This window comes from Tinamus guttatus, unplaced genomic scaffold (genome assembly GCF_059628265.1).
Source record: "Tinamus guttatus ecotype Peru unplaced genomic scaffold, ASM5962826v1 Tinamus_guttatus_pri_ptg000314l, whole genome shotgun sequence".
NCBI lineage: Eukaryota > Metazoa > Chordata > Aves > Tinamiformes > Tinamidae > Tinamus > Tinamus guttatus.
In genome coordinates this window covers 2,895,206-2,956,153 of record NW_028288848.1, presented here as the reverse complement: position 1 = coordinate 2,956,153, position 60,948 = coordinate 2,895,206, and the positions used below count along the sequence as shown (strand labels likewise).

The 60,948-nt window shown below is 41.6% G+C and overlaps 1 protein-coding gene across 1 annotated transcript; it reads left to right on the top strand.

The window, feature by feature from the left end:
- Positions 1 to 827: 827 nt before the first annotated feature.
- Positions 828 to 54,217, top strand: SHOC2 (SHOC2 leucine rich repeat scaffold protein). The gene is made up of 9 exons (XM_088528623.1): positions 828 to 921; positions 21,744 to 22,675; positions 33,526 to 33,663; positions 44,229 to 44,359; positions 47,130 to 47,318; positions 48,737 to 48,859; positions 50,178 to 50,315; positions 50,870 to 50,987; positions 52,798 to 54,217. The coding sequence occupies exons 2-9, from the start codon at positions 21,973 to 21,975 to the stop codon at positions 53,004 to 53,006; spliced, it is 1,749 nt and encodes a 582-aa protein (XP_088384749.1). The 5' UTR covers positions 828 to 921; positions 21,744 to 21,972; the 3' UTR covers positions 53,007 to 54,217.
- The last annotated feature ends 6,731 nt before the right edge of the window (positions 54,218 to 60,948 follow it).

The window sequence follows — 60,948 nt, the reverse complement described above, 5'->3', positions numbered from 1 at the left end:
ATGTCAATAACGTTAATGAACTGAAAGTAGCCGCGATGGCCTGAAGAACTGTGAAAAGCTGAGGGAAACAGTGGGTACCTAGATGTGATAATGTGGTGTAGGAAACAGCCCCCATAGCTGCTCATGGCTGTGGTGCTGCTGAGCGGGCTGTTGTGCCTTGTAAGCACAAGGTTTTTTTAGCAGGATCCGTCCAGACCTACAGACCAGTTCACCCAGATCAGTGAACAGGCCCCCCTGGGGCCTTAATGTGCCTGAGAAAATTAAAGTTACGTTGCTACTACTGCCGTAAGGGACCCAGGTGGGCTTAGAAGGGGAAATGACTGGAAGCGTGCGGCAGTTCAGCATGACAAATGCTTATTAACAACGATCAGGTATAAAACGCCGTCCTAGAACTGGCTTTCGAATCCCATCTAAGCGTCACTGCGGAGAGTGGCTGCTCTGTGGGAGCAGTTGTCTGCTACCAGCCAGCGCCTCTCCTTGCAGCCCCCAGGGCTCCGTTAACCCTCCTCGCTGTGCCGGGATTTCTGCCCATGCGTCCCCGGGAGGGCAAACCCTGCCCTGAGGCGGGCAGGGCTGGCGGGAGCGCGTTCCCTGCGCGTTCCCTGCGCGTTCCCTGCGCGTTCCCTGCGCGCCCCCCGCGCGCTCCCTGCGCGCCCCCCGCGCCGCCGCCGGGCCCTCGCGCCGCCCCGCCGTCGCCCGTGGTAACAGGAGGGGCGGCCGCTTCCGCCCGAGGCCAAGATGGCGGCGGCGGCAGCGCGCCCCGGAAGCGCTCGGTGCCCCCGCTCGGCGGCGCCCTCCTCCGCGACGCGGCGCGGCGGGCGGGCCGTGGGCGGGGAGCCCCGTGACGGCTCCTGCGCACGGACGGTGGCCGGCAGGGGCGGCGGGCTCGGCGGCGGAGGATGGCGGAGCCCGCGCGGAGCGGTACGCGGCCCGGGCCCGGCGCTGGCGGGGGCGGCGGGAGGAGGCCCGGGGCGGCGGCGGGAGGCGGCGGCGGGCGCCGCGGGCCGGGCGGGCGGGCGCCGCGGGGACGGTGCCGGAGCGGCCTGGGCGGCGGGCGGGACCGCGGCTCGCGCTGCTCGTCCCGCGCCCGCGGCAGCCCCGCGCGGGGGCGAGGCGCCCGCCCGGGCTCCTACCCACCCGCTCCTCCGCTTAGTGCTTTGCACGTGGCAAATGTTTGGTTTCCCACTGCTTATCCCCCCGCTTTTCACCTTCCGACACTGCGTGCTCCTTTATTTATTTATTTGTGTCTCCCCCGACATCGTTGGGTGCTGCTGTTTGTGAAATCCAGGGCGTAAAAGTAGGTGGTGGTCGCATGGAGCCGCGCTGATTTGCAGCCATGTTCCAGGCGTCTGCCGCGGGCGGTCGCGCTGCCGCCGGCCGCGCGGGGAAGCCCCGCGCCTCCATCCCGTGGGATGTTGCCGCGCTGCTGCCCGAGCGCTTGGATTTTAGCAGCCCCTTCTCCTGTGGATTCCTGCGGAGCGATTTTGGGCTCGACTCCTTCGGTTTTGTGTGTGGTTGTTCCCCGCTCTGGCTGCGTAAAATGGAAGGTTATTTTAGTAACTGGGAGGTGGATTCCTCCTCACGCAGGCTGGTGTTTGCAGCCGCCCGGGCTCCCGTACGTGCGCCAGGGCAGGACGCGCACGCCGGGCAGGACTAATTTCATGTGTGGCCTCGTAACAGCGAAGGACGAGCGCAGACAAAGCTCCCCTCGTGCCGCAGCGCTCCGGCGGGTGCCCGGGAGCCCCGAGGAGGACGTGGCCTGACCCTGCGTCCTGCCCTGCTCGTTCGGCCCGTCCCGGCGATGCTGGAGGTGCCCACGGGTTTTCCTCACGGGCGGTAGCCGGGCTGGGGGCACGAGCGGCGCTGCTCCCTCTCCGGCGTGACACGGAGGCGCTGGGAGGGGCGTCCCTTTGTTGTGGTGACACTTGGATCTCGCTGGCGGCTCTGTTGTCCTCTGCCAGCGGGCACCGCCGGGGGACCCTCCGCGGGCCGTGGGCTGTTTTCCTCAGCTGCCCCCGTGGCTCAAACGCAGAATTGAGTTTCTGGGCGTTCGTTCGGCGGCGAGGAAGCCCAGGGGGGTCTGTTGCTGCCGCCGGTGGGTTTCCAGAAAGGAGCGTTTGTGCCGAGGCACCGCGCTGTGGTCCTCGCTTGTCACGGCGAGGCCCGGCCGTCCTCGTGCGGGGCGACAGCCTGCGAGCGGGGCTGCTCGTGTGCCCGTGCGTGGTGATCGTGTCGGGGCTCCTCGTTATGGACGAGCAGGATCAAACCTGATCCCTTCCCGCCGCGGCCAGGGCGATAAGGGGCCGACCTGCGCTGAGGGATTTTGGGTGTTTCTGAGGCGGCCTCGCGGGGAGCTGGGGCAGGCGCTGGAGACGCTGCTTCTCGCTGGTGGCGGCTGCTCCTCGGTGCCCGCAGAAAGGTGGGAACGTGTGCATTTGCAGGGAGGGCGGCGAGCGCGGATCCCGGCCGCCACCGGCTCCCTTTCCACCCCAGGTGCCTCCAGCTCACATTCGTTACTCGGTTATTGTCACATACAGCTTTTTCTGTGGGGTAGCTTGGTGGGAGCTCCTTTAATCAAGCCCCTTCTTGCTCTCTTCCCTGCTTTTGCAAAGCCTCGTGTTTATTTTCCTTGCCTGCAACTCTGCCTCTCGGAGGCGGCGTTTCTGCCTCGATCACGGTGGGTTTGTGCGGGGGTGTGAGCGCCCGGGCTGGGGAAGACACCGTAGTGGAGATTAAACAGCCCCTTGTAGCTAGGTGGTGCAGATAAAAAGAAGCCGTGTTTACCTTAGGACTGTACTGGTTAAGACTGTACTGGCTCACGTATTTCGGCTGCTTGATACAGAAGTTGGAGTATGCGACAAAATGTACTGAGCTAAAACGTAACAGATTGTCTAATGAGGAGGTAAGGTTTGCGGTCTTAGCTGCTGGCCTTAATTTGCTCTTTTATTTTTTTGGGCTGCATTGCTTGGACTTGACCATGTTGTGAAACGCAAATAACGTGCTATTAAATGCGGGCATCCTCCGACAGGAAATTTTGTGCAGCAAAGGCATTTTTGATATAGCAAAAAGCCAAATAATAATCATCTGAAAGGGGATTTTAATTACCAAAAATGTTTTCATTGTAGACCTCTGAGTAATGGATGTGCTTTGTACTGAAATTATGCAGTGTTATTTTTTTACACACACAAAATTCTTTAAGCTTAATTCTGGCCTGTGTAAAGATCATTGCAGTTTAAAAAGTGCTTAATGTGTGTAGTGCTACAGTAGGGAGGAGGGAGCTGTGTTTGAGTACAGTCTGCCATATGACTGTAGTCGGGCTGCTGAGCCTGAGAATCCGTCAAGAGGCTGGGAATTGGTGTAGGTAAATACGATGGTGCGCGGGCAAGGGGCTTCCTTAATGCCCTGGCATGCCTGTGTGCTTGGGTCGTTTACTCGTGTTTTACTGATATATGTTCAATGCCCACGCTGTTTTTGCCTCTTGCTTTCCCTGCGAAGCGGGGGGATGTACATTGGATCTCCGTGTGGACACGGCTCCCCTTTCTGTTATAAAGCCCTTCTGCGAGAGCGGCGTTTTGCGCGGGGCGGAGGGGGCCGCGCGTTACCGCGGCCGGGCGGCTGCCGCTTGCCCAGCTCCGTGTCGGCCCGGGGCTTCGTCCTGTCGCGACAGGGCCGCGCGCTCATCTGGTACCTGCTCTTTGTTTGCATCTTGGGCTGATTCATACTCAAAGCAGCAGACACGGAGCATCCCGAAAGGCTGTTTCCACGGAACCCTGGGGATCCCCTGTGTGCCCGGGCGCCCCGTGTGTCCCGTGTTCGTCCTTTCTGCTGGATTTGTGCGGGGCTGGAGAGGCTGCCACCAGCACAAATAGCCTGTCCCGGTGCTCCCGCCTTTGCGTTATACTGGCTGTATAAATATTGCAGCACAGCTCCCTGCTTTCTCTTGCTGTTCTGACTGCTGGGGTTTAAAATACAGTTTCTGTAGCGTAGATCTTGCTCGTGGCTGGCCCTGCTTTGGAGAGGGGATCTGAAGTGCATCTTTGTTAAACAGTGAAGCCTGTTTGCCATGAGGTGCGATTTTTAACTTAGCCGTGTTCTCGTCTCCCACTCCTTCAGCCTACAGGTTCATACAGGGAATTAGAGGGGGGAAAAAAAAAAAAGCATGAGCATTTTTTTCAGCAACTATTTCTTTATATTTTTGGGGCTGTGAAGCATGTTTGCTTGAGACAGTTCTGCGTGTCTTCCATTTCAAAATCTCCTATAGGTATGTAGGGGAATATTTTATGTGTAAGAAATGGAAAATATGGTGCCACCATTGTTTTGGAGCTGAAATATTTAATGACTTATGACTAACTCTACCAAATGTACTCTGACTTTCCTTTAAAACTATAAATGCAGTGATGTGACTGAAACCAGGCGCTCCTCTTGAGAGCTGGTAACCGATTGCCAGCACCTCTCTGCCATAAGATGCTTTTCAGAGTTGTTCAGCAGCAGCACGTTGGCTGACAACACTTACCTGGCTCTGGCTGATTAGTAGATGCACGATGACTTTTGAAACGTAACATGAAATGCCAGGTTTAAAAGATTTGAATTCATTTAATGTAGTTACAACCTTGTTATTAATGTATTATATATCAAATTTTGGAATGGATAAGGTGTAAAGTCATGTTTGTTTATTTTTTAGTTAAACGTTTATAATCTTAGAGTTCACCTGTCTTAGGTGGCTAACGTTAGTTCATGGAAGCAGCACCAACAGAGCTTTATTAACTCAAATGTATTTTTTTCCACCTGATGTTAGTAGATGGCCGCTCTTCAAAAGAAGTAGTAATTATTCAGGTTAATGGCATGACAAATGACCTTGTTATTAAAGCTACAAAAGCATAATTTTCTGAAACAGTGAATGATAGTATTTCAAGAAACCATAAATTTGCTTTGAGCTTGCATGTGGTCATAGTCCTCTTACTGTTTGCGATGTTGTTCAAAATGCTTATCTTGCAGTATATTACTAAAATACCACATTTTAATGCTTATGTGTATGTTGCAATTTGAGGTGGTGAGGAAACATTTTTATGTCTATCACAAGGAATATGAGGTTAGAGAATGTTAAATGAAAGAGTAGCCATGAAACGCTTGCACTGGAGAAATTTCAGATGTAACATGTTGGTACTGCACAGATGTATGGATTTTAATCATGCCTTGGGTATTAATGGAACTGTTGGGTTTAGTACCTAGAGCAGCTCTGCAAAACCACTGAGGATTTGCCATTGTGTTTAGATGTCTACTTGCAATGTTTCCATTCTAATGGGAATTAACATTAATCCTACTAAATCACTCTTGAAATCGAGCAGTCAAAAAGATCAGTTGATTTTTCACGAGCTTTCACGTTGTGTTGATTAGAGACATAAAATAACACATTTACTTGTGACTATTAATCGTGAAGAGCCACCTTATCAACAGCCCCAGAGACCAAGGCCTGTTACTTATCGTTAGACGAGTCTACATCAGTTGGGCATCTCTCCCTCTTTTCTTTTCCCTTTCCCCTTCTCAGCCATCTAAATCTTGGTAAATAAGGGCTTCTGCTCTCTGTTCCCTCAGTAAAAGGCCCTTATCCTGGGACTGGCAATGATGGCAACCCAGGAAATTGTGGAGTGTGGACTGTCCAGTCTTTTGTGTAATATGATTTTTTTATTGTGTCCTTTTTTTTTTTTTTCCCTCTGATGCTGAAAATTAGGTTGTAATCTGTGTAGTAAAATTAATCATATTTTGGTAGAAAAAAAGTTATTTTCTTAATGGGGGGAGGAGAAAGCATACCTAGAACACACTTTTTTTCCTTCTTTTTTTTTCTTCTTCTTTTTTTTTCAGTAAGTCACTAATTTAAAGGTTGGCATGGTAAAGCAGAGAAGTTCTAAGTAGGTTTGTCAATAAGTGACTGAATCTCTACATACGGTAACTGCAGGTAACCGAGTAAAGAGCAAGTTCAGGTTCTTTACTGAGCTTCAGGCTTTTTTTTTTTCTCTCCATGTAACATGTAATCAAGTCAAATACTGAGGTTTATTCAATTCTCATTTTTTAAAAAAAACCTTCTTTAACCACACCCGCACACATGCGTAAAAACCCAAACACCCACCCCTACTTGTCCGAGGCAAACAACTGAACAATCCTTGTTTTCTTTGCTCTGGGAACTGTTGCATTTCTGAAATTGTAACTGCAGCGTTTTGTGCTTTTTGGACAACCCCCCCCAGCTCGTGTCAGCTGCTGCAGAAAAGCAGAACTGTGACCAAGGATGCCCGTGCAGAGGAGTCTCCTTCAGGTTTCCCTATGCTTTTAAGTTCAGTTTAGAAGTCTTTAGTGACACGCAGGTCACCGCGTGTAGCAGAGAGAACATGACTTCACTGGCAAACTATATGGCTCCTGGAGGCATCAGGTGGCTCCGTATGTAAACAAAAGCCCATAGCAGTCTAAAATAGATGTTCATAAAAATAAACAGTGCAAAAAGCAACCTCCTAAACAAGGAAGTGCAGGGCTACCACAGGATCCATCTATTAGTCCTGCAAAGTGCTGATCGCAGCAGAGTGTGGAGGACTTGTCATGGAAGTGCTCTGACATAGCACTTTAATTACATATATTTATTTTGCTGTCTTTGTGGTAGACAAATGATTGCAAAATCAAAAAGTTGAAAAGTGAGAAAAATCCTAAAAAACTAGCATGTGTTGGCACATTTTCTGTGATTTTCTTATTGAAGGGATGCTTAGCTCAAATGTGCCTGTTAATGTGTTAAATCTATAACAACTGCTTTTCTAGTAGACTGCAAATTCTCATGGCTACTCGTACAGGGTTTGCAAAACATAGAAGTCAGTTTAATTAGAAATATTTTAGAATACTGTCGGGCTGTGTGAATTATACTGAAGATTATTGATAGCTTATGATTTTTCATGAAAGAAGAAATGTGCTAGTATAAACTATGACTGAAGGTACCTGAAAACTTGTGTTTATGCCACAATCGGTGTTCTTCAAGTGCCTCTAACTTAGGCTCACGCACAGGCTGCTCCTTAAGGGAGATTTTGGGCTATCATATATATTTTATTCTCATAGCAGGCTGCTTATTTGCTCTTTTTGAATATTTCCGCAATTGCTTGGCAGCTTTCTCCATAATGTATTGTGTGTGGTGGGCCTAGCTGGGAGAGAAACAAAAGTTTGAGTATTATAACTGCGAGTAATTCTTATAATACATGAGACAACCTGAACTTTTGTCATGTCTTCAGCTTAACCTAAAACGCTGAAAAATAAATGTATCATTAGTCATTACTTGTCCACTCCCTCCTGCAGAAGAAGCCTTCAGAGAACTATTGGTAGTTATTTTTTGCCCATCAGCTGCCTTTTGAAAATGGCTTTTTGCAGTCCGCTCTTTTGCAAAGCTCCACGGCAGATCCGAGCAGATAGCAAGGGCTCAGTTACGTGCTTCGCTGTAACATTATCTGTTTTATTCTTTGTCCAAATGAAGATTCCGTTTATTGAACCAATTAGCTGCTGGGTGAAAGCCAGAACTTTCCCCTGAAATCAGACCTGATGAATAAACCAATCGCACTGGAAGGATTTCCATCCCGCGAGGACGGTGCCGGTGGCTGGCGGCACTCGGCTCTGCTGCCCGGCCCTTTCTGCCCGCTGGCTCCCGCTGCTGCTCTGCTCGGAGAAGGAATCGCCGAGGCTGCTCCTGCATCCTGTGGTAGTGGCAGCCAAAGTGTTCTTCTCAAAACCCAGGCTGTGTAAAAATAAAAGGGAAAGAGGTGAGAATAAGGAACTGCTGCGTTTCGTCCCTAACGGCCGCTTGTGTCTCTCCAACCGTGTGTTTGTCCCTGGCCACGTTCTGCTGCTGAAGCGCTGCAGGAACCCGAGTCGTTTCTAAACTTGCTTTCATGGCACCCATCTGAATCACAAATGGTTAATTCAGAGCTATTAATCTGTCTCTGACTTTTTTTTTTTTTCTGATAGGTGCTGCCTGTTTTCTATTAAAATAGAGCAGCTCGGGCACAGACGTTGTAGGGAAGGTTGTATCTTTTCTAAAGCAGAAATGGGGCTTGGCTGCTGTGCTGTGGGTGCTGTGAGTCGGTGGGTGCTGAACACCCAGCTCTACCACATGCCGGCTGGGCGACCCGCTCCGAGGCTGCGGGAGGGAATTCCAGGCTGGAGCTATGGAGCTCCATGCCCTTTGTAGGCAAGAGAAAGGCAGAACGAGGCAAGTGGTGCCAGACACTTCCTGCTGCAAAACTGCTCTCAAGAATTAAACCCAGCTGGAGTAAGATGTGAGGTGTTTGGCATGGTGCAGCACATGGTATAGTGACAGGAAGCAGTGCTGCCCCTAAGGATCCTGGCCTGTGTGTAACCAGCTTCTTCCATCCTGCCCTTCGTGGTGCAGAATCACTTTCTTTCAAGATGGGTTGGCCCCAGGTGTGACTTAAGATAATTTCCTTGCATAAATGTGTGAATCAGAGAATGTATCCATCATCTTTGCTAAAAATACTAAGAGAGGGTTGGTTCTTAACTTCTTAGTTTCATATAGTTTGAGTTAATGGTGTGTGTAAAATGTGGGTATATGGCTTAGTTTCTTTAGGCAAATGTTTATGCAGCATTTGCATCATGTAAAGTTGCATAATGAGAAATCTGTGTCTGTCACAACTTCCAGTTCTGTGACTTCCAGTGTCTACTAAAACTGCATATATTTATGTGTGTGTATTTATATATTATATATTAATTAAACCTACTTCATGTAAGCAGACAGACTTCTACTGCCATTTATGCACTGCTACTTCTCTTGGGCCAGCTTGTTGCCTGTTTTTGAGGTTTCAAGAATATGTAAAGTGATCGATTCTATACAATTGTAATGAAAAAGAGTATTTGTAGAGCTGCATAGAATCATAGAATCCCTATGGCTGGAAAAGACCTTCAAGACCATTGAGTCCGACCGTAAACCCCTCACCACCCTGCCTGCTAAACCATGTCCCTTGGAGCCTCATCTGCACGTGTCTGCACTGGACATTGCCTACGTCTACACTGCCAGGGCTGGGCACTCCCCCACATCCCTGGGCAGCCCATTCCAAGGCCTCTGCGGAGGAGCCTCTCCGGGAGTGCAAAGTTTGTCAGCCCAAAGCAGGGCAGGGACAGCGGAAGGCCCTGAGGCCAGTGGTAGTTTAAAAATGCTGCTCACTGATCAAAAGTAAATGGCCAGAACTTGATTAACGGTGGGAATGTTCTTTTAAGCCCTGTTTTTGATGGCTCATAAGGTGGCTACTCAGTATGAAGTCTATGTTGACCAATTATAACAATGGTAATTCCAGATTTCCAAAATCTAGGAGTTGTTTGGATTTGCCTTGCTTCCAACTTGCTCATCAGTAGCTGTAGAGCGGTATAAATCCTCATCCCAGCCGCATCCTGCGGGGCTGGTTGTATCATCCATTTTTTCCCATCTAATGTGACCACTTGCACTTTAAATCTGAGAATACTGTTTGGTTTTAATTATTATTAATATGCAGCTTCTAGTACTGCCTCATGTTCGCAGCCTCGTGTAAATAAAATATCCCGGCTTTACAAACAGTGACCATTTGAAATGAGTTTTTCTGACGTGAAAGCTTGAGCATGTGATTGCAGAACAGACTGATTTGATTCTTATAAATCACACTTTTTGTCTGCCTGTGAAGCGTGCTGTCTTACATGAGCTGTTGGAAACCTGTTCCTGAGTAGTTGTACCGTTACCTTTTTATTTATTTTTGTTTTTAAAGCTTATTTCACATGATGGTTTGCAAAGTCCGTGACGTTCCTTGCTGTGTCACTTGCAGTTTTCAAACTTTGGATGACAAGTAGTGGTTCTTGAAGAAACAGTGTGCACTTTATGCAAGTCTTCCGATGTATGGAGTTGTATGTAGAAATAACAATTACAAATTTGAGAACTCGTGAAACTAATATAGACAAAGAAGAGATTTTTAGCTGGAACAACTTCCTTTTTTATTTTTTTTTCTCAACTTGCTTGGCTTTGGTGCTTGTGTACTTACTTATTTTTTCAAGTAAGACTTTAAGACTTCGGCATGCTCATTGTAATAATCTTGTGCTCTGGGAATGCCTGAAGTTTTTCCTTATATTTTTATTTTTTCTTTGCTCTTTAAAAGGAAAATCCAGGTAACGCTCGGTTGATCTGGGGAGATGATCACAGCTTCCACTTTTGTTAGTATTTATGCTGCTTTTGCTATAAAGCCATTTTAGTTTTGAGGACACAAATAGCTAAATTCCAGTTAAAACATAGAACACCTTTACTGTTTTGCATGGCATAAACATGAAAAAGCTTCTGTTTTTACTTCAGCATTGATTGAATGCTGCTTTTTTTTTTTTTTTTTTTTTTTTTTTTTTTTAATCCCTGGGAGTTGTTTCTGTAGTTCAGCACCTGCATTTAGGAACTGTTTGTTGATGTAGGAATCCAGGTCCCTAAAATACTGATCAAATGCCATTATGATTTGCAATTATTTTTTTACTCGGTGGGGAGACCCGTAGGTTTCTGTCTTTTGTCCTGGGAGTCTGTATTCATTGTATATATACATACATAGATATATATATAGTGGATAACTGATTTTCTTGTTGTTGATCTAATGTAGGATTCAAAGTGAAAGTGAAATGGATGTTTTTTCCCCTTGTTTTCTTACAGTCAGTGAATCTATTACAGTCTTGGTGTCATCTGCAGATATCCAAAGTCTGATGTAGAGTCATTTGATCTGTCTCTCTCTCTTTTTTTTTTTTCCTTAAACAAAACCTCAAACCTTTTAAGCATAATTTTAAAACTGCTGATTTTTCGGTTTCACTTCTGCCAAAGTTATATTATGGATATCTTTAATTTCTTCATCTTGCTCTCATTCATCTTGAAAAATGTCATCCACTAAATGGTGAAAGTAAGTTCAATTGCATTTCAGAAGTTTTGATTTCAGTACTTAGATTTTAAGCCTGCGTTTCTATTTTAGCAACGTGTATGAGGGATCAGGGCATCTCCTAGCAGCTTCCTACAAATTACGGGGTTATTGTAAATGAAAGAGAGGAAGTGAACCCACAAAATCATCTCATGAAGATATCACAGTCTTCTGGGGAGAGACTAAGAGCTCTTGAATTACAAGTTTATTAATAAATGTAGAAGACAGCCTGCAGGAACAAGGCTGGTAGTGGTAGGGATCTTCTGGCCTGGATTTAGAGCTAATATTATTTGCCCTGTAAAATAAACTAGAGGTTATTTGTGAGATAACAGAGCAGTGAAAGAATGTGATTTACACAGATCCGATAGGTGAAATGTGTGAGGAGTTAGAGAATGACACAAAAATCGTCAAATGATGGAGGATGCGATGGACAACTCTCTCCCATCCATCCCCCAACCCCTACTACCGCAGGGAAAATTTATCCTTGATAAGCAAGAATGTTTGGTCTAAAATTTCTGCGTATATGTTGCATCTGAATTTGATTCCCATAGGATACTGAGTTAATACAAGTTGATTTTTTTGTATATATCTTCATCTTTTTTATTTAAAACGTACGCTTATATCAATTATACTCTGACAATTGTCAGCATTAGTGTTACTCATTGTATCTGTAAGAATGACAGAGGCTTTTGATTTGGTAGGAATTTCTGTGCTACAGATGGGTGATACGGAGCTTTCTGGACTGTAGCCACTTCTCCACCTTCAGTTAGAAGAATTATGGTTGGAGAGGAGAAGGGAGAAAGGAGGAATCGCTGGGCAGAGAAGCTGCCTGGATTTGCACAAGCCCAAGGTTTGGGGAGCTGGAAGCTGACAGGGAGGGGACGGTTCTGTGGGCCACACATCACCGTCCTTCAGTCCTCTTTATTTATTTATTTATTTCTTAAGAGGTTTATGGGTCTCTCCAATGCTTTTTTATTATTTTATTTATTTTCCTTTCCTTCAGTTTGGGAGCTCTTTTCTCTTTTCCTCCAGTAGTCCTTGTGTCCTCATGGTGCTCTTATGCACTTGCAGTGCCCTGATTTTGGGCATGTTCTGGAGAATTTTGTTGCTCTGAAGACTGTGTAATCCTCCCGGTTGGTTTGTGAGCCTCTGTACCATGCCTGAATGCTCTCTGCACGTGTTGCAGGCAGTTTTTGGATTAAGCTCCTTCTGAGAAGGGCTAATTCTCTCCTAATGTGACTTTCTCCAACTGTGTTGCTGCTAGCACAAGCATCATCCAGGCAGCGAAAATACTCGTCCGCATCCGCCCTATGGTGCTCTGAAGCAGACATGCCAAATGGGTGAATGTCCTGGTCCCGCTCTTCAATAGGGGCAGACAATGCGGGACACGAGGGCCTGGGGAGAAGGGCTGTCCCCGCGCAGGGGGACGCGGCGCGCGGGGCTGGCCCGTCCTCAGCCCCACGTACGTCTGCCTTCCACACGGGCCTCACTCGCTCTGGCGTCCTCTGCTCCTGGCTTCACTGCCGTTGGAAACGTGCTGAGCTAGCGTAAAGGGTGCGTTTCTCTTCATTAGTCACTCATTTTATTATAACTTTTAAGTGCTTGTGAACAGATTGGATGATTCTTGGCTGTACTTGAACACGTACAAATGACATCTGTTTGTTGTCTGTTTTGAAGGGCAGCAAGGTGCGAGAATGTTACTCATTACAACTGTGCGCACAGGAACATTCTCCTGGTCTTATTTTGTCAAAGTGGTGGTATGAGTTTCCATGTTGCACTGAGCTATCCTGCTTTGTTTACTTGTCTTTAAGTTATGAGAAAATAATGAGGCAAAAGGCTTATTATTGGACGACAGCTGTGCCGTATTCAGTCAAGTTTGTGCCTGACTTTTTTTTCTATGACCTTTTTCTGCATAAAACTATTACGTGGTTTTTTCAGTCTTACATTGTTGCTACTATATTGTGTTACAGTACATAAACCTCTCAAGCTAAAGAGTGTATCATGCAGTTGGTTTCTGGCAAGCAAAAGTCATATGTTTTTTCACTATTTCTAGTAAAAATGTCATTGAAGACATTTGTTTCAAAAAAAAAAAATCAGCCTAATCTGAACAGATTTTGAAGAATCTGTTTGGAAAGAATATTGGCGTTTTTTTTTTTTGTTCCCCCCTCCTCTGAAAGAAAACATCTTGTTCCTGTGAAGATACCAAATTTGTCATGCATTTTCCAAACTTGTTATTGTATGTGAAATCATCTTTTAATCAGGCTCCTAGTTAGGAGCAGAATAGTGTTCACACTACTGTTAACTCGTTTATTTGTGGACATTTTTTCCTTGAAAATATTTGGCTGAACACTGCTATATTTCAAACATCTCTTCTTCAGCAGTCCAACCCAAAATATAAAGGTGTAAATCTTGCAAAACTTCTTTTTTTAGTTTGTTTTTATATTTGAGAAGACTAGTAGTTTAGGCTGAACAGCAGACCTCTTGTAGGCTCCGCAGACTTCCAGCTGATGTTTGAAAGGAGTGCTCTGCAAGGCTGTGTTTTTATTTATTTTAACAAGCTAACGTAGAAATGCAAAGATTCATAAAGCAAAAGCTAGGTGACCTAAGGTTTCCTCCTTTCCCTGAGCAACACTAAGTTGACCTGCATTTAATCAGTAAAATCACGTCTGTGCGGTGCGTCTGCGGGGCGGCCGGTGTGCAGGGAGCTCACATTCTAGCTCATTTCCTTGGCCCTGCTGTTGCATCTTGTTCTGGTTTTGCAAATACCCGTGGAAATGGAGTCTCTGCTCAATACTGATGTAGCGCTCCCCTCTCCGAAGCAGCGAGCAGCGTCTTGGGCCGTCTGGACGTCCGTCTGCGTCGCGGCCGGTCTCGCGCCTCGCTGCAGCCCGTTCGTCTCTGCGTCTGGGATGTTGTTTGGGCCCTCTCGTGGGTTCTCGGTGCCCTCGGCCTCCCGTCCGGCTCCTGGTGCAGCTCCTGCCCGCTGCTCCCTGGCCCCTTGGCCGCCGTCTGCTCCGTGGAGAGCGTGGATGGAGGAGGAGGCTCCTCGGGCTCAGAGGAGGCCTGTTGAGCCGCTGCGCGTTGGACTCGCGCTGTGGGAACCCCGTGTATCCAAAGAAGCTGCGTGTGGGAGTTGAGGAGGTGCAGCAGGCTCTGGCTTTATGAAATGCTTCGGGATTGCTAGTCTATGGATTTTTTTCCTGAGTGCCTATAAATTACAGGGCTTTCACGGGGTTTTTAAAGGGGCCTGAAGTGAGTATGTGGTAAAATTCACCGTGACACCAGTGCAACTTCCTAATAGGCTACTTGGAAACAAAATTATACCATGGCTTTATATGAAATCAATGAAAGAATTGCCGTCGACCCGAACAACGTACTGCTTCCAGCAATGCCACAACCAAGCCTTTTAAATCCAGTCCCTGGCCCTTCCCTCTCCTTGCAGCCCCCAAGCCTGAGGGCTGCCCTGCAGCTGCAGGGGAATATTTGGGAATATCTGTCTGGAGAAGTGAAGCCTGCAAAGGTTCAGCGTGATTAAAGCAGCTTTTAGGGCAGGTAGCGCTGACTGCATGTAACTGTGTAAGTGCCACCTCCACCACCTGTAATATGAATCTATTCGCTTAAATAATATTTCTCTGCTTTATGTCATTGTGTTTAAATCTGTCTTGCTCTTGGGAGAAAACATTTGAAAGCTTTGGAAAAGGCTTGGGAGCAATTTTTATCCTGCCTCACCTTATCGTGGTGTGTAATGAGCCCACGTTTCTGTGGTGCCATTAATTTCGCGAGTCCCGGAGGTATTTCTGGGTGGCATTTGCTACTCAAGCTCCATTTCGGTGCTTTTTCCAGCACAGCCCCCTCTGGATAAGGGGGCCCATAGGGCAGGGTGATCCATCCCGTCGCGTTTCAGCAAGTGTTTGCTGGGCAGAGAGAAACGAGAGGGAATTCACGTTCGCTTCCTTGTACTCTTGCTCTGTACATGTGCTAACTTGGCCTGAACCGGTTTGAGCTCAGCAGCTATAATATATTTATCTGAAATGATCGGATTACAAAAATATACAAACAAACCTCCTTCAAAAAATAAGTTGGGCAATAATGGGGGCAAATGTCTGTATATTTTATAAGCAAATTTTATTTAGAATAGTCTAAATTTGCTAAGTTTTGGTTTCCTGTAGCCTTTAATATTTACATACCTAATGTAAAATTTGAATGTGATGATGGTTGTTATGTTTTCTTTGTGAAGAATCTCTTCTAGGGGAGATTTATTTTCTCAGAGAGGTTAGGTGCATAATGTTAATGATTGCTAAAACGGATTAGATTTATAATTGGAAACTTATGTATGTGTGTGTGGCCCTTTATCAGGCAGTTATGTCTTCTAAACATACCTGTATTAGTTGGAAAGTAAATAACTTACAGAAGAGGGCATACACAGTAAGATTTAAACTAGCTGCTTAGTGAGATGGCTAAATCCAAGCTTTTGTCTTCCAACTGATGATCAGGAATTGCAAATCTTAGCTAGAAAAAAAATAACATGGGGAAGATACTGGGTACAAACAGCTCTATACTGTGGCATAGGCGCTTTACATCATATATGTTCTAGAAAATACCCCTTCCTCTTTTCTTGCTGTTGACACTTCTGGTAGGAGCAAGCTTTAAATTGGTTTTCAGAACTCTTAGCAGAGTAACCTGTGCAGAGGGATCTTGTGATTTACATTAATTATGGCCTGAAAATTCAAGGGGCAGAAAGTCATCCAGCACCGGACGTTGTGGAACGGGTTAAGATTATTACATAAAAGCATCTTGAAGATGACAAAGAAACTTAGTGGGTCAAATTTAGAGACAAACAAATAAGGAGGTATACTACCATAAATAAATATTTGTAAGTATACAAAGTAAGTGTACAAATAAGTATTTGTAAGTATTTGCTAGATAGTTTTCTGTTGCTGGTAGAAACTAGGCTAGGATGCTACCTTAGGTATTAATAGAGCAATGTTTTATTTAGTTGAATTGGGATTTAGCATGTGGTTAGTTCCTATTTTGGTAGGCTCAGCGTAACCAGTAGTTAGTAAATACAGGCCCTGTTGCTGCTTTGTGTGTTCACTTTCTCTACTCCCCCTCATTCTCTTTTCATCTCCTCTTTGGTTGCTTTGGTTTTGATGGGTTGTTTTTAATTGCTGAGAGCAAACGATGACCAAGAGCAGAGTATTTGGTTGTGGTTGAAGACCTCGCGTCCTCCCGCGTTGCAGCCCTGCGCGAGCCCAGTGGTGTTTGGTAGAGGGTCCGCAGCACAACGGGGCGATGGGTTTGCTGCCCCTCAAGGGAGCGTCACGGGGGCGGCCGTGGGTGCTCCAAGGGGTGAGGGGGAAGTCTCCTTTGCTGCAGGAAGAAGGAGCTTTGGCTGCAGCAAGATCCTCGATCAAAGGAGGGGAATAGGGAGGTTGTACCGCTTGTTCTGCTGGAAGGCAGTTTGCTGTAGATGCGGAATTTGTGTATTAACAAAAATAAGGTAACGGATAAAGGAAATGCTTTTTTTCTTGTTCCTAAATGTAGCTGAGGCCTAATCTCCACTAATGGAATTTGTGCCTATTTGGACTTTCCTAAACCAAACCATCTTTTTGGGGTAACATTTTTTTAGATGTCTCTAGTTATTGAGACCTGTGCTAGGGCAGAGAAAATTTGTCTGGCAAGTTAGGAGTTTTGAATTTCCTGTATTACACAGGACTGCACTGCCTGCTGGCACTAGCAGCTGCCTTGGAAGTGAAGACACCCAGCCCAAACGGTACTTGCACGGGACCACCGTGCAGGTAGCAGGACTCCTGCTGCTTTCTCTTAGAACCTGTTTCTACAAAAACCAGAAATGGCATTTTGTAATTTGGCCAACAAATGTTTTTTTTAACATTAAAAGACAACAAAAGAAATCCCCCAAATGCTTCATGCATCTAAAATGCGTTATGGTCTGTGTATGTTTTTGTACTTCATGGTCAGTCAGGGTTATATGATGCTAGATGAGTTCACGAGGGCACAAAAAGACTATTCCTACCCCTTTAAGGACTTAAAACCTAGGTGACTTTCTGTTTACTAGCGTGTAACCTTTTTGTCCTGGCAGATTTGGGCTTTGGTATGTGACATGGTGTGCGGTGCAAGTGAGGACTCCCAGCAAGCGCCAGATCTGACAGCCCGTGAAGGAAGAGACAAGTTCTGGAGCTCAGTTAGTGACAGGAACATCTGTGTAACCGAGGGCTGGTGCAGGGAGCTGGGGCAGGGTGTGCTCTGGGATAGGGCTGCTTTTGAAGTACAAAGTGACCAGCCTACAAACACCTCTTGAAATTGATGGGCTTATTTGTAGTAAGTTTTGCTTTAATTGCGCGTACGTTTATGCAATCGCAATTACAGGGTCGTCTACAAATTTCAGAACCTACAAGTTAAACATGTGCAAGCTTCATAATGGTGTATTTTTCAGTGCCCTTTTCCTGTGCAGCCCTTCTGTCTGCCTCCTGGTTTTGCTTCAGTGCGAGATCAGGTTGTACTTGGCTGTTCTGCATCCTTGGGAGTCGCAGGAGGCCGGGGAACAGCCTTGGCCGCCGTCCTTGGCAGATGAAGACACCGAAAGGGGCTGCCGCGGTCCCTGCACCGGCGCTGGGAGCCATCGCCGCGTTGTGCCGCTGCCAGTCCTCTCCCCGGAAAAATACAGCATCCTTCTTCCCAAAGAAGGAAAAAAAAGCAGCTAGCTGGCACGATTCAGGAGCGCTGCATTTATCGGCATAGATGAGGCTACGTTTTTGATCTCTGGCTCTGTGATGGCGAGTTATTCCCCTGCTGTCTCCACACCTTTCCCGTGCGGTTTTGCGTTTGAAGGAGCAATGCGACCACTTGGCGACTGATTCAGCAGTTTGTTGCCAGCTGGGCCGGTGGTGGCTGCAGGGGCAGGAGCTCAAATGCACTTAGGCAGATGCAAACTCAGTAGGTCAGATGTTTGAAGCTGCTAAATCGTGGGTGAGAATTTGCTTTGTTTGCAAGTGACTAGTTGACTTAAGCTTTTTGGGGTTTTGAAATGAAAGTAGTGGCAATCATTTTTTCTGCTTATGTGGTATTGCTAATGTAAAGTCTTTGCAGCCGCTTTGGCTAAGCTTGAAATCTCATCTGCTGCTTATTGACGTGTTCTAGGTTGTGGTGTAGTGGAATATTTTTGATATATCCCGTGGAATTCCCTGTAAATGGTAAGTTCTTTTGAGAAGGTGTTTTTTTAATCTGCTATTTGTTTGTGAACGGGGTCACTGAAACTACTAGCGAGCATTTGAACTCTGTCTTGTCACTAAAACCTGCTTGAGTCGGACTAATTAGAATTCACTAGATCAGAAGTTCCACCTAGAAATGCTTTTCTTTTTTCCTATGTAGTTTACTTATTCTGGAGTGTCATGTATGAGCTGATTTCCTCCTGTTTCTTTGGACATGTTTAATATTCTGAATGATGCTCTGCTATCATTTGGTTTCAAGAGTCCAAGCCATGATGTGTGCCCTATTGGGTTAAGTTTTGTGCAGAAATAGAATAAAGAGAAAAATCATTCCTATTCCGTGATACAAAATTACTCATATAATGAAGTATTACTCTTTTCTGTACTGGCTTATAGGCTTGCTGCTCCATGAAAGAGGAACTTCTATTTCATTTTAGTGCATTAAGCTTTAGTGCAAATGATGCCTTGTATTTTGAACATTGTGAGCGTGTGGTATCCTTAGGTTTGGAAGTGTCTGTCCAGGGAACTGCGCCACAGGAACAGGTGGATGTTAAGCAGAGCTGTAAAGGGGGGATCTTTTGTGAGAGGCCCTGTGGTGATTTTCCCTCTGCAGCAAGGACTGCTGTTGGTTACCCTTGTTATCAAAAAAGGGGTTGTTTAAGGGCTGGGGAACCTGGTGCAGTTGGGCACGGTGGCCTCGCCGTCCCGCTTGTCCCTCGTGTGGCTTCTGCCAGCGCCCCGGCACTGGGGGGCTGCTCGGGAGCTGCCTGTGGCTTCAGCTCTAGGATACCCACCCGGCCCCTATCTGGGAGTTAAAACATCCTTTAAAAAACCAAATACCTCTTCACTGAGAGGTCAAATTCTTCTCCGTGTGCCTCAATTCCCCCCCAGCCCCGCGCTCGGCTTTCGCGATGAGTGAATACAGCCTGTTGGACACTGCAAAGCCCAAGAAGTTACCAAGATGTCTGCAGTGACTTCTGAGTCAGCTTGTGCCTTGAAATACTTTGTCAGAAACAGAAAAAACTCTTTTTTTTTTTTTTTTTTTTTTTTAAACCTCCTCCACATAAAGCCATCTTTAAAAGATGTATTTGAGGGAAAGTCTTTGAACTTTTTACTGAGCTGTGAGGCAATAGTGGTAATGCCAACTGATTTTTTTCGTTGTAAAGTTACTTTATTGCAGTGGGTAGGATACAGTTAAGTCTTTTGCAGCCTTCCTTGTGTAGAAATTGGGTGAAATCCTTTATCTCAAGGCTCATATTGTATTAGATAATGAGCACAAAATATGAGTATTCATGTGACCAAGATGCAGGTGATTAGTTTCATATTATTCCTAGAATTGCAGACATTATTGTTCCTACTTTGTCAAGTTTTTAATCAAGTAATTACTACATAGATATCTTGGGCCATATTGCTCAGAGTAAGAGAAATCTCTGTTCAATTACTCGTGCATATTAAAATAATGAGCAAAAAAATGCAAGATTGATATGTTAATATTTTTCAAGCAGTGAAAGAAGTGATACAGTTTAGCTTGATTTTTTTTTCTCAAATTTCCCCAGTTACAATTGACAGAAACAAATAAAAAACCCTTGGTTACCCTCACCAACCATAGAAATAAGTGAAAGAAAATTCTTGATGCTGCTAATTTACAGCTATTTAAAAGTTTTACTTAAAATATATTCAGAACAGGAAAGATTTGTTTTCCTTAACTTTTCTAGGACTTTCTTTTTTCCTTTATACACTGCACCAAGCAAGAGTCTTGTTTGGTTTTCCAAGTCCTCCAGCATATAATAGCTAAATGTTTTTATGTCAATTAATATTACCAGGAAGTCAGTTTGAGCAGCATTGGAAAATGGAAGTAGTTGGCAGAACTGGGTAATTTCACTGAATTTCCTTTTGCTAAAAATATCTCTAAAAGAAGCTCTCCTTTTGAGATACAATGAGGGCCTGTTTGAGTAAAGTTTAGAATTGATGGTGACTCTTGTCCTTTAATCAAAAGGGCTTGAAAAATATGAATAACCTTTTGAAAAACACTCGGCTTCCTCTGTAGTATATGTAGTTACGCTCATGTTCTCCAAAAGTTTTCAGAAGCGTATGGGAATAACAGCGTCAGCTTGAAAGATCCGCCGTGGAAAGCCAAGTTCTCTAGAAGTGTAGGGTATAGTCACATTTATCCTGTACGTAAATATGCTGAAATAATTTTAGACGGCCGCAATGCCGCGTGCTGCACGTTGCGAAATGGTCGCAGCGTTGCTGGAGGTTTGCGAGCCTGCAGGATGCTGAAAGCTCCCGGGTGTTTCAGCAGATGAAGTTACGTGAAGGGGAGCGTGCGGAGGGAGCTGTGCGGCTAAGGGTGCTGCGCCCTGGGCTTTGCTAAAAGGAGCTCGTTTCTCCTGCTCTTGGCTTCCATGAGGATATGAAATATTATTTCACTCATCTTGACTGGCAGCTCCATGAGCTGCGGCGGGAGGTAGAGCCTCCTGCGGGGGCTTTAAAGGGTTTTCTTCATAGCTCTTTAGCTGGGTGCTTTTCTTAAGTGCAGGTGATATTTTTGTCATTGGTGAATGCTACATAATGAACAAAAAATTGATTTTAGGCTGAAAGGTAGACTGACTTGGGAACACAAAATTACTATTGCCGTTAATTAACCATTTATTTTCTTCCACAAAAATGCATTCACAGACCTCTGTAGAGTATCCCGCCTCAGGAGGTACTTACATGTTTCATGGGTTTTGAGTTAAAACAGGAATCAAAACTGACTTACTGAGAGAGTAGAAAGTAGGTTCTATCCCATCCCTTAAGTAATTAGTGTGCGTCATATTCATTGGAGAAGGGCTCAAGATACTGTTTGCTTTTAAGATAAGTTATATCCTACTCTCATGAAGAATTCCTTCCTACTTTTGCTTGTCTTGAAGCATTAAGTATTATATTCCTTCTGAGCTTTCAGCTGACTTTTTGATAGGATTATCCAGAAAATTAACTACTGCGAAGTTTTCGAGTTCTTTGTGTTTGCGTGTGCCCGTGCAAGCCGGGTGAGCGTGGGCAGCGTTCTGCCTCGTGTCCAAGGTGGGGAACGGTGATTCAGAGTAGGTCAGAAGAGAGACCTTGCGTGACGCGTTCGGGTTGCAGTCCCGAGCATTATGTCACTGTAGATGGAACCGAGCATCTTTGGTGCCAAAAGAATGAGGCCCTACAGGTTTGTGTAAAGAAACAGGCACTTGAAATTGTAGCCGATCCCTCTGACTGATGAGGCGTGGAGGGGAGAGAGTGTTTCTGTTCATGCCCAGGCTGTTATACAAAGACACAGCTGACACCTAAGACTACTGACCAAGTGTACTCATGAAGACAATACTATGTTTCAGAATTGTATTTTTTTTCTTTCCTTGTGGACACTAGTTAGTGTAGCTTCTTTACGAGGGTGGATCTTCTGAGCAATGCGCATAGTATTTTTGCACTTGCTCTGGGTTTTGGCATTTGGAGACAGCAAGCAGAGGCTTGATGTAGAAGCATTCAACGTTGAATTGCAAGGGACGTTTTATATTTACACTAACTTTGGCTTCTTTTCTCTCCTGTGTTACAGCAATACTAATATGGAGCGTTTGACCTTCTAATCTCCACTAGCTGAATCTTCTGATATCAGGATTAGGAAAGAGTGCCTTCAGAACCACCATGTAGCAAACGGGGATCGCAGCTGCGACGCTCCTCCCTTGCCTCACACTCGCGTGTTGTAAGGATCCTTGTAGCCCCGGCAGCGAATCGTCAGCGTCGGAAACGGATTTCATGTGGTGCTTGCTAAACACTGAGTCACCATGAGTAGTAATCTAGGAAAAGAAAAAGACTGTAAGGAGAAGGATCCAAAAGTCCCATCATCAAAAGAAAGGGAGAAGGAGGCCAAAGCCTCTGGAGGATTTGGGAAGGAGGGCAAAGAAAAGGAGCCTAAGACCAAAGGGAAAGATGCCAAAGATGGAAAGAAGGACTCCAGTAGCACGCAGCCTGGGGTGGCCTTTTCAGTGGACAATACGATAAAACGACCTAACCCAGCCACAGGTACCCGCAAAAAATCCAGCAATGCTGAAGTGATCAAAGAGCTAAATAAATGCCGGGAAGAGAATTCCATGCGCTTGGACTTGTCCAAGAGGTCGATACACATGCTTCCGTCAGCCGTCAAGGAGTTAACGCAATTAACGGAACTTTATTTATACAGTAACAAACTGCAGTCTCTCCCGGCAGAGGTGGGCTGCCTTGTGAACCTGGTGACACTGGCCCTGAGCGAAAACTCGCTCACCAGTTTGCCTGACTCTCTCGATAACTTGAAGAAACTGCGCATGCTTGACCTCCGGCACAACAAACTGCGCGAAATCCCCTCCGTCGTCTACCGGCTACACTCGCTCGCCACGCTTTACCTACGCTTTAATCGTATAACTACTGTGGAAAAGGATATCAAAAACTTGTCAAAACTCACCATGCTTAGCATACGGGAGAACAAAATCAAGCAACTACCTGCTGAAATTGGTAAGCAATTATGCGGATGGAGATGTTGCTTTTTTGGCTTAAGTTCCCTTTGCAATGTGGTTAAGCACGCATAAACTGCTACTTCTTGAGGTGCCTTTTTGCATTTAAAATTTGCATAAGATTATACCCTTGATCATTCTGTTGCAATGTTAGCTTATACTGAGAGTGATCGATACCATGCATATATTTCTTAAACAAAACCCCTTTTCTCTTCATCTGTTATCTAAAAAATCGACTGTAACTTTTATCATGTTTGCCTTGTTCTGTCACATGTCATGTCTTCAGATCCCAAATACTTTTAAAGAACAAAGATTTTATTTTAAGAATTCTTTATAAATCACTTATGAACTGCTGTAAATTATTAAAAGTTATAAACACATTGTGGGCATGAGTAATATGTTAGAGGGGTATGACCATAGAAGGAGAAGAGGTAAACTCGGTGCTGTGGTCCTGAGTAAGCTGTTGGAAGCCAAAACAGTTGATAATGTAGGTTAATGATTCATGAAAGCGACTACCTTTTATAAGTCATGAATATATTATGTTAACACAGGGAATCTGAATATGAAGTGACCAAATGTTGTATGTATTGTTGATGATTTTTATTTTTTTTAAGGAATTATATATTTTTCCCTCCAAAAAAATTGCAAAATTTTGACAGGTAAATGTGAAATAGTATAAAAGTTGCTTACTGATTTAAGCAGTTTATTATAGAAAATGTGCTAGAATAGCTGGGTACCCAAAGATGCATCAAAGGGGTCCTGGTGCATGAAAACATCTCCTTGTTAGCCTGCTCCCATGCCCTATCCCAGTACTAGTTATGTGCCTCATTAAAAGGAGATGGTATCGCAAACGTTTCTTCTGTCTCCAGATTTTCCAATAAAAGCATGGCCTAGTGCTCCTATGGGGAGGAAGAATGTTCATGCATTAAGAAACTGAAGTGTGTTTGTATGGGGGAAAAACCTTGCAAAAGATGTTTAGTCCATGCTGCACTGCTAGCGGTAATTCCTGTGTCCTATTTTTGACACTTGGTGTGGGATATTGTTTTTGTACCCTTGCATGGCTAGGGTAAGCATCACTGAAATTCGTCCTTTGTTCAGTAATTTTTGCAAAGTTTCGTAAATGCTCGTTTGCATCCCTTGCTGATCTTTTACACCAGTGGTGCTCCTGCGTCTTGATATATGAAAGAGATAAGATAGCGTGTTCTTGATGTCAGGAAATCCTGGGGCCTTTTTAAACTGCAAGTGCAGTTACCAGCAGCGTCCAGCCCAGGCGGCAGCTTCTGCGGGAGAGCAGGCGCTGCAGAAATGTAAGGAATAAGAAGTCTGTAGTCTTGGTCTTTGGTTCCCTGCAGGCGTATTTGTAACATGCTCTCTCATAGCCCCAGAAACACTTTTTTTTTTTTCTCTAGGCAAGAAGGCAAGATTTAAATAGTTATCTTGGTATGTCTTCTGATTTAAAAAAAAAAAAAAAAAAAAAAGATTTTCTAGTTGGCACTAGCATCTCAGCCATCCTGGGAATTTCCCCAGGGAGAACTAAGGAATTGTAAGTTTGACCTGTTATTTTGGCATTTCAGTTTAAATCTTACAGTCTCTCAGAATCCTTCCCTGATCAGAGAATCACTCGGGAAAGCGTGGGGCTGGCATTTGCAACAACAAAAAAACTATCCCGAGTGTTTCTAGCTGTGTGAAAAAATCACTGATGCAGCCAGTTGAGTTGCATTATAGGTTGCTGTGAGTACTTTACCTGGGTCTGTTTTGTGGCTCAGATATTAAATATAATCTAGCAAAGAGTCAGACTCTAAAGTTCAGCTGGGGATAAATTCATCTGCATAAATTCAAATTAGCGCTGGTGTGTGGGGGGGGAAAAAAACCTGCAGTGAGATGTTGTGTTCCAGCGTTCGGTGTTGCCCTTGAAAACCTTTTTGCAGGTGTGTTTGATTCTGCAGACTTTCTCTGTCTTGGCGCATTAGATCTCTTGGAGTAACTTTTTCTCACCTATTTGTGTGCTGAATTCTTATATTTAAGCTTCCATTCAAATACATGATTTCTTTATGTGCTGATTGCAAATATTCCTGAAATAAATTTTATGTAATTGTTTTATGTAGAAATAGCAGATACCTGTATTGCTTCCACCTTTCCTATTGCAGCTCATTTTTGCTATTATTATTACTGCTTGTTGTGATACGCATCCTGGCAGTATTTTTAGCTCTTTATTAAACCCTAGTTTGAGGACGGTAAGTGATTCACTTCTGTCTCTGCATCCAAAAGTTAGTTGGGCCTTTATTTGTGTTGTGCTAATGACTTTGTTTCTTGGTCCATAGACGGCACCTCTTGCTGTACTCATTTTGCAGGCACAAAAGCAAAAAGACTGTCACCCTCCTGAAGAATTTCAAAGGGGTTTTGCTGTGTTTAACAGCATGCTTTTTAAATGCAAAGTGAAATTCTTTGAGTAGGTTGCTTTCAAATGAATCGATTTGAAAAGTTAGTTTACTTAAAGCATTTCTAAGTTTAATTAACATGTAATTTTACCCCGCCAAAACATGCAAAGCAGGTATTTGAAAAGCTTTTTTTCACATAGTAAAAACAGACAAGTTGGTTTCACTTTTGTAATTGATTTCTACTCCTTTTCATGTGTCTGTGTTCTAGCACAAAAACGGCCTGTTTGAGGTGGAAGAACAGCTGAGAAATGAAACTGCTGAGAAAAGTAGTTTTTACTTTCCAAAGGATTTTTTGTCTGTTTCTTTAAACATTTGTTATATCTCTGTTTTGCATGCGTGTGGTTTTAAAAGAAGTCTTTTAAGTCAGAATGATTTAAATCCCTTTTTTCATTTATAATACGGATCCTAAATACTATATACAAAACTGAACCTAAAAGTAAACAGTCAAGTATTATCAGCTTGTAAATAACAAAGTTTTGTTGCTGTGAAGCAGGAAGTAGAATGAGGCCATTATCTTTTATAAAGCAACATCATGTGGAGCGTTTCAGATGCTACTTTAAAAAACAGCCTGTTGTTCTGTGGCCCAAGGCTCACGTAGCTTATGGTAAGTTCTAGGGTGCTGCTCTTTTTTAAAAAACTCAAAGCTGATGTAACCTACTGACATTTTTTTATTTTTTCTTTCCAACAAGGAAAAGTCTTCGAGCTTTTAACTCTGACTGGTCATTTAGCTGTTCTGGAAACTGTGCTAAAAACCCTTGGTTTTAATTACTTTTGGTAGCAGACCTGCTACAAAAAGTTGCCTTGGCCAAAAAGAGAAGCTTCAGCTTGAGAGCTGGGATGTTGCTACGGCTCCTTAGCGAGGAGGAGGAGGAGGACAAACACCCTTCCAAGATCTGGGATCGAGTGTGACGCAATTAAAGTTTAATTAGCAGCTCTTGCCCTGCTGCAAGAGAGTTGGTGATGGCTGTCGCTCCTGCTGAGCACGGAATATCACTCTTGTGTACAATGATGAAAGATTTTCCATGAGAAGAACTTCAGACGCTTGCTGCCTTAAAATAGTCTCCTGCTTTGCAAGCAGTCATCCCATATAATTATTTTTCTAAAAATTATTTAGTCTGCAGCATTATCAAAAATATTTATTTTCCTTCTCCTTTCATTGAAAGGAATTGATATTAGACCCTAGGGTGTAAGTGCTCTGGTATTTGAGATCTTTCTTCCAACATTCAATACATTTACGGTCAGTTTATTTTTATGCCAGTGACGTTGCTTTGTTCTTAGATAAAGTGATTTTCCTCTCTCAACATTTGCTCTCCTGCTGTATCTGCAAACAGCAATTACATCTTTTCTTAGCCATTACTTAGACTGGAATATTTAATCCTCTGTGAAATCTCCGTTCCTTCAGTCGCCCCCACACCTATTTCCTGCATCTCCGTTAATGTTTCGGCGGCTGAGCGTGCAGGGCTGCCTTGCAGGAGCTTTTCCAGGTGAGTGTTTCCCTGTTGGTGCCGGAGGTGCCTCTGGCAACGCGGGCTGAGGATCCCGTGGCTGCATCAGGCTGGCGCTGCAGGAATATCCCTGCAGTCCTCTCAACACCCGCACCTTGTCCTCTCTGCTCTCCTCCTGTGACCAGCCCTGAGACCTTGCTGGAAACATAAACTTTAAGCGTATGGCTTTACATTTTTTCTACTGTTAAATTTCAGGCAGTTTCTGTTAAGTTTCTGTTTCTTCCCATGCCTCTAAGCTCCTGGAAGACTCTCTCTTGCTTACACAGTCATTGCTCAAAATACTCCACAAAATTGGCTTGGAGGTGGATTCCTTAGGAATCCCAAAGGCGAACTTCCACCCAGTCTGGTATTTTACTTTCGGTCTTGTTACCTGCATAACAACTTTTAGGCGATTCCTTAACTATCTTGACTTCTTGTAGCAGTTGCTATCCAAGTTTTTTAGTTATTTTCTACACTAGACATCTTGTGGAGTCTAAGTGGACTAGACTGAGCAAACTAGACTTTTGTACTGTATTTCTGTACACAATTTTGTATCTCCTTGCAGAACTAATTTGTTATTTTATTGTTTTACTCTTTTGGAATCCAACTTTTTCTAATTAAATCCATGCATATTGTATCCTGCAAAATGCACTGCTTTGAAGTGTTCAGATGAATGCAAGGGCCTTCAGATTCTCCCAGTGTTGCTGCTTTCTTAGGGCTAAATCAGTATTCTCCAACCCTGTGATACTGTTTCTTGCTTGATAGAAGTCTTGCAGAAACTAAACTGCTGGATGTGTGATGTGAAAATAAACATCTAGAAATACTGATCTAGAACATCTGCCACTGTGCAAGCCTATAGTATTAGTACTTGTTAACTCAAACACTTCTTTAAAACCTGAGTGAGGGTATAATATTTTACAAAATTTTGTTTGCAAAACATGCAGTTGGTCAGAACTTTGGTGTTAGAGGAAGCTGCTTTAAAAACAAATGAACAAAAAAGCCTAGAACTGTCTCAGTATGCACTGCCTTGAAGAAAATCTAGAAGGGTTTGAACCTGTGCAGCACTCAACTGTTAGGAAGTACCCCAGTGTTTGTCTGGTTCTGTTTTTGGCTTTAAAAGGCCTTTAATAGTTAAACAACAAAAATTTTAATAAGCGGGGGGGAACCCAACAATTTTAATAAAGCATATATGGGGCTTACACAGAGCCATTTCCCAGATCCCAGCAAATTTCAGGTCAGTGATTTGCTGAGCCTGGTGCAACTTACCTGTTTAGCAGAGTTCTCTGGATAGTTTCATTTAATGGTTCCTAGTTCTTACATTCGAAGAGGTGGTCAACAGTCATCATTATCCCCTTGGTATCTCTCCAGATCTTGTTCCTGAGTATTAAAAGGTGGTTTGGAGCCCATCACTAGATGGGCTGGATTTGGGTTGTCCTTAGTTCCACATAGGCAAGATTTTAGCTGCTTTGAATCTCATCTGTCATTGTCACCCAGCTTCTCAGTGTTGTGAAGTTCTGCAGTTCTCACTGTGCCCTAGTGCTTGCTCTTGTGTGGAGCTTTGTAAGTGCAAAGGCAGAACTTCCCTGCTCAACTGGGTGTTGAATCCGTGATAGCATCAGTGGAAGACAACATTAATGGAAAGATCCCCAAGCAGAAGCTTTGCCAACTTCAAGGATAACCGTGGCAACTAATTCACAGGATGGACCCCAGCCTTGTCGTCATATCTGGTAAATTGTCCATTCCACTGAGATCAAAAAGTTGAAGATTAGAATGGAAGAATGTGGAAGTTATGGTGAGTCAGACGATGAGCACGAGAACGATGAAAACCAGAGGAACTATCGTGGAACGAGGCCACATAAATACTCCAATTTGCTGTCTGTTACTTCAGCTAACATTTTGTATTTCTTATATCTAGGCTTTTGTTGGATTCCTCCATATTGTGGTGAAGGAGGTATTTTGCATGAACAAGTTGACAGTATTTTCTTTACAAAGACAAACACTAGTTTTTGTTTTAAACACAGATCAAGATCAGATTGTCGACAGTTGAAGTTGCATTCACATAGTTTCTGTAAGTTTCTAAAGACTCCAAATACTGTGTTTTCTGTCTGTGAATGCAATTCTTACTCTATGGAGAATCTGGTCAGAGCTGTTCTGCAAGGGAAATATTTTTAGATTGTAATTCGGGGAATGTGCCTACACCAGATTTGGAACATCTCTAAGACTGTCCTCTGTTCTCCGCTTCCTCCTTTTACCCAGTATTTAGATCATATGTGGTTTCTGTGCTACTTTGAAACTCTTTTTCACAATACTTGCACCTGTTTGTTTTTTGGTAGTGGAAACAACAAACCAGATGAGGGCAGCTGCATTAGTGCATGTTGGCTACCCCATCCTGGCCGTAGTGCCTCCTCATTCTGTGGTGACTTGGTTGCAGAGCTTCTAGGTGATGCTCCAAATTCAATTTTCCCTCGTTCTAGCAGACCTGAGGATCCAGAGAAATATATTTAAGTATATATTTTTTTATGCTTGAGAATTCCCCCTTCAGCAGTTGGGAAGAACCAAATTTTCTCTTGGACTTTGTTCTCACACTAGTATCTACAAACAGAGGTTTACAGTATTATTTTGTGTTTGCATTCTAGTATGATTAAAATCTAAAGTCAGGAACAGAAGCATAATAAATATAGGCATTGATAGGTATGTGCCATTCTCTAGAAATGAGAGATGACGACTCCGTATTGGATCTGATTCTCGTTGCTTTCTTGAGTTGCAGCAAAGCCTGATCTTGGGCAGCTGCAGTTTTGATGTCTGGGTTCCAATTTTTGTGAAAGCTCCAGTGGGGAATCAGTTTCATGTCTTGTCAGTTAGTCAAATTCCTCCTCTGATTGCATTTTCTTCAAACTGGCTTTAGGATAATGATTAAGTAATTCTGCCTTTTTGATCCACTTGCAAAGCTAATTGGGATCATGCCTCCAATGTAATACCAATGCATACTGACAGCTTGTTACAAGTCCAGCATTTAAACTTCTTTAATATCAATTTTACTTTATTTTTTTTTTAACTGTCTGAATACTTCTACAAGTGAAAGAGAGGAGGGTGATCCCTAACCTCAGCCTGCTCTTGCTGATGTTGCTCAGTGTGTGGTTGGTCTTGGTCACTGCGAGACCACCAGCCCTTAGCTCGGAGCTGCCCCTGCAGCAATAGCGGATCCCCAGGCTGTGCCATTCTAGGCTGTTACACCAACCTTTGCACAAGCCTTTGCATTCATTCTTGCTTTTCTTGGAGATTTCTGTCCGTTTATTCTGCTGCCTATTTCAGATCCAGTCTTGAGCCCTTGCTAAGACTGTCTCTTCTCGGATTCTGAAATGTTGCTTCAGCATATTTTTAATTTTATTTTAGTTTTATTTGTTTATAACTGAAAATAACAGAAAGTCTGCTCTTGTATGCCTTGTGTAAGCTCATCTTAAATCGGATTTTTTTTCTTTTTTGTTGAACTTGGCTTCAGTGCTTTTTGAGTGCTTCCCATAACTGGAACCTGCCATAAATTGTGTGAGATTAAATATTTTTCCAGCACTTAATGCCAATTTATATGAATATTTGAACTTTGGTAAAGAAAACTAAATCATTTGTGACCATATAAAAATGATATTGCTTTACTCAATAACTTTTCTGCATAAATTGCATTTATGTGGTGATAATTCAGATAGCTCTTATTTCTGAATCATTTGCTTGTGCAGTTGGTGACAAGCAGCAAAAAGTGCATCCTGTCTCAGTGGCATGGGTAGCTCTGAGATGTACTTGAATCTGATTGAGGGGGGGAAACAGGCAATTTGTTTTGAAGTTATAGAATTGTTTTATTTTTTTCTAGGATCTGGACATGACCTCAAATAGTTCTAGGGACAGACTGAAAATTCTTTAACCTTATTTTGCTAGCAGATAATCTAGTGAGAGAATGACTGCCGCCAGTGTCATGGGAAATTTGTAATTTGTTGCTAGCGTTGCTAATTTTAGATGGTCTTTCCTAGAAAGAAGTCAACTTAAAAGCAGTGTTCGGAGCAGCGGAGCAGGGCCCAGGGCACTCCTGCACTCTCCAGCAGGTCTCGATCCTCCTGCTGTGTCATCTGGCTCAGGGGTTATCACGTTGTAAAGGATTTCACAATATTCAATCTGCTTAAGCATATGCAGGCATGCATTTAATCCAGGAGAAGACAAGTTATGTTACAAATTGTGTTTGCTCTCTGGGAGTGCTACTCGCCGAGTGAGCTGGCGGTAGAGCCGTGCAGTACTCCGATATTGACTGTCTCCCTACGTTACTCTTAACTTGTGTATGTGTATATATTTATATATTTAACAAATTTGTATCTTCTGAATCTGTATCTTGTTTTTTAAATGGACAAGAATAATTTAAAGCAGTTATGGAAGTTCAGACGTAGCTTGGTCCTCCTGTCCCACCCAGCCTTCCGTGTTAGCTACGTAATGGGATGTAGATCTGCCTCACTGTGGGGAAATATCAGCCTGTTCTCCACGACGCCGTGGTGTTGAGCGTGTGTATTCAGCATTGTCACACTAGTGTGTTTAACCTCCCTGCGGATGAGAACAACATGAGGGGATTGCCACTTCTATGAGAGCATCTGCGATTCATTTTAAAGACGTTTTTAGATGCAGGGTGTTTTTAATTGGAAGGCGATTGGGAATCTTATTGAAACCACATTCTCTGAAAAATACATATGAATTATCTAAAAATATTTACCTTTTAGAATGTTTTAAATGAAAATTTTTAAACACTAGGCGGTTCACTGAATTAAGCTTTCTGTGAAGATTATTTTACTTATGGAGAAACACTTTTTTGTATTTCATGTGGACATTATTTTTATTTTAACCTCTTTTCCTGTCAAAACAGGTAGTGCATATTTTTTCATGTTTTCTTGACATATCTTAAGGGGCAGGGAGAAGCTATTGAAACTTGTCAGTTAAAATGCAAGAAATTATTAAAAAAAAAAAACAAAACACTAATTTCTGTGCTTTTTGTTAACTTGCACATTGACTTGCATTGCTGAGACCAAAACAAAGAAAATACTGAAGAGTTCCAGGGTCAACAACAGTTCATTCTCCTGTTTTTTTTTTTTTTTAGGGAAAAAGAGGGGGTATTAAAATGCAGTTTCACTTAATTTTGTACCATTTTGGTGACATGCTGTCAAACCAGAAGTATTATTATGTCACTTTAGTGCTCAATGTGAACTATGTTTAACAGCCTATATTAAGTATGGCTCTGCAAATTAAACCAAAATGTTAGCTTGCCTTTAATTGACTAAACAAACATGGACATCTATTTTTGCTTTTCTTCCAGAATTAGGGATTGAGATGTTTAGCAAATGTGTCTTGCTGTTGTCAGAGTCTCCAGCAAGTGCAAAAAGGGTGCAGAGGATGGGTGCAAAAAAACAAGTGTCTCTTCAACTTCAGCATATGTAGAGTGGGAAAAGTCAACTAAAAGAGGAATCAGTGTGATGAAATGGGATTTGTGCCATGTTTTGAATTGACATCATTGGTTTAGGCCTGAAGTGAAAACAAGTGTGGGGGGGTGAAAAACAGAATGTGGAGTCTGAACTTGATCCTAAATGCCTGGATCCAGCGGCGTTGGGACTGGGTCTGGGGCTGCGTGTCTTGGGAAAATCTGTCCCCGTTTGGGTCAATAAATGCACTAAGTAAGATCAGTTGTATATAACCAATCTAAGGAACGGAGAATAATGAAGCTGCTGGGGTTTAATTTGTTTTTTCTCTTTGCTGGAAATAGGCCATCTGCAACTTAGATACTGAGTATGAGTTCATACGTTGCTAAAACACAATGTATTTATGGTTTGTGCTAGCGGAGAGGACCGGCTGATCTAATGGGTTGGCAGTCTGTGCTTCAGAACTTGCCCAACGTATTTCTGTAGGTCTTTGGGAAAGTCCTTAAGGATTGGATGAAAAATGCAACACAAGAGTTCCAAATAGCCGTTGACTCCTCAGCAGGACTTTGCTGCTCTTCCTCATTCGTTCCTCATAGAGCGATGCACTTTACACGAATACAGTGACCTCTTCTTACCTGGACAGAGTTGAAGATATTAAAGTAACTCATTAATTTCACCTCCCTGAGAAGCAAGGAAGGCAAATGCACACACCCCTGGGTACACGTAGCTGCACACACACATTTAGGTGGCTTTTGTTTGTTTTTTAAGTAACACACCCAACAAACTCCTGCTTTGCATGCACTCTGTTTGTCATTAAAATCAATGCAACTAGAGTAGGTAGCAAGTTGTGCCTAGTTCAGCTTTGAAATTCCTGATCTTCATGAATGAGAATGTTTAGTGTGAAGTAGCTTGAAACCTGAACCTGGCCTTTTTTTAAACCTTTTATTTCTAATTTTTGGCTTTAATTGTACTTGCATATTTAAAATATAATAATCTATAAAAATAGGCTTAGAGTTTAATTATTATAAATTGCCTTGCATGTAATGATTAAAAATAGCACCCAGGACCTGCGGGAGTTTTCTGTGTTGTCAACAAAATAATTTTGATGTCTCTTAACTCTGCAATGTTTTAAACTTCTGGTCAATCTGATAGAAGGATGATGTGTAGTTGTTTTTTTTTTTTTTTTTTTTTTTGCTCATGTTTCGCATCTTAAACTGTAAAAAGAAAATGAGTACATAGGTAAGATTTCTACAGAGAATCTATAGAGTTCTGTCTGAACTTTTAAAAGTTCAAGTTTTAGGCCTGACTAAGTTATAGTTTTGTAATGCCTTATTTTATATCTATGATTTTTATGGTGGCATTAGGTGTTTTGTTTAGATTCTTGCTAGCTCTGTTCATCTCTATGTGGACGTTAGTTTATCCCTGTGTGAACGCAGCTGTGCATTAAACTAAAGCATCTGATGTTTTGCCTCTCTCGTGTGCTCTCAGGTGAGTTGTGTAACCTCATAACGCTGGATGTAGCGCACAATCAGCTTGAACATCTTCCAGAGGAGATTGGAAGTTGCACGCAGATCACCAATCTGGACTTGCAGCACAATGAGCTCTTGGACCTGCCAGAAACCATAGGTACGTAAGGAGGCAGAGGAAAATAAATCTCTGTTTCAGTGCACTCAGTAAGAGGGACACATTTAGGATGAGTATTTGATTGGTAACTGTTGAATGAACAGCGTTCTGCTCTGGGGAACCTCACACTCGAGGTCAAAAGCGAGGTGTGCGTGCTGCTTCCAGGGCAGTTTCCAGATTTCTGACTGCTGTATTAAGTCTGGCTCTGGTGTGGGCTGTGGCACTGTCTGTGCATAGGAGTTACAAGAAAATCCGTCACTTCAAACTCTGGTTTAAGCCGTTCTCCGATTATGTATAAATATGTACAGCTTGTCTGTCCGCTCTGTAGTGAAACGGGTCATTTTAAAGGACTACTAAGTAATACCTTGGCTGATAGTTTTTTTTTTTTTACTGTTATCTTTAGATAGAAAAAAATGGAGAAGACTAAGAAGATAAACGTTTTAAATGAATTATTTGTTTTACACTCTTTAGCAGAAGAATTTTAAAACTTTTCTCAGAGTCTACGAAGTTGTTATGCTCTAATGAGGTAAAATACAAAGTTTTCCAGATTCATTTGGGAATAATAGACCAAAATAAACACATCCTTTCCTAGCTGGTTTCAGAACCTCTTATATGATGAGACAAGAAAAGAGAGCTTTCCAATTTAGTTAAATTTGTTTTGAACAGATAGCAGAAAAAGATGCATTCTGTGTATTGAAAAACACAGAAATAATATAATTTTAATATTAATAGGATTACTATATTAATATACAAAATAATGTAACTAATAGTATAACACTATTATGATATTGATAATATAATAATTATATAATTAACATAAATATTATTTTAATTTTAATATTAATATAATTTTAAGCTCTTTGTCCGCAAAACATTGATTGGAAATAAAATGTTACCACTTGGATGATACTTAATATTAAACCTTTCATTAATATAATTTAAAGCATAGTGAAGATATGAATGAGCAGAAGAGTGAGGAATCACCGAATAACACTCCACTTTTCTTTTAACAGAAAATTTTGACTGTGGAGTGACTCTAGCTTTTTATTTAGAAAGTTTGACCCGAACGGAATTTACAGCGCTGAAGTATCCCCTGTAGCTAAATTTCCTTCCTGGGTGGATGATATTTTTAAACTCTCAAGATCTCTTTCCATCTGGAATTTGCATTTAACTTACACCATTCATAAGTGCAGCCTTATTTTTGTAACTTTTTGTCAATCTTAATGAAAGCTGTTTTAAGTAATGTTTACACGTTCTACATGTCATATTTAGGGACGTGGTTTTATGGATGAATTTGCGGGGAAAAAATTCTAGCAAATTGATGACTATTGATTGTTGGAGTTAATAGGCCACTATTGTTGCCTGTTGTACAGAATATTAGCATAATTTATTGAGATGTCCAATGACTTGCAGCCATTAAACTTGTCAGAAGGTCACAAAAACCTTGCTTATGAGGTGGTGTGAGCGCCTGCTCACGGGAAAAGGGCTTGGAGAGAGGAGCGCGCAATAGTTACTTAGCCGGTTAAGTCACTTGAGATAGGAAATTACTGAAAATGCAGTCAAAACAGTTTGAGTCATCCTTTTCTTTTCTTTTCTTTTTTTTTTTTTCCATTTTTAATTTGTTGTAACTTTAGGTTGTTTTTGTTGAGTCATATTTGTACCTAGAGAGACTCAATTTCTGCCTTTTTTTTTTTTTTTTTTGCTATTTTAGTTTTCCACTGCATTTTTAAGGCATTTTCATATTTTTTAAAGTTATTTATTTTTAAATCTATATCTTTGCACTGCAAATATCAAAGCTTTATAGCTGAAACAAGCCATCAAAGGCAGATGAGTAATCGTAAGAGTCAATAGTGTACTGTCCTATCTTTAACTTTTCTTGTTAAGTTTTTGCACCGCTGGAAAACATCTGTTCTTTGTATTGACCAACACAAGCATTTTTGTTCAGAGATTTAAAACCAGAAGTCATTATTTGTGCCACATAAAATGTAGTTCAGAAGTGGCCAGAATTGAATTCTTAAGGGGAAAAATTTAACTCCAATTTAAATGATAATGATCAACCTACATTTATGCATGTTACAAAAAAGGCAGCCATAGCCAGTTCAGCAACATTGGTTTTATTTCTTAGTCATCGCAGCTTGGGTTCAACATTAAAGCAAGTTGTGGCTTGATTTTTAGATTACAGCTTGCTTTGTGGTTAGGATTGTTCAGCGAGAGAATTTTAGCGCTGAGGAAAACACCGGGTAAGTCGCATGCGGCCCTGGGAGCAGCGGTGGCTCCGGCTCCTTCTGAGCGCTGTGGTGGCTCTGAGCTGCCCCGTGGCCTTTCCAGCGCCTGCATCTTCCCGCTCTCAGCTCCCGGCTCCCTTTCCTCGGGGCCGTCTGCCTGGCCTTGGTGTCACTAGGGTTTCTGGCTCCGTTTGCACCGTGCTGGGCTGCGGCACCTCGACGCGCCAGCGCTGCCAGTGCGTCCCAGTTTGCTCCGGTGGCGAGTGCGTCGCGGGCTGGGGGCACGAGAGACGAAATGCATTTGCTCATTATCAATATTTAATGTGCTCTGAGCCTCCTCTTATGGAAAAGACTTTCCATTACTGCCGGATTGAACCCAGCAAGTCCCCTCTGTGCCAAGCTGCTTTGGAAACCACCCCCACCGGCCTTGCCCCCATCTGTCCCCTGCCCTGCAAGCAAAGCCCAGATATCCTGGTGAGGGGCCACTTAAACTTACTGCTGGGCTATCTAACCACAGAGATTTCTGGACCTGCTGCAAGATTGCTAATAAAAATAAATAAAATTTAAGAAGGAGCTCAAGAGGCTTGTTTTCTAGCTGCTGCTACAGTACTGAGCTGCAAAGGAGCCGTAGCAAAGGATGTCAAAGGGAGACGTGCAGGGAGTGGTAGGGAAGGGATTAGGCATCCGCGAGGATTACAGAGGTAGCAGAGCCACTATGTTTACTCTGTACAAATACCAAGTTCTCGTTGCGATTAATACTTCATAAGCTCTTTCCTACAGTAACTAATGTCAATTTGTGATGGTAGTTGTCAGGAAGTGACCTAATGCCTTGCTTTACCGATATTGGCTTGATACATTCATATCTGTATTTCTGTTGATTGAAAATTGCAAAGTACTTTGTATATTAGATCATTTCCTGTAAGAAAAATGTGCTTTGTGGAGCGGCTTAGCACACTCCAAGAGTCTCAAATGCAGAATAAAATCAAAGTGGGATCTTGGTGTTTTAGTTACAATCCCCCCCCCGCCCTGGCTTTTCTTTTGGGCGGGGGGTGCAGGGAGGAAATTATGAACTGTTTTTATTCAAACAATGTCTTATCTCTGTGTGCCTAGCTGCCACGCTAATAAGAGGGGATATCCAAAAGATATATAAGCGGAGGTAAATAACACACTATTTATATTAAAATTAATATGTGGAGTTTTGAGACACAGAGAAAGCAAATTTTGGGTGGAGTAAAGCATTTCAGTTCGCTAGCCAGTTGGATTATAGGCTGGTTTAAAAATACTGTTCTGCAAATACCACGTTGTGAGTGTTCTCTCTTTGCAGATTTAATTAATTTTAGCATTCTGTGTAAATGTGTCTGTAATTTCTTATTGAAAAATGCAAAAGCAGTTATTTGAGAAAGAAATGCAAGAGATACAAAGTTACAACATTAAAAAAAATTCTTCATCTATTTTGTAATTGTCTAGTTTGGTGTGTTTACACGTGCAGCCTGCTTATAGCCAAGTGGGGCATATTCATGGACATTTAAGGCAACAGACATTTTAATAGGAAAAAGACTAGTCAGTTGTGAATGCTTCAAAATGATGCTTTAAAAGCACAAAAAATCACGTCACTGGACACACTTTCCAGTGTCTGACACTGTGGACATGGCTAAAAGATGGTTAGGGAAATCAGAAGGATATCCAAGCCTGGAGCCCGTGCCCTTCGCTGTGGCAGATGAGCTTCAGGCTGAAAACTGAAGCACAGCTGCGTGAGGTGAGTATTATACTGGTGAAAACTGTGACATTTTTGCAGGATGAAACGGCTGCAACCAGTTTGAACCTCAGTATTTACCTCTCAAACCACTGTTGTGCTTTTATGAGGAATAGTTGATAAAAGCCTGGTGAACTGAATATGCGGGAACAGGAATATGCAACCGATATAGCTCAGATTATACAAATTGCAGTTGAAAGCTTTACATCCTTAGAAATGTTGCCCCTGTAGAGAAGGGGAAACACTTAAAAATGGAATTTTAAGTATACCAGGCTTAACAAACCCATCTAAAAGGGATCGCCTCTGGGAGAAGTTTTATTCTGGAAAACGTGCCCAAGGGGCTGGTGTCTGAGCAGAGCAGCAGCCTTGTAGGCTGCAGGGTCCTGCTCTGGCCGTGTCCAGCCCGGGGCTGAAACTTCTGATTCGTGGCCCTTCTAATGGAGCCCAGCGTGTGCCAGGTTCCAGGGCACTGTTGGTGTTCTTAAAATTGAAGCAGGTGTCCACAGCTGTGATCGGGACAAACGGGTGGCTCCGAAGCAAAGCTGCGAGGTGCCAGCCGCAGAGCAGGATGCGTTTCATGCAGGGCGAAGGTATCGCTTGGGTGTCAGTGTCCACGCGGGTTGCTGTAGATGCTGAAAGCCCACAGGGCAACCTGACAGTTTTGCAGAAGAAAAGTCGGTATCTGTTGCTGCTAAACGTAGGAGCTGCGTGTTGCTGAATGCTCCCAGGCTCTTGAGGAAGTTGCACCATGTGCTTTCCTCCTCTTAGATTTTTCTCTTGGAATGTCCTGTTGGGCATTTTTTTCCAGAGAAAAGATATTTGCCTAGATAGATCTATAGTTTGAGTGCAATTGCTCTTACTTTCCTTAGCTAGCTAAAAAATTATACGTATATGTTGATGTGTTGCATACTTTTATATGCTCGCACTATATAGCTGGGCAGACTTCAAAATTACGCACATCTATCAGTAAGAAATATTTACTATTTTTCTGCGATATACTTTCCCAAATAGTGGCAAATTCTTCTTTGGGGAATTACAGTGATATGAATCTTAGTTTCACTAAAAAAACGTTTTAATATTCCATTCAAAATGAAGATACGTCTACCAATGAAAAATACAATGAAATAAACTTCAGTGGCTTTGTCTTAGGAAATATGAATCGAGTAAAACTTAATGATTGAGTAAAACTTAATGATTTAATCGAAAATCTGAAATAAAAGTCCCTGTTGCTTTTGACTCCTTTGTGGTGTGCAGTTTTTAATGATTTTTGTATCATTTTCACTTTAGAAATGAAAACTAATTATGATTTTCTGTTATTGTCTTAAAATAAATCCCATATCCAACATTACATAGTTATGTAGTATTTTTCTGTAAAAATTTAGCTTCTCTTGGATTATTAACACTCTGTTCACTTATTGGATTTTTTTGTGTGTGGAACAATTTTGTGCATTTTCCTATTTTGTCTGTATATACATTCCTTATGGTAGGATTAGGATGGTGACTGTTTATTTTAAAGAATGTATATACCATCACACAGTATTTAGATATGGAGACCTCTAAGTTTAGACCAAATATAACTCAAGCTTTGTGTTTTCAGAATGATTTATATGCACTAGAAAGAAAAAGAAGTCCCTAATCTTATTTTCTTCCAGTGAGAAGAGGGATTCAAAGGAACACATCAGAAGGGAGACAAGCAGGTGTGTTAGGCATTTTGATGAAATGTATTAAATGAAGTTAATTTTTCATAGTTCAGAGGTGGTTTCAGAAATGTGTCACTATGACTGTGTGCTCCATAGCCTGATGTGGGCACTGTGTGTAGAGGAACCTCTGTCACTCAGTGTTTGCCAGCACCTTGCATGTATCTTTCTTAGGAATGCAGGTTGTGATGATTAGGGTGTTGAATCAGAGCTGAAAAATAAGTAAGTGCTGAAAGCTATGCTTTAGTCTTAATCCTGGAATAACAAGGGAAACCTGAATCTGCTTGAAACAGAGATGAATTATTAGGAATCCTGTTAGATTGAAGCTAGAGAGGAATTGCCTTGTTCTCTTCAGATGGTATTTAAACCTACAAAGGTGCTAGAGATTCATTTTGAAGGAAGTGATATTAGTTGCTGTTTTTTAATAGATTTAAAATTAACCTGTCCTTTTAGAGATTTTTTTTTAGGCTTCGACTGAGAAGGATAATGTGCTTGGGTCTGAACAGGACATGAGTGGTAGAGCTGCCTGATCTTGTAATTTGTGAGCCCGAATCTGCTTCCAGCGCTAGCCTGGTGTATCAAGGAGGGATTGGTGGCTGCAAAGAAAAATTAAAATACGTGAAAAACATCTAGCTGTTAACATCAATAAAATCTAGAGTTCATAAGTAAAGCTCTATTTGTGTTGCACACAAACTTAAACTTCCTGCATCTGTGTGTCGTTGCATGTCACACGCTGGCCTTGGTGGTTCGTGGCGCTGGTCACGAGGGATTCCCTCCCCTCCTGCAGTTTCCCTGAGTTCCCCCGTCTCCTCCCGACTCTTCCTGACACTCCAGAGATTAACCAGAGGATATTAAATGGGATATTCCAGCCATGCAAGTTACAGAGAGGATTTGCCTGCTCTTAGATGATTGATTTGTAAAAGCTGGTTTAGACCCTTACAAATCTAAAAGCTTTGGTTTAGGAAGGCGTTTCCCCCAGGTCACTTGGGTAAAGATTTCAGATCTTGCCTGACCAGTGATTTTTCGCTGCAGCAATGCTGGATAGTGACAACACTATCTTTACTTGTAGGATGCAGGTTAAGATTAAATAATGTGCTATATTAAATTTACTGGGATGTATGTTGTTTTTTTGAAAAATGGCATGAAATTTGGATTAGATTATTTCTGGACGTATCTTGTTTTCTGTCTGTTAGAAATGGCATTGGATACCTTCTGTATGAGAAACAGCAATTTATCTTCCTTAGAAAGTGATCCCTTAGTGAACTGTGCTCTAGGAAATATGAAATGTGTAGTAATGATAAGTAGGTTCTTTAATACCTGCTTGTAACATGCAAAGTTTAATCAAATCAAAATCCAAGAATATTTATAAAAATTAGAGACTCTGAAGTAGAGCTCTGTTGTTTGTAGTAAGCTGCTGTAGTTCCCTGCTGCATGCTGAAGTTTATGCAAACTTTTGATTGTAATCTGAAGGGAAGGGTTTTGATATGCGTAGCTCTTATGAGTCTGCTTAATGTTTGAATGTTCCCTGTGGAAAGGATTTGCTCTCGTGAACACGTTTTGCATTGATCCGTGTGTTTCTGGTATACTTAAGAAAAAAGGAGCTCATCCTGATGTTAAAGTAGATGGATTTGAGAAACTGATTTATTGCTCCTAATTAGAGAACCACCTCAGGTAATCTTTCTAAAAATCAAGTGTTTTTTTTGTAAGCATGGTTTTCTGATGCCTTTCCATTCTTCCCGTCTTACTGGGTTTGTCAAACATCCATTTTTTATTTGACTAATATTTTTGAGAACTTTTGAAGAACTTAACTTATATAGAGTCCCATTGGTGATAACAGGATTTAGTGTATTTTTTTAGTATTTTGCATGATTTGCATTCTTACAAGTATTTTTGTAATTATTTTCTGTGCAAATTAGAGAGCTAACCCTGAGAGAAAGATATGTGAGAGAGAGCAGTGAGGTGCTTGCAGACTTGTCCTCGCGTTGCCTCGAAGGTGTTTGGAGGAGAGGCGTCACTCTGGGAGGAGTGAGGCCGCCTGATGGGGGTTAATACACTGTGTGTGTAGGAAACGGGGACTGAAACAACAGCTGCAAACCTGCTGTTGGAGGGCAGACTGACAGTGTGTGAGCCGAGGGCTCCATGTGGTGCTGGATTGGAATCAGTAGGTACTGGGGATTCGCGCTGGGCTTGGGGAGCGAGTGAGGCGCTGGCTGAGGCAGCGAGAGGCAGGTTGTGCGGCACGGGGGAGTGCAGGCCTGAGCGAGGTTATAGCCGAGTTCTTCCTCATCCTCTTCCTGATTCTGAAAGCGCTCTCGGTAAGAATTTCATAAATGCTTTGGACACCAAAGTGAGCACCTCGAAGGGATACTTGCTGATGATACTGAAAAAAAGGTGTGCGTGTGTAGACAGAATGTGCAAGAGAACCAGATGATCATCTTGAGATCAGAGACCTGTGAGTGGGGTCACTTTTGTTTCTACAAATGTGCAAGATCTGCTGATGGGAACTTGAAGTAATTTCTTTGATAAACTGGAGTTTCTCCCTTGGATGTCAGAGAATATAGCGTCCCGTGGAGGGTCAGCAGAGGCCTGATGAGCGGGCCGAGCTGCCGCACAGTTCTGTGCTGCAGGGAAGGATGGGGAGATGTTTGCAGGAGAGCGGGGGCAAGTCTGAACATTGCTGGACCTGGACACTAAATGTGCCCTCCCCCTCAAAATTCTGTCCTCTCCTGTTTTTTTCTTAAGGGGAAAAACAAACAAGCAAAAAAAGGCTGAGCACAGGGAAGAGCTATAAGGATCATGTTTCGCTTTGAGAGGAGCACCCTAAAAGCAGCTTATCAAAATAAAAGGTGATAAAGCATGCAGTTGCTCCCTGGGATACGTTCACAGTGATGGATGAATATAAACTTTGAGGTCAAAAAGATGCTTAAGTTTAACATTGGCAGAAGAATAAATGACAATGAATTAGACCTAAATAAATTCAGGGTTGGAATTATCAAGCAACCCCTGCTGCCCAGATTGGTTGGATTTCAGGACAGCTGTTCCTGGAGCAGCCATAGAGGCACCGCTGCTGCTGAAGCCATGGCTTAAATCTCACCAGTGGAAGCAATTTCGCAGTGTATATCGCCTGTGATAACACAGGGCTGGACTGTGTGCACACGGGAGCTCCAGTTCTGGATTCCTGGGTGAATTTCACTTAAAAAAAACAATTTACAGCTGCAGACTTTAGACTGCTGCATTTGCGGCTGTTTATTGCTGTGGGGTGTAAAGCAGTCGCAAAGGGTGCAGCACACGCAGGTGTATCCTCTGCCATCCCTGTGGCACCTTTCCCACATAGGACAAAGTTTGCTCCAATGGAGGAACATGGATAAAATTTTCTTGAGAAGCTTTTACACCTGCTTTCTGGCAATGCCTCGGGGACAGTGGGTGTTCTGGCCTGGAAAATTCCAGCCCAGTTTGGCTCTGTGCTGTTTTTCTGAAGGGCCGTGGTGCTGGTCGGAGCCCAGCTGCGCACGCACGACGCGGCAGGGCGCTGGCCTGGCCTGCGCGTGGCTCCGCTCGGGCTGCGTCCCCTCGGGTGCCCCATGGAGAATGGGCATCAGTGGCTCCTTCAGGGTTTCAGTAGTGAAGGATGCTGTGTATGGATACACATCCATACATACTTGTGTAGCGTTTGTCTGCCAGTCATCTAGTGAGTAAACTGCGATTAGCCAGACTGCACATGCAGATCTCCCTTTATCTTTTATTTAAGTAGCTTCTGTGTATTCTTGCTGTCGTTCGTTACATTTCCTGTCCCTTTTTCTTCCTCCTTTCAGTATTCAAATACGCAGAATCAATGTGTTGTCCTGCTAGTGGCTGTCAAAAGGAGTATGAAATGGTGAATATTTGCAAGGGCCTAATTGTGTGAACCTGTTCAAAAGCTCCCACTAGTGCCATGTATGTGTGTGCATGGACATGTTTTCTGATCATGTGGACAAGGCAGAAGACTTAGCACTGCTCTTGATATGTTTGCCAGCTGACTTCTCAGTGAAGTTCAAGGTCTTATTATTGTAGAGGAGTCCCAAATGCCCTTGGTACCATATAGTTCAAAGACATGCACAGCAGTTGATTTTAGTCCTGAGCACTCGCTAAGTGTTTACAGGCTATGGCTAAAGGCAGTTTCAGATGGGAAATTTTCAAGTTGCAAGTTTTGCAGGGATTTTTTTTTCCCCCCCAGCAGAAATATATGTCAACTGGGACTGTCGGCCTGGCAATATTGAGAAATATTTTTAAGTGTGCTATTGTCCAGATTTTTGTGGATTTCCTCCAGACTTTTCCTTTGGTGTCATTCAGAAAACTTGGAAGAATATGGTTTTTTTCTATCTCTTTTTGAAGACTGTGTTGCTTTTGGAGGATAGTAAAAGGTTTTTCTGTCCCTGTAGAGGAAATTGTTTTGCCAGAACCTGAACTCTGTAAAGCATGCCCAAGTTTTGGTACTGTGAGTCATGCCATGACTAATGATATCTGTAATTAAAAAATAGTTATTTTAGGGGACATCTGGACAACGATAAAGAGTTACTTGTTGGTAGGAGGGTAAGGATAGAAGAACATCTACAGTAGGATGTAGGCCTTGCTTCCTCACCGTACTGTGCCAATCTTAGGGAGCATATGTAATATGCACTATAAACTATTGTGTGTTGCACCTGAGTGTTAGAAAATGCTGTGAACACTGTGATTATCCTGCTTTGGGGTGACAGGTCCCTGGTTTGAAAAACTTGAGGCGCAGAGGATTTGTGTTTCTTATTCGCTTTTGCACAGTGAGGCAGCAGAAGATTCATAAATCAGATTTCCTCCTGTTCCTTAGTGTTAGTCTGATGATGTATTAATGATGTGTTAATAACTGTTTTTTCTTTGTAGGAAACCTATCCAGTCTAAGCCGTCTTGGCCTAAGGTACAACAGGCTGTCGGCAATTCCGAAGTCCTTAGCGAAATGCAGCGAACTTGACGAGCTGAACTTGGAGAACAACAACATTTCTAGTCTACCCGAGGTGAGAGGTGCAGGGGACTGAGGTGGGAGGGAAGGTGGTTTAGCAGAGGGATTGGGCCATGAAAAAGCACCTTATTTTGCATTGTAACCCTAAGGAATGCTGTGTCATAGCTACTTGGCCTTAGCATTCTGATTTTAATGTAAAAAAAAGTATGCTGTTGACACCAGTGTGGTCTCGCAATTTGTTGGCACATCAATCCATCAGTTAAGAGGGAGAAAAAAAAATAGGACTACGTTTTGCATTTCCAAGCACCACTGCGAGGATCAGGCAAAGAGCAGTTCTCTCACTTTTCCCCTTTTTGTTATGGCTGCACTTGATTGTCATGTTCACTTCTCCTTTGCTTCAAGCACAGTTTAGGAGAAAGGAGCTTTAGAGCCACTTCTTGAGTCTACAGAAGTGACACGTTTCCTGGACTGAGTGCGGACAGAAAGTCCTAGTCGCCGGTGTGTTTTTACCTTTTTCTATACTCCTGTGCTATAATTTTCCAAAATGCCCCTGTAGTCTCCAATTTCACATTGCTGGGAGGCCAGAGTAATTGGTTACAGAGCGTTAAAAAACAAACAAGCCAAAAAAGAAAAGTTTAGATATCTGCAACCTTGAAAATCTGTAGATTGCTGGATTGTATCTACCTTTTTTGTTTGTGTGCAGTTTCTTGGGACGAATTGGTGCTAAACATATAGAGATAAATCTTTTTACTGCATTTTTTTAAGCGTTCCAATCCCATTCAAAATAAGAGTTGTGTATATATTGCTAATTAAATAAATGTATGTAATGAGGAATCTAGAAAACTATGCATAGAGAGGGGGAAAAAAAGCTAAATGCATCTGGAGTTAAACATTCATAGCAACCAAGTGCAGTCACTACTTTCCTTCAGATAAATTACTGAACAGACATGATAGCGTTCAGGTAAAACTGTCATTTAAGAAAAAGCTAATGAGTGAGAGCTACACCAGGCTGCTTTTACAGGGAAAGTTAAAGTAGCCCAACCCACCAAGGTACAAAAGCAACTGCAATGTAATCACAAATGGATACTGTGAGAGGTGACTACTTGCTCTAAAATATATTCAACCATAATAAAAAACTCCTTGAGACTTGCACTGCCTTCTGCATACATATTTGCCAACAATATTTTAACACTTGAGCTGCTGCTTGCAGCAGGGGATAATTTAGTAGTGCAATCTGTCTAACAGGAAACTTTTTTTTTTTCCATGATGCAGAGAGTTACATTTGCAGAATAAACTTATATTTGAAAACATAGCTGAAGCTGCTGACAATGCCTAATAAATATTTTATCTTAGAAGGCTGGGCTGGGAAAAGTTCTCATAGATGCCACAGTTCTCATAGATGACAAGAGCATTGCTCTCAATACTACCACAGTTCTGTTTCTTCCCTTCAGACATGTGTTTGGTTACTCTAGGCTATTAGAGTATATTAGCTAACTTTTTTGTGTGTATTTTTGTATGGATGAAGATTTCAAAATGAGTTTCAAAAATGCCAACATCCATTTGGAGCACTGGAGTGTGTTTGTAGCAGAGCTCAGAGACCGCCTAACTCTAGGAAGAAGAATATCAGTTAAATAAAGAGTAGCTAAAAGCAGGATTTCGTAATCAAAGGTTGTACTAGCTAAGGATTAGATTTTAATGATGAGTGCTGTTGTAAAGATCTATTGTTTGGTCCTAGGGGGAAAACTGCTTCACTGATATTTGCTGAGATGTCCTGAGAATTGTATTTCAATTCTTCGAAGTTTTAGCTATGACATGTAGATAAGACCTTGCTTAATCCATTTTATTTATGGTGATATTAGTAAACTGTTTAGAAAAGGGAAAGTAACCAAAACTTTCCTGGTAAAAGCCTCAAAATCAGGCTATTAATTTTTAAGGTGAACATAGCACCCAGTTTGTAACCCAGACATAGCGACTTTTAAGAATACGGTTGGAATCATTATCCTGTTACAGCTTGTTCCTGATTGCAGGTGTTGCATTATTTATGGCATATAATGCCATGCATAAATCTCTAATTTCTGTGATACTTGAGCAAATAGAGCTGAATGCTAGTTGGCACCATGATAAGCAAGGGTGGTGCTTCAAAAGTAATTTAGCTCTCATTATTCATCTCCATAGCTTCAGCAACTTGCTTGGCACATAGCTGCCAGATAAACCCAGAGGTCCCTGCTGTCTAGGTTTTATAAGATAATAAAATTAGGAGATGTGGAATGAGCCTGTGGAGTCATTGGGTAACCCTGGATATCTTACTGAACTCCAGGATTGTTGCTTTGCATTTTCTTAGGGGGAAAAAACTGAAAAGAGAAGTAGAAGAATATTGTTTAGGAATATGCTTGAAAAGAGGGGAAAAAATCTGGTTTTCTGATAACCCTTCTGAACCCTCCTATTCTTTCACTTGGCCCTGTAGATGTTTCCTAAAGGAAATCAAGCCCACATTTGAAAAAGCAGCGTGTGCCATGGATGCTCGCGTGAGCCGCGCTCTCAGCTCTGAGCAGCTGTTGGCATTGGACAAACTGTAGCGCTTCTAAATGCGAGATGTTTGCTCTCATGCATCTACCAGTATATAAGGAAAAAGAGAGATATAGCATAAAGTCTAATGGTTATGAGGGGGAAATTGTTGCTAACAACTTTTATCAAATTTAACACTGGTTTATGCGTTACAACTGTTTGTGTTTTGGGGATACCTGGGAGGGGAGGCTTTCCTAACTAGATGCAGAAAGAAAAGGATGTGTGTCCTAAGTTCCTGAGTGGTTTTCTTCTCTCTGCAGGGTCTTTTATCCAGTCTTGTCAAATTGACTAGTTTAACACTGGCCAGGAACTGCTTCCAGTCCTACCCTGTGGGCGGCCCGTCCCAGTTCTCCACAATCTACTCCCTCAACATGGAGCACAACCGCATCAATAAAATCCCCTTTGGAATTTTCTCTAGAGCTAAAGTTTTAAGTAAGCTGAACATGAAGGTGAGACACGGACACTGCTGTTTGTAACATCAGTGAGGAGCTGAGTTTCTTATTCCAGGTGTTCTGGCAATCTTGATTATCCAAGGAATAAATTGTTGATGCTGAGATGGACTCTGCTGCTCTCCCATACAGAAGCATCTCCGTATGAGTTCTGAGAAGTACTGTTGAAATGTTGTTGATCTGTCTCTGTCTTTGTTCATTGAGAAGTGACACATTTTCCTGCATTTGAACAGTGAGAGCAACGTAGCCAGTTGCAGAGTTCAGATAAGTCCCAAGAGTGCAGAGTGTGACTGATTTCTTTCTCTACTTTTGTGGTTTAGATAAAAACAAAATTATGTAAAGTGCATTGTAGGCTTTATTTATTTATTGCATATTCCTCCAAATCTAACCAAGTTTGGAGACTTCTGGTGGTAGTTGCAGAGCACACACCAAAAGAGCCTTGCAGCATGTGCCACATATAGCGAGGAGCCAGCAGAAAGTGATGATCCATCTCTGGAGTTGTTTTAGGCTCTGATAAAGACAGGATAATAAAATCTGTTTCAGCAGTAACCAAGCCCATTTAAAAAATATTTTTAGCATAAATGATTTCTTAGTTTTCATTATTAGCACATGCTTGTCTGTTATTCTGCGTGTTTACCAGTTCTTCGAATAACCTGCTTTTTTTAAGAGTGTTTGGTCAAAATCAAATTTCATAGCAACATTGTGAACAGCAGGATGTTCAGACTCATTTCAGATGTGTTTGCTCCGGACCATTAAGGTGTATTTACTGGTGGCTTCAGGGGATTTTTGTTTTCTAAACCACGTGTAGCTGTTATTTTCAGACCTGGTCTGTGAAGCGTTACTGGCTGTTCCCTGTGTCCCAGCCTAGCCAAGTAGCCAAAACCTTGAGTAATGTTTTTGACACTTGTGGTGTTTTGTAACTGTACACGAGCTTACTTTTTTATGGATTGGCAAAAGAGGATTTGGAGGTTTTCTTTTGTTTTGGTTTGTTCTTTATAGCAAATTTTGTATGTTTTGGGGATTCTGGTATTGCTGATAGCACCTTTACAAGTCACGGTAAATTTTCAGTGCGTTTATTTGGGTTTTGTGTGTTTGTTTTTATTATTATTTTTTTCTTATCTTAATTGTATTCAACTCAAAAAGGACAAAAATAATGTCCTTTGGGACATCCGAAATCTTGAGAATTATATACCTCTAATTTCACTTCAATTCGCTTTGGTAAGACAGATTTCATTCTGTAACTCTTTATGTTCTAAAGAATTTGAAAAATATTTGGCTAATTATAAAGATTTTCCTATTTAATTATCTACATTTTTATTATCAGTTCTTCATTTTATGAACAGTTTGTTTAATCCCTCAGCTACCTTGTTGACCTCTCGTAAATGCAAGTCCTAAATGTTTGATGTGTTAAATCCCAGGACAATCAGCTGACCTCGCTCCCCTTGGACTTCGGGACTTGGACAAGCATGGTGGAACTGAACCTAGCTACTAATCAGCTCACAAAAATCCCCGAGGACGTATCTGGGCTTGTTTCTCTTGAGGTGAGAAGAGTATAAGTGAAATATAAATGATTAGGCGAATCCATGCAACTAGGCACTTTTTTCCGTTGGGTTTAATTTATGGTATTTTGGGTCATATTTGGAAAAATGTCAAAAGAGTATGAATAGGTATGCTGTTAGAATGGGCAAGTTTCATCTGCTTATGACTGCTGTGAATAGCTTTTTCGGTGTTCTTTAGCCTTCCGGTGTGTGTCTGTGCACAAAGTGTGTGTGTATGCATGTATCCCTCTCTTTGTATATACCCATATTTAACTAAATAGAAAGAGAATCTTCTCAACAGAAAATTAGTGTTGCAATTGAACTGGATCAAACTCAGTTTGAGGCCTGGAGACACCAGCGTGTAAATGAAGGGGTTCAAAAAGTTGAAGGAAGTGGCCCCAGCAGAGGCTGTGGAGGGATTCAGCTGGACCCAGGGGAAACTCTGGCCTGGTCCTGCCTGTGCCCGAGTCCTTTTTCCTCAGGCAACATCCGCAGAGACAGTCGGGGACATGGAACTACTTTTTGGATGACCCTGACACATTGTTAAAGGAATTTTGGAGCCTTTGTGAGTCGCTGGGAAATATCTGCTAAAGTACAGTAGCAAATGGCATATTTGAGATTGCGAGTTCCCAGTATGACTGCTCTGAATAATCAATAATTTCCTACAGTTTGATGCAAAAATGATAGCTGCTTATTCGCCTGCTTTTCTTCCAAGGCTCTTGTTGATTCCATGGGGATGTGGGTAACGTGTGCGTAGGGATCCATTTCCTGAATCTAGGATGTTTATAATTCAACTTGGAAACGAGCAGAAGTGTGAAAGGCCGATACTCCAGTGGAGGCTGCAGAGTGATAGGAAAGTCAGGATCGACCTGTGCAGTGTTCTGCTGGGATCCTTTGCTCCGTATATTTATTTGCTGCTGCTTCTAACCAGAGGGACATGTGACGGGATTAGGATATTCAAGGAAGACTTAGCAAGCAAAACAAATAGATAGATGTAAGGAAGGATAACAAAGTGATATGGGGATGCAGGAAAAAATGTTTTTCTGTGGTCATTTGAAGAAATAAGGTGTTCTGTTGTTTTTATTCTGCATTTATCATTATGCAAAATAGTATTTGAAAGAATCCTATCATAAAGCTATGCTTTTGTATCACTAATTTAGACTGTTTTTTAATAAAAATTATGTTAATCACTGACTTGATTTTTTTAATCTTTTCATTTTGCTTCTGTAGATAGATTGTAGGCTCTTGATTATTTGAAAAATATAAAAAGATTGTGACTTATTTAATCTTTGCAATACTGAAATTCTGTCTCTGTTTTAAGGTTCTTATCTTGTCAAACAATCTCCTAAAGAAACTTCCCCATGGAATTGGAAATCTACGGAAACTCCGAGAGTTAGATCTAGAGGAAAACAAACTGGAATCCTTGCCAAATGAAATAGCTTACCTCAAGGATCTGCAGGTGAAACGATAATTGCAGTGATAAACATCTTAAGTCCTTTTTTTTTTTATGCTTTGCTGATTTAATTATAAGGTAGTTTAATGAGGGAAACTATTCAAGGCGTATATACATGCATGTATCTATCTATCTATATATATATATATGAAAAACCAAGAGTTAAGAATCTCACTCAGCTTTCTCCAGAGTTTATCCCCACCATTTCTTCTACAGATTCATGAGTTGATTTTGAACAAGTTTTAAGGAACTCAACCATGTTCTGACATGAGTTCAGTGCTATTGCAGGAATATCCTCTTATTTCAGTAATGTTCATAAAAGCTTTTATATTTAGGATGGAAGGCACTTGTTTTATGTGCTTTTTTTCATGCGCTGCCCCCTTCTCAAGTTTGGTAGTGCTTAATAGAGGTCTGAAATGTTGTAGAAGACGAGTAGAACATTTGTTGCTCAATTACCGAGGGCCAGAATCCATCAGTTATCAGCTGCAGATCTTGCTATTTGTTGTTGTATGAATACACAAGTTAAGCTATTTTTTTTTAAAATGTGCTTTTTCCCTTAGAAATTGGTTCTGACCAATAATCAGTTGACTACCCTTCCCAGAGGTATTGGTCACCTTACCAATCTAACGCACCTTGGGCTTGGAGAGAATCTCCTCACACACCTTCCTGAGGAAATTGGTAAGATTATTTTTTTCTGGTTTCATGCGGTTCCTGACACACAAGATAGGCATCTACTGTGCTTGCAAATAGAGGCCACAAAATTCATGTGAAATTTCCAGAACCTGATATGAAATGTGTGCCACAGCAACAGCACCGTAGTGTATGATCTTTATCATCATGATGAACTGTCATGAAATGAATGATCTATCTTTTTTGCAGTGTTTCATGTAAAAAATTGCCAAATGCACATTAGCTTGGAATGGTGAGAGTCTGGATTCTTCTACAAGATTGTCTATTCTTGAACATTCTTGCAAAAAGTTCAGTGTAAGAAAGGAAAGAAAAAGCCTTGTGTAAGGAGTATAGACAGCTGAAACAAACATTTTTCCTGATAGTCTTGCAAATACTTCTGTTCTTAAAGCATCATATGGTTTTTCATCTTAATGAGAAGAGAAGGAGATTTACAGAAGGAAAGAGATGAGTAGGATTCTTTCCGTCTACTTGAGACACCCAGAATAAGCAGGATTCAGAGCACCAAAAACTGAGAGGACAAGCTTCTGAACAGTCAGTTGCAAGCATCTCCAGAGCATGATTCTGAGTACTAAAGTTATAGTGTCAAAGTGTCTTGGGATTAAGGTTTTTTTTTTATAGAGGCAAAAAGCAATGAGAGAACCAACACAAAGCAGATATGGTCAGAAACATAGGAATGTGCTGACGGGGGAAGCTGGGACATGGTCTGTGTGTCTCAGCATCTCCAGGAAGAGCCGTTACAGCTTCTGTTTGTCATGAAGAGGTTTCAGTGTGAGAAGGACATTAAACAACCTCAGTATGAAGCTGCCCTTATAATTTAGTTCATAAATTACCAGAGGGAGCTCTGAAGCTTTGTAAACTACCTGAAGAATTTAAGTCAGTATCTTAGAAATACTATTACAAGTGTATTATTTGGTTATTACAACAGATATTCTTAATATTGCTGGACAGTTGGCTGTTTCCAGAGTGCATGCTTTGTCTGAAATTATCAGCTATCTCCCATTATTTCTTTTATATACTTTCCCTCTTGCTCATTTTCCATGTCTTGAGCTCTGACTGCTCTTTTTCTTGTGGAAGAGGAAATAATAACTTAATATATTAGGTTATAGGTGTTTATGATTTACAAAAAAAAAAAGGGGAATGTTGTGAAAAAAGGACTTGCATATTTGGAGTGTATTTCAAAGATAGGGATTTATTTTGATATTTAATTGTGTGGAGGACTAGAAATCTTAAGAAAGAGGAAATTACTCTGTTTTCCAGCTTCTGATTAATCTGTTACAGTACCTGTAGTAAGGAGAAATCATCAAGTTTGAAATCAGGAGAATTTTTTTCACCCAGGTTTGATCTTTTTAATAAATTCACTGCTGTGTAGACCTTCCCATTTCTTCCTGTGGCACCTTACAGTTATATCTTTAGGTCTCTAATGTTTTGGTTCGAATTAACACAAAAAGTATATTGAAACTGTGTATAAATATTGTCTAGGCTCTTCCAATTCGATATTCAATGTGGCCTGCAATTGCAGAGGGCTAGACTGAACAATTGAGATTTAATCCCTCTCAGCTCTGTTATTCTGTGTGCTCTCAGCTGTTATCTAAAGGAGAGTTTTAGTGGACATTTTTACAGAAAATTAATACAAATGTAGTTCTAAAGTTGCTGTGCTTGGAAATAGATGAGTCACTGAACATAGATTCTGTACAATAAAAAATCTCCAAGCAGAACAGACTTATTCTTTCAAGTTTCAGTCTTAAAGATGTACGCCTTGTGAACCAATAAGATTGTTTCTTTAATTTGTTTTGACCAGGTACACTGGAGAATCTGGAAGAACTGTATTTGAATGACAACCCCAATCTGCACAGCCTTCCCTTTGAGCTGGCTCTTTGCAGCAAACTGTCAATAATGAGTATTGAGAACTGCCCGCTCAGCCACCTTCCACCTCAGATTGTTGCAGGAGGACCCTCCTTTATCATCCAGTTCCTAAAAATGCAGGGACCATATCGTGCCATGGTCTGATGCTAATCGGATTGTCCAATACACTGTTCAAAATACCAACTGCATTAATGTTGTAATTGTCTGCATATATATATAATATAATATGTAGCTTATATTATATTATATATATATAAAGTATATAAATAATATAAAAAGGCAAATTTAAGACTGCATTATGTGTTTCTGCTAATAGAGGAATCATAGCCATTTAGATTTTTTTTTTAATTCTGTAAAAATGCTTGTGTAAGTTTTCTTTGCTGAATTTGATGGAAGTTGTCTGAGTAATCTGGAAATACCAGTTCATTTAAAGCAATTGCCAATGAACTCAAAATTTTAAATTTAAGGGACAAAAATAGTTTTGCTTAGATTTACTTTCAGTTAAGAGAAATGTATAACCTTTATATAATGAACTTTTCTGTTATCCTCCCTCTTTTTTTGTGTCAAAACCTGAAAGGGTGATGTGTCCTGAGGTTGGGATTTTCTTTTAACTTATTTTGAGATTTGAAGCAAATGATGTTTTTTATATTGTTTACAGTCAGAGTAAATCACTGGAGTTTGTTTTATTTTGATTTGCTCTGTTTTAATCATATCTAGAATTTATATGCCTCTGCTGATGAAATTTTATCAACCGGTTCATGTACTAAAACCACACTCATCAGAACAACTAGCAGGTGAAAAGGATGCAGTCAAAACAAAAGAAAGGAGAAAAAAAAAAGGAAAAAAAAAAAAAGCTTGAATTCTTTTAAGTCTCGCTTCCCTGAGTTATCAGTTGCAGGCATAACATATCTGAACTGAGCCTTTTGTGGATGGTCTTTTCTAGCACAAGTAAACCTTTTCAGATTGGTAAAAATGTGGAGTATTCTCAGTGAAGAGCAGTTTTCATTTTGTGAAGTAACAATTCCATAAGGTCTGACAGTACAGCTAAGTGGCAAGGAAATAATATATGTACATTTTTATTACAATGTTGAGTCATAAACTACCATGGGAAGTTTTAAGGATTACTTATAGTTCTGTACAATAAATGAATGTGTCTTACTTTTAAACACTGCAATATATGTAAGTTTTAAGGTTGGTTAACAATGTACTTTGGTTTTATATCTTGACTTGCCTTGTACCTCCTTCCATTATGGAACTTCTGTGTCCAAGCACAATATCTTCACACTGTGCTGTTTTGCTGCTGAACTAAATGCACTTTTCCCCACAGCTGGGGCACTTGCTTCAAAATATTCAGTTCAGTATCCTGAGTATTCTTTTTTTTTTTTTTTTTTTTTTTTAACTTCATCCTCTCTGTTTCAGTATTAAACCGATCTATTAAAAAAGAGGCACCTTTTTCATTTGTGCATAGATGTTAATAGCTCAAGAGAAACACTGTAAGTAGTGGACATTCAGTTTTATCTTGACTTCTGTGGTTCCTTACAAGGCCGAAGATGCTTCAGGGAAATGTACACTCTTGCTGCACTTGCAGGGCCAGCTGATCTCTCTGGGGAAGACAGGAGCTGTAGAAGTGGTCGCGTTGCCCCCGTGTACTGAAGAGCTCTCCACTTCGTACTCATCGCAGTTGTTGCTGGGGTAGTGCGACTTGGAGGACTGTATGTTTTGAGCAAAATTCAATCAACTGATGCCATGAGAAATCTATTTCGCGTGCAGAAGTTTGGGATATAATATTTCTGGCTTTCAGGCATGCTTAATTATATATGTATTGCCTTGATCTAGTTCTTTCCGGCATTGTACTCTGTTTTCTTACGTCTTTTCCTTAACAAGGAGTAAGTTTAAATGGAAGGCAGGTGGAGATATAAAACTTTAGAGGGCTTAAATGTGCTGTAAAACTATTGTAGATGTCACTGGATTTTACTAAGTAATGTCCTTTTCTTTCTCTCTCACATGCTGTCTTCTCCTCCCTCCATCTACTGTAGCTTCCAGTTTAGACTTTAGTTTATAAAAGGCTGATTTCTTACAGTTCTGCCTGAAGTTAGCCTTTCTCAGCATTAAGGTGTTAAAATATGAAGATGCTGAAATGTGTAGTTCCAAGACGGTAATCTAATTTTTGAATTTACTGCTAAATTCATAATTGGTGCCCTCAGGTTACTAGGAGAAGGTGGTTTGATTAATGGTTCCTTAAAGCAAAGGTGGCAACCCCTTGTGTTTTACATTATCTTGATCTCATTCTCTGTCTGCTCTTCAGCCCCGTTTTTATAAGAGTTGACAGGATGAAAATTGTTAATATTTCACGTCGTTAAGGTACACGGTTAATGACTGTATGATCGGAGTTGACCCTTTCTCACAAAAATCCTGGGGGAGAAGTTGGCTACCAAAGTAGGGCTCGATGCACTTGCTTAAAAACAAACAAAGGATTCTTTTCATTACACTTACAGGAATAAAAAAAGCTATGTTTTAATTCATTATGATATTAAAATCAGGATATTTTTTCAAACTATCTTTGTACTTTTGGTTGTTGCAATGCCAGATACTCCTGAACCTTGTTTTAGGAATCAAGGTTTTGAGGCAAACGATTTCTTGGTGTTTCAAGAAAATTGAATGAAAGCAGTGTGAGAGATGTTCTGCTACAGGAAAAATTGAAAAGTTCGTCTTAACCTGAAGTTTAGATGTTAAATGTGTGGATTGGGAGTAGGTGCATATAAATCCATATATATATACACGTATTTGAATTTATATCCAGATCCATATAAATCCAGTTTTTGACAGCTTGATCATTCAAGACAGTTTTACATCCTGACATAACAGACTTCTGCATTTCCCAGGAACTGAATTATTAACTGGTGAGGTTTCTAGATTGTATTTGGTGCTTAATGACATTCAGTTGGACAAATGCAGGCTTATACACACATACAAATTTGATTTGGCCTACTCGGCTAAAATGTGAATGGCAAGAACTTCATCCTGACCACAGTGAGTGTGTGTATATGCATGTGTATAAAATACATACATATATATATATATATATATACACAATCATACATATATATATATGTATGTATTTTATACACATGCATACATGCATATATGTATGCTATATATATATATGTGTGTGTGTGTGAAATCATAGACAAGATGGATAAATAAATTTTTAGCATGTCTATGATTAAACAGGGTTGAATAAACAGGTTCCCTGAAAAATATGTTAAAAATGTTATGAACCCCTTGATGAGCTGTTATCTTTCAAATATCCCTCTAAATTATTTTTAAGTGTGACAATCTTTAGTTTGGTTGAAAATCATAACCTTTATGGCCGTCCCATAGACAAAATATTATCAGTTTGGTATGTGTCTGTGCTTGTATACATATGAATATGTGCATATACACCGGCTCTGTAAAGACAGATATAGAGTATGGTATGCTCTATACAGAATCATGCCATGATTTAATAGAAGTTAAATTATTGTCCTGTAGACTAAATAGTGTTAAGAAAATCTGTTCAGGTGTAGAGCAGACTAGGGATTTATTAAATAATGAAGGAATAATTGCCAATGTGACTCAGATTTTGATCACATACTGCATTTAAATCTGCGACGTTAGAAAGTTCACTTGTGATTCTTGGCTGCAAAAATGTTTTCTTTTAATATAAATAGTATAAAACTATTGAAGTTATGTCCCTGGACTGCTTAACTTCCTAAATTAAATTGTCTATAATATAAATGCAGTGAAGGAAATGCTGCATGTAAAGTTGGGCCACAGAGTTATGTAATGGGCACTTATTTGTCAGATGCTGTTGGAGACTTTCAAATTCATATTCCCTTTTTAGAAAGTGTTTTGTGTTGTAGAATACTTGCTTCAGTGCCTCTCTTGGTTATAGGGTTTCTTGCAGTTTTGTCCATCTTTTGCTAATGTTGTGTGAGAAAGTGCATGTCCAGACTTCTTGAAGGTTGTGTTTGCTCATGTACATGATTTAGTAAAGCATTACTCAGACTGTCTAACTGGTTAGCACTTAAACCTATTCTGTCACCTGAAATTCAAGTACCGTCTTTAATCCTGGGAGTTTTTAAAAATACCTTTTATTTAAAAACTAGAAAACTTTATCAGATGTTAATTTCTCCCTTTTTAAAAAAAATAATTTCTGAATCAGCACACACTCATATCAGGGGAGGATTTGTCTTCATATCTTGATGCAGCAAAGTATTTTTGTACAGTCAGTATCAATCACACCTCAGTTTTATCAAATGGGCATGCCAGAATTGCTTCTAACTAGATGTGCAGTTGGCAGTAATTTGCACAGCACACAAACTCGAGGCACAGTGAAGACAACTACGAATGATAGTATCAACAAGTGGTATCTAACAGTTTTTGTTTTATGCTAGCAAAGATCAGAGGATTATGTTTATTATTCTGATGTTTAGGTCTTAACCAGGACTGCACAGGAATTTGCTGTGGAAAAATACAAGACCACGCTAACTTTGTGGTTAAAAGCTACACACGAGTGTAAACAGTCTACAAAAAATGTACTTTTAATCTGAATTATTGTAATGTTGATTGTTATGTCTATATAAAAGATTGCCTTGCTTTTTTTATAAGAGTCATTCTGTATCAATGCATTCATTATAAATAGTATATTTGTAAATGAGCTGCCACTGAGTCTTTTCAAAGTTTTCTAGTGTTTCTAGTCTAACTTAACCTGGATGTAAGTCATAATCATTCAGCGTCCCAAATTACTGAGAACTGCTTTCTCATGATATACTCTGCACTCCTTCAAAGATGTGTTTTCAAGTAAAATACAATTTTTCATGTATAGCAATTACAGGGAACTTCAAAAGTTGCATGACAGTAACTGTTTTATGCATAGAAGACATGTAAATTGCACACCTTCATAAAGCAAATGTTGGTAAAATCTTTCATTTTGTTATAGTACAGTAAGACGTAAAGCAAAAAGAAATTGAATAATTTTTCTCTTTGAAAGGGAAAGAATCTTGAAAATGGCTTTTAGAGCAAAATGCTTTTCAGCAGTAGTAGCAATATCAACATGAAAATAGGTATGGAACTGCAGTCCCTAAGCGACAGTCACCTGTATTATTTAATCTTCGGGTTTAATAAAAAGATAGTATTTCCAAGCTGACATTTCATAACTGTAGAAGGTTATCTTTTAACTCTGCAAAACTCATATGATAGAGGCTGTTTCAAGAAGGTCACGCTTACATCATGTTCTGCAAACAAGAAAAAATGGTCCCATCCTGCGAAGTCAGAATTGAAAAGGCTGCAGGAGCTCGATGCGATGGTGGCGAGGAGGGCACCCATGTCCCTCGCAAGGTGGTTGTCTGTGACACGGTGGGCCAGGTTTGCAGAGTGGGCAGCCGTCGCTGTCATGATGATCTGAACATCCGTCCAGGTAGGCTCATGTCAGACCTTTGCTGAGGGAAAACAGTAGAGGGGCTGGTGAAGCTGCTGTCTTGGAGCTGAGCATCACTCCCTGTTCCTGTAAGCGATCCAGCGAGCTCAGCACAGGCTGGGGGATGTTTGAGACCCATCACGAGGGCAGCTCTCCTGCACTGCGCAGAGCCGGGCCAGCAGCCCCTGTGTCCCACGGCGCTGGATGGCAGGTGGCTAAGGACAGCCAGAGGCATCTGCTTAGGTGAGTACTTCCTCTGGGACGCTTCTTCCAGAGCTCCCAACTAGAATTGGGAAGATTTCCTAGGAGGGAAGCAGTGTCTGCATCATGGCATGCAGTAGCCCTTGCTAGATTAGGCAACTTCACAGAATAAAGTGCCTCCCCCCCTTTTTTTGCTTTATTTTTAATCTGTGGGTGTATCTGGCTTCCACAACATCCTGTGTCTAATAATTCTACAATATAATTACGTGCTGGATTCAAGAGTACATCCCTGCTTTTGCTTCAGCCCACACTACCTTATCTGGTGAATTCTACCTATACCCTGAGAAATTTTTGAACACTTAATTTTTCAGTTCATCTGTTCTTTACTATTCTTGAGTTTTTCATTTTTTTATAAATATTCATTCATTTTTTTATAAATAATGATTCAATTAAGAACTGGGGAATCTCTTCTCCGGGCCATAGCATTGTAGTTATTTAGCTTTCTCCTCAGACAGCAGCTCTTCCAAACTGTGATAATCCTTGTAGCCTTTCACTGTGGTTTTCCAGTCCCATCTCTTCTAGTCTCATCTCTTAATTCCTTTTCATTCTCCGTGGCCTTCAGCAAATTATTTTGTTCTTTGCATGCTTTGGCTAGTTTGCGAAATAAAAGTACAGCTCTTTTACAAAAGTAAAAGTTGAATAGGTGATGAGGTTTAGTGCTGAGTTCCAAGGAGACAATAATTCCACTGCAAAATGATCAAATTGGGGTTTATATTTCAGATGTCAGCCAGCCAGCCACTACTATCATAGATTGTTTCCTCCAAATAGTTGTAATAGTGTCACTTTCACTGCCTCTTGCAAGTAAGTTTGAGGGACCAAAACTAGTATATAAATTTTACAAATATACATTATAAATATACTGATTTATACTATGTTCACACTTAAAATCCTCTATTCATAGTAGTAAAAATATTCTTCTTTTTCTATAAGTGTCCATAGTGCTGGCAGAAGTGACTTTTGAAGAAACCTGTTGGCCTATTTAAACTGTCAAAGCTCAAGATTTTCTGAACGTTTTGAGAAATCACTAGGGTTACAGTTTCTTCTTTTTCAGTTGCAGATTGGCAGGGTGCAGGTGGTTTCACTTTCCTCCTTGGAGCTGCAGAACAGCTATGTAGGTAAGAGATTCCTATGGTGAGCCTGGGGCGAGCTTGCCAGACACGGCCTCCTTCCGTCTGAAGGATGGAGTGAACGTCCACCTGGCCTCAGGAGGACAACACCTTTTGTCTCCGAGAAATAAGTATCAGTTCCTGGCCTTGTAGTAAGGCCTGTAAAAAGGTCCTGGTGTGGCCCTAGGTGGGACAAAAGGCTTGCACTGGTGTGAATAACCAGGTAGAAATGCTTTCCAATAGCGTGTGAAGTGCTCTGGGGTGGTCAGTCTCATGACAACGCTGTCCTGAGCCAGGGTCTCATTTCCACTTGTGGGAGCTACCGATATAGGTACCTGATGAGTGCCGAAGCGCTCAGTGGCCAAATACGGGCCAAAGTCTGGACCTTAACGGGTTCTGTGGAGTCCAGCCAGTCCTTGGCCACAGGCAGTGGCCAAAGGTGGCAAGTCACGTCAGCAAAAAAGGTGTAAAAGGGCAGAAGATGGTTACCACGGATGCAGGTGGAGAGCCTTGAGAGCGGATTCGTTTTGGTTTCAAAAGCCATCTCAGTCAGTCAAACAAAGCAGATCTCTCCTCATAGCAGCCTTGCCTGGCTTAGGCCTGTGAGGAGAGAGTTGATTAGATTGCCGAGATCAAATGCTGGTTTCAGAGGAGGAGCCATCTGGAGCTCTGGAGGAGCAGCTGGCAGCCCGGCCTGCATCGCTCATTATCTGCCTGGGTGCCACGCTACTATTTTTCCAGTGAAAAAGCCTTTTAAGAGTCTTTAGAGATCAATCTACTCCACTGCCTCTGAGTAAGTCGCTATCTGCAAAATTGCACACAAGTGTTCTCTTTTAAAAGCTCTTTGCACAGCATCATCTTTTTCTTTCTACTGGTATATAGCATTTTGGTGTCAGATTAATGAGTCCTTAATCCGCTGTATGTTTGGGAGTTACTTCACTTGACCTAGTAGTTGTCTTTTTGTCCTGTCTTGCTACAGCTGTGCTGCCTGAAGCACCTCTACACTTCGTGTGACCAGCTTTAATGGCAATGTGTGGTCAGTGGCACGCGGGTCCCCAGCGGGCAGCGCTTCCTGGCGTGCGTCTTCCATGGTTCTCGGCCCACTGGGCTCCGGGGATAGCCTGCCGGGCAGAGCATGCAGAGCCCGTTCCTGGGCCTGCGGATCCGCCAAATGGATGGCCTGGAGCCAGATCACCACTTCTTGTGAAGCAGCTTTGGAAATTGGAGGAGGTTGGTGTCACACTAGACCAAAACCATGTTT

What these genes read in the sequence shown, in the direction of transcription:
- SHOC2 (XM_088528623.1), top strand. Translation starts at nt 21,973, where the DNA reads ATGAGTAGTAATCTAGGAAAAGAAAAAGACTGTAAGGAGAAGGATCCA. An exon ending in ACATTTCTAGTCTACCCGAG is followed by an intron (nt 44,360 to 47,129) that starts GTGAGAGGTGCA and finishes TTCTCTCTGCAG; the next exon opens with GGTCTTTTATCCAGTCTTGT. An exon ending in TAAGTAAGCTGAACATGAAG is followed by an intron (nt 47,319 to 48,736) that starts GTGAGACACGGA and finishes GTTAAATCCCAG; the next exon opens with GACAATCAGCTGACCTCGCT.